Source organism: Podarcis melisellensis (genome assembly GCF_964234715.1).
Source record: "Podarcis melisellensis genome assembly, chromosome: 14".
Taxonomy (NCBI): domain Eukaryota; kingdom Metazoa; phylum Chordata; class Lepidosauria; order Squamata; family Lacertidae; genus Podarcis; species Podarcis melisellensis.
Window position 1 is genome coordinate 1,504,488 of NC_138546.1, and position 60,948 is coordinate 1,565,435.

The 60,948-nt window shown below is 45.7% G+C and overlaps 2 protein-coding genes across 4 annotated transcripts in view; one reads left to right on the forward strand and one right to left on the reverse strand.

Moving 5' to 3' along the window:
• WIPI2 (WD repeat domain, phosphoinositide interacting 2) overlaps positions 1 to 3,516 on the reverse strand; it is a 23,982-nt gene extending 20,466 nt beyond the window's left edge. The window contains exon 1 of one of the 2 annotated variants that reach the window (XM_081889266.1): positions 3,199 to 3,516. In XM_081889266.1, coding sequence (XP_081745392.1) covers positions 3,199 to 3,272 — 74 coding nt within the window. In that variant the 5' untranslated portion in view covers positions 3,273 to 3,516. The remainder of the gene's footprint in view (positions 1 to 3,198) is intronic. The other variant, XM_081889265.1, reaches the window with a different exon arrangement.
• Positions 3,517 to 25,483: 21,967 nt separating this feature from the next.
• Positions 25,484 to 60,633, forward strand: MMD2 (monocyte to macrophage differentiation associated 2). Of its 2 annotated transcripts, none has more exons than XM_081889376.1 (7): positions 25,484 to 26,365; positions 51,412 to 51,493; positions 52,334 to 52,494; positions 54,195 to 54,269; positions 55,325 to 55,426; positions 57,463 to 57,532; positions 59,735 to 60,633. In XM_081889376.1, exons 1-7 carry the CDS (start codon positions 26,319 to 26,321, stop codon positions 59,936 to 59,938), a joined length of 741 nt encoding a protein of 246 aa, XP_081745502.1. In that variant the 5' UTR covers positions 25,484 to 26,318; the 3' UTR covers positions 59,939 to 60,633. The 2 variants fall into 2 exon arrangements, with proteins under 2 accessions (XP_081745502.1, XP_081745503.1); XM_081889377.1 differs by lacking the exon at positions 25,484 to 26,365 and adding an exon at positions 28,140 to 28,283.
• Positions 60,634 to 60,948: the final 315 nt, after the last annotated feature.

Consider the following 60,948-nt stretch of genomic DNA (forward strand, 5'->3'; position numbering starts at 1 on the left):
CCTCAAGAAAGGTTGCTTTGGGGATTGCAGCTGAATCCAAACTGGGATTACTCAGAACTGTGCCTGAAGTGCTTGCCAAGGACTTCAAACCCCTCCTCAAAGCCTTCCCAGTGAAGTTTTCATACTGCAATTAAACTGAACCTAGGTATGCGTAAGTGCAACATGGTATATTCTGCCTACCCTTCCTCTGGGAATTATTAGTTTACGAACCAACATTTCTCCAAGGAGCACAAGGCAGCATACACAGTTTGCCCCCCTCCCCCTGCGCACACTTTTATCCTTACAACAATCCTGTGAGATAAGACTGAGAGGTAGTGACTGACTTGATGCCACCTGGTAAGCTCTATAGCCAAGTGGGGCTTTAAACCTGGCTCTCCCCAGTCCTTCCCAGCCCAAAACTTTAACCACTACACCACAGTGGCCCTTGTGTTATCCACTATATTGTAAGCTCAAGGCACAGACCCGTCCTTTCATTCTTTTTGAAGTGCTAGAACCCACTGGGTTCTATGGGATCTGCTCTCATTGCAGGCATCAAGAAAGAGTTCCACTTCACCACCACCAATCCCTCATTCTCCACCTGCCCAGGCCATCAGTCGTGATCTTTTCTCCACCAACGCCTTCCCGAAGCCTTCTTCAGTGAGACACACTGGAGATTTAGCAGTCTCCCTCTTATGATCCCCAGCAACTTGCTTCTAAGCAAGTGTGCCTAGAACTGCAGATATGGTGCATGCTTACTCAGCAGTAAGTCCCACTTTTCCCAACCCTCAAGGTGCTCTAAGCTCAGGAAGAAGTGTGTGTGTGATGATTCGAGGTTCTAACCCTCATCAAAGCACCTCCACAATGGAGAAGGAATTGCAAGTTAAGTATGTCCCTGCCAAGAATCTGTTTAAAAACACAAGCGTCTTGCAGCACATACACCTTCCAGACAGGTAGCGTGTTAAGTCTGTTGTAGCAAAAAACAAAAATGAGATTTGTGGTATCTTACAATGCTAACCAATATATACCTTAAACTGTCAGGGGTCCCTTTACCTTTTTTTACTTTTGTTCATCTTGTCAGATGTATGAATTGCAATCCTGAACTGGCAAGTACACACAACTGTGTGTGTGTGCGCGTGCAAACACACACACACACCCCAACACATGGTTGGGAAAGGTAGTTAAGTGAGTTCAGAGGGAAATGAAATGAAAAAAAGGACATACAGGGACAATTACAACATAGCTACAGTGACCAATTAACAAGGCTGGTTTGGCAACAGCATGAACAGCTTGACAGTGGTTATCTCTCACCCACCTGAGATCCCTAAATAAAACAGTGGCCATCTGAATAACTTGGCAAACTCCCAGTCGCTCACAGAATTGGCCAGATTCAGATTTATTTGTGTCCAGCCATCAGAATGTTACTAAGCAAAAGCTAACAAAGGGAGCAATATACTTGTATGAAAGTAACACAGCAACATGTATAAAAAAATAAAAATGAGAGAGAAAGACACAAACCTAACAACATACCATATGAACATTGAAATTATTAACCTCCATGGCAAACCACAATATTTATCTGTAAAGCTAGGATTTTAACACACATTTAAAAAGATAATCTGAATCTCCCAGGCAAGACACAGCAATCTCCTTTAAAAGAAAAGAAAGGAGTTATCCAGAACTCTTCATTATGCTAGATCAGCCTTCCCGTCTACCTGGTGCCCTCCAGATGTTGGCCGATGGGACTTGCAGTCCAAAACATCTGGAGAGAATCAAGTAGGATAAGCTAGCTGGTAAATATGGCACCAGCAGCAGCCAACTTTGAAGGCGATGATTACAAAATCCAATATACCATGTGAATTCTTACTTCACTCAAAATATGAACACTGCACAGCAACACTGGTGCAATGGCTGAGCACTGGTCCAGGACATGGGAGAAACTGGGGCTCAACTCCCCAGGCAAGAATCTGGCTGGGTGTGACCATGGAAGCCAGTCAACTGTCTCTCAGCCTGAACTACCTCACAGGGCTGTTGTGGGGATTAAATGGGGAGAGGGAGAACTACGAATGTTGCCACCTTGAGCTCCATGGAGAAAAAGGTGGGATATAGATTAAATGAATAAATAATAATAACAATACAGGATCAGACCAGAACCTGGGAAAGAGTGGGTCCGAATCCTCATTCAGCCATGAAGCTCACTGGGAGTGACCTTGGAAGCCAGCCAACTGTCCCCCCCCCCTTTGTCTAACCTACTCACAACTAGATAGCTCAGTTGATTAGAGCCTGGTGCTGATAACAACAAGGTCGCAGGTTCAATCCCCACCAAGCCCCTGCGAATACCTGCATTGCAGCGGGTTAAATTAGATGATCCTCAGCGTCCCTACAATTCTACTTCCCAGGGGTGTTGTGAGGATAAAAAGGAGAGGCAGTGGGAACCATAATACACCTGGCTCAATCTCCTTGGATTTGTTTAAAGAGAAAGAAAACAATAAAAATAAACTAAGAAACAAATAAATCCTGGGTGTGCGTGCCTTCTCTTCCTCCCGCCCCCCGCCTCATTTACGGACATTTCTTCTCCAAACTCTCCCTTTCAAAGGAATATACACTGCACATTTAAAACAGCATAATTAACAAGATATAGCATATTACCATAAGCATAGGACATATCTGCTGCCACTGCCAACCCACGTCTGTGGAATGCTCTCCCCAGGGAAGTCCGCCTGGCGCCTTCATCATGCACCTTTAGGCGCCGGGCAAAAACGTTTCTTTTTAACCAGGCCTTTGGTTGACCTGACTGACATCCTATCCTTTTGTAAAATGTGGCTCTTTTGGGGGGGGGGGCTTTGGTTGACCTGACTGACATCCTATACTCCCCCTCTTTCTGGGGGGAGGGGGTGTTATTGGGTTATTGTTTTTCTTTTGATTTTATATACTGTATTGCAATCTTTTTTTGTGAACCTTTTTTTGTGAATCTTTTTTTGTGAACAGGTATAGGGCGGTATATAAATTCAAACAACAACAAGAATAATAGCAATAAAAATAATAATAATGCGTGCAGGATCTCAGGTATAGCCACTCAGGAACGCGCAGGCGCAGTACCGGGGCTCCCGGTGGGGGATCCTCCCCCGCCCCCCCCCCGTTTTCGAACCTTCGCCTCCCCCCTCCTTCCGCTCCCCCCCCCGCGTTCTCTCTCGGCCACGCCCCCTCCCCCTCTGGCCTTACGTGTTGTCCTGGTTGAAGTTGGCGAAGAGCAGTTGGCCGGCGCCGGCCTCGCCGCTCTGACTGGCCAAGTTCATGGCTCTCCCTGGCGGCGGCGGCGCCCCCCCGTCCCCGGCCGGCGGGAGGGCAGCGGAAAGAGGCCTGTCAGCCTCGACGGCTCGCGGCCCCGCTCGGCTCCGGCCGCCTCCTCATCCCTCTCAGCGGCGCCTTGTTTACGCTCCGGTAGTGGCCGGAGCCTTCAGCGCGCCTGCGCCAACCCGCCTACATCCCTCCTCGCCGCGGCGAAAGCGGGCCGCCATTGGTGGCGCTTCCCGACCGGCCACCGTAGCGCCCGTGCGCCTGCGCGATTTCCGGAGAGAGGCGGGGGGCGGGAGACGGGACGAGGGCTCGCGCGTGCGCCGTATGGTGCGGGAGGTCTTTCTGCGCGCGCGCAGTGCAGCTTCCCGAGACTGTTGGGTTTTGGCGCGAAAGGGTCTCTCTCTCTCTCGAGGCGCCTGAGGGGAATTTTTAGAAACACACAAAACGAGGCAAAAAAGACAGAAGTTTGGGAAAGAAGTCAGCTTAGGGAGCCCCACATAATGAAATAAGGACATTTCAAATCAGCAACTATTTATTACTCAGTATTTCTTTAAAAAGCACTGCTTTTTTTAAAAAAATAGAGACACAAAAGTAATCATAATAATAAATTTTTATTTATACCCCTGGTTCAGAAAACCGGGCTCAGGGCAGCTAACAACAAATTTAAAACACTTAATTGATGCAACAGACAACAGCATAAAATACAATATGAAATGTGAATAACAATAAATTCAGAATTCAAAAATCAATTCAGGGGGAAATCCATCCAATAAACATTAGATTATCACCAGGGCTAGCTGGCTAAATTAGTCCTATTTGGGCCAGCGAGGAATATATACGTAACCACAAACATTTCATTGAACCAACAGGGTATTCCTTTTATTTATTTCATAAATAAATAGTGAATAGATAACCACAGGCAATTTCATAAAATACCATATTCTGACATCGTTCAAGATGAGATTTCTTTCAACGCCTATTTCTTCTGTAACATTTTTCGCCTGACGTTTGAATATAGTAAGCAAACTGCTTAATGGATCCCCCCCCCCAAAAGTAGAAGTGCAATGGATAACAACAACAACAACAACAAGCACAGTATTCCTTTTTTATGAATCAGTAATCAGTATATAACATTTACTAAAACCAACACTGTTGATTTTGCTGTTTTCATATTGATACATCAGGACTGAATAGACCCCCCCATTAACATTTAACAAAACACTGATTTTAGAGACCCAAGGGACTCTGGGGGGGTGTCTCCATGTACTTTTCTTTTTTATGCTTTTACAGTAAATTGGTACATCCATTTCACAATATTCTTCTACATTATTGACTTCCCCTCACCTCCCTCTTTTTTACTCTTAGTTGTGCTGCATATCTTTCTACACCTAATTAATTTAGCTGCTGTTCATATATCTAGTCCTGCTTGGAGATTTATGCAACTGTTATAATCCTTTAAATATTCTCCAAAGTTTTCCCATTCTTCTCTTACAGTTATGTTCGTCCTGGTTTCTTACCTTTGCAGTCAGCACTGCTAACTCCACATATTCTATTTACTTATTCTGCCAATCCTCTTTTGTTGGAACTGTTTTTTGTCCTTCTGAATTTGTTCATAGGCTATTCTGGCTGCAGCAGTTGCATAAAGAAAAAGATTTAATGCATTCTTAGGTATCTCACCCTCTATTATACCCAAAAAGAACATCTCTGTTTTGGGGGGAATTGTCAACCTTAGCACTCCATGTGCTTTCCAAGGGTTTGGTTTCCTTGGAGTGAATTATTATTATTATTATTATTATTATTATTATTATTATTATTATTATTAATACCCCACCCATCTGACTGGGTTTCCCAGTCTAGGTGGCTCCCAACAGAATTAAAAGCACAATAAAACATCAGACTTTTTTTTTTAATGCAGACCCTGCACGTTTGGCCCGAAATTACCGTACTTTTCCGTGTATAGGGTTTTTTTTACTTTAAAATAAAGTCCTATACACGGATAGTGCATATGCCCATTTTCTAAATTTGGGGTCCCCAAAAGTAGGGAGCGTCTTATACACGGGGGCATCCTACACACGGAAAAATACATTATATGCAATTTGCAAACAAACATGGTCAACTCTCTGCTCACATGGGGGCTAACTTCTGTGGAATAGTGCAAGGCGCCTTAAGATTTGGATAGGATATTGACTAATCCATTTCTTGTCTGATGCTGTACTGTTTTTAATATTCAGTTGGAAGCCACTCAGAGTGGCTGGAGAAACCCAGCCAGATGGGCGGGGTATAAATAAATTTTTTTTTTATTATTATTATTATTATTATTATTATTATTATTATTATTATATTCTTTCTCACCCTTTTCCCTCAGCTTACTCTGATGCAGAAAATATACTTCCCAACAATTCTCCGTTGAAAATAGGGGCGTCCTAAGGAAAAGCGGGACGTTCCGGGATCAAATCAGAAACTGGGATGGCTTCCGTAAATTCGGGAGTGTCCCTGGAAAATTGGGACGCTTGGAGGGTCTGAAAAATGTTCAGAGCGGCTTATTCAAGAAAAGGAAAGGCAGACACATTGGGTTGGTTCACAAGAAAACTCCCCAAATTTTTATTAGGGCAATGCAGAAGACTACAGCAGTGCATCTGGCGCTTGGTGTTTACAACCCTCTTTTCTTAAGATGTAATTCCTCTATGGCAAAGGGGTTCCTGGACAAGAAGTGCTGTCTTTAGCATATGAACTGCCGGGTTTAGTTTAGCCCTCCAATTAACTTTTATTATGCTTATGTCAGACACCACACTTATGCCTTATCTCTTGTTTACGAAAGGCTGGAGGAAAAAGAAACAAACTTTTTTATTTGCTCATTTATTTACAATACTCTTATACTTAAGTATACAGCACCATCACACTTAAACTTATAATTATTGTTTAGGCATCTGCTTAGGAGAAACATCAGTCATGTCAAAGGTGCTGCTGACCCCGCTGCCTCATAGCAGCTCAATACAATACGTAACATAATATTTTGATGTAAGAGTTAAATTCACGTGCATGGCGCTGTTGTGAATGACAAGCACTGTCGCTGAGTCTGCCACCGTTGTGAATGACAAGCGCCACTGCTGGTCCGGTGTGTCTTTGGTAAATGAATGCACAAAGTCAAAAGTCCTTTAGTGAAACAGTAGGTATACATTTTGGTAATACCTAGGTATATGTGTTTGACCAAACTGCGGGAGGCAGTGGAAGACAGGAGTGCCTGGCGTGCTTTGGTCCATGGGGTCACGAAGAGTTGGACACAACTAAATGACTAAACAAGAACAACAAGGTATATGTGTACAGTGGTACCTTGGGATGCGTCCAGAATCTGTTCCGAAGCCCCGTTCACATACAGAATGGAACGTAAGATGCGACTGCAGATGCGCGGGTCACGTTTTGCCACTTCCGCGCATGCGTGTGATGTCATTTTGAGCATCTGCGCAAGCAGCGAAACCCGGAAGTAATGTGCTCCGTTACTTCCGGGTAGCCTTGGAGCGCAACCCGAAAGCGCTCAACCTGAAGCACATTCAACCCGAGGTATGACTGTATTTTGTTTTCCTGGCTTGATCAAAATTATTTATAATTTCACAACAGGTAGATAGTTAAGAGCTTAGGCAGCTTCAGCGGCAGGTGCCTGGCGCACCCCAGAATTCGGCGCCTGGGTGCCTCGCACCCCTTGCACTCCTGGGTAAAGACGGCCCTTTGGACAAAATTAAATGTTCATGTAACTCTCCCAAAAAAACCCCACAAAGGGTAGGAGGAAGCTGTTTTGTTCCTTGGGGCCATTTCTGACTTCATCAATTGTTGAGGCAAATTGGATTATCCAGGAGACAGAGGAGGAGAAGATGAGGCATGGGGAAGGCGGAGTGATGGAAAACAGCCTCTCATCTTGGCCTTGGGAAAGGTGGCCTCGATGGACTTCTTCATTAGCTGCTAAGGAGAGCGGTCTGCTGGCCCGAGAGCCTCTTCCGAGGATGCCAGGATTGGTTTGCATGAAGAACAACAGACGGCAGTGGTGGGGAAGAGTGGCTATTAAAGAGCCGCAAAATTTAATTGAGAGCCTCGCTGGAGGAATTGCGTCGCTCAGGGCCTTTTAATTTCCCAAGCTCCTGGTTGGACTTCAGCGGCTGGGCTTGATTTCGCTGTTCACCAAAGTTGTGTCTGAAAGCTCTGGCTCTAAACACACTCCTCCTGAGTAAGCCTCATTGAGCACCATGGGACTTGCTTCCCAGTAAATATGCACATTAAGTATGAGCTGCACTTCTGTGCTTAAAAAAAAAAAGGAAATCAAGGTAAATCGTAATATCACAAGTCAAACAGCACTGATGCTCAACTCTTGCAACAAGACCACCCTGATTAAAGAGTAAGGGAGACACACGGCAGCTCAGAGGTAGAACACATGGAGAAGGTCCTGGGTTCTAATTTTGGCATCTCCAGTTAAATAGGATCAAGTAGCATTGGAAAATTCAGCTGTGTGAGACCATGGAGAGCTACTGCCAATTAAAGCAGACGGTACTGGACATCACCTTGCCAACAAAGGTCCGTATAATAAAAGCTATGGTTTCCCCAGTAGTGATGTATTGAATGAAAGCTGGACCATAAAGAAGGCTGATCACCGAAGAATTGATGCTTTTGAATTGTGGTGCTGGAGGAGACTCTTGAGAGTCCCATGGACTGCAAGAAGATCAAACCTCTCCATTCTGAAGGAAATCAGCCCTGAGTGGTCACTGGAAGGACAGATCCTGAAGCTGAGGCTCCAATACTTTGGCCACCTCGTGAGAAGAGAAGACTCCCTGGAAAAGACCCTAATGTTGGGAAAGATGGAGGGCACAAGGAGAAGGGGACGACAGATGGTGGGACAGTGTTCTCGAAGCTACCAGCATGAGTTTGACCAAACTGCGGGAGGCAGTGGAAGACAGAAGTGCCTGGCGTGCTCTGGTCCAGGGGCTCACAAAGAGTCGGACACGACTAAACGACTAAACAACAACAACAATGGAGTACTTGGTCAAATAGGCTGAACTGGTTATAAGGCAATTTCTTACTTCAAAGGTCCTCAGGTACTGAAACAGAAACCATTTAGGGGTGAGATATTTGGGGAGTAACCACACTAATGGCATGTTTGAAGGGGAGTGATAGACCTGCGACAGATGATGAGGTAACTATGTCCTTTTCTGATCAGATGAGTACAAGAGCCAGGACTACTTTTTGAGAAGCCATTGGAGGACATTGGTAAAAAAAGAAAAACCTTTTAACCAGCTTCATGTTGTACAGACTCCATTCCTTTCTTTGTCTTATTTTTTTAAAATTAAATTTTCCAACAGAAGAAGCAAAAAAACAGAAAAATAAATAAAAAATGCACAATAACAAATACAACATAGAAAAAAATACACAAAAACAATATCAAATCCATAAAATGGGATTCTTTGAATCCCGTGACTTCCCTCCCCACCCCATTCCTTAAGTTTTCTTTTCAACTGCATATTATTTCTACTCCAAAATATTTTTAACCTCAAATTTCCTGTACTATCTCTTAAGATTACAAGTGTTCTTAAAATTCTGCCAGTGTAATAACCTGTTCGCAGTACTTTTGTAAATACATAGAATAAACATTTCCCATTCTTTTTAAAATTTCTTGTCATCTTGATTTCTGAGCTTTCCAGTTAGTTTCACCATTTCAGCATAGTCCATTAACTTGGTTTGCCAGTCTTCTTTAGTCGGGACTAATAGTATTTAGTCTTTGGGCTAATAGTACATGAGCCATTCCCTTCTTGGGCAGGTGCTCTTATTTATCAAGAAACATTCTCCACGCCTTTATAATTAAAAAGATATATTCTAATTTCTAGGCTTGCCTACCATAATGTGCTTCATGTAGTACTACCCTTGAACATAACTCAGAGCAAAACGCAGCTGCCCACATTTTCGGCAGATGTATACAGGATGCCCTGCTATCCCTTTTGCACTGGCTGCCTCTATGCTTCCAAGCCTAATTCTAGGTCTTGTTTTGACATCTAAAGACATGACACCCCACTAGGGCTGCCATACGTCCGGATTTTCCCGGACATTAATGGGATTTCAAAGGCGGAATAAATGCCCAGGGGGAATTTCCGAAAGGCAGCGTTTTGTCCTGGCTCTTTGGAGTTTGTCTAAAAAAAAAAGCTCAACAATTAAAAAGCTCAACAACTTTTGGGGTGTCCTGGTTTTTACTTTTTGAAATATGGCAACCCTAGACCCCACAAACCTAAGAAACTGCCTCTCTCCCTATCAGGTATATGCCATGGGTGTCATGCATCTTATATAACACACAATTCTTGGGTACAATTCCAGACATCTTTGCTCTTAGGCAGGTAAAAGTAAAGGGACCCCTGACCATTAGGTCCAGTCGCGGATGACTCTGGGGTTGTAGTGCTCATTTCGCTTTATTAGCCGAGGGAGCCGGCGTACAGCTTCTGGGTCATGTGGCCAGCATGACTAAGCCGCTTCTGGCGAACCAGAGCAGCGCACGGAAACGCCGTTTACCTTCCCGTCGGAGCAGTACCTATTTATCTACTTGCCAGAGCAGTATCTATTTATCTACTTGCACTTTGACGTGCTTTCGAACTGCTAGGTTGGCAGGAGCAGGGACCGAGCAACAGGATTCGAATTGCCGGCCTTCTGATCGGCAAGTGGTTTAACCCACAGCTCCACCCACGTCCCTCTTAGGCAGGTACCCTCCCCATATTTGTTCATTCTCGCCCTGTGTTAGGATTTTGTACTACTCCAATTGGCACCACTGGAGGGCACTAAAATGTAACAAAAAAATTAACAAATAAAAAGTTGCAACCAGCAGCCCCAAAGCCCATCCTTTATGGACGGACTCTTTACCTGCCTTAGGGCAGATATTCTCAGACCGTAGTCCAGGGGTCAGCAACCTTTTTCAGCCGTGGGCCGGTCCACCACCCCTCAGGCTATGTCGTGGGCTGGACTATATTTTGAAAAAAAATAAAAAATGAACGAATTCCTATGCCCCACAAATAACCCAGAGATGCATTTTTAATAAAAGCACACATTCGACTCATGTAAAAACACCAGGAAGACCCCACAAATAACTCAGAGATGCATTTTAAATAAAAGGACACATTCTACTCATGTAAAAACATCCTTTGCAGGACACCTTTGGGAGAAGAAAAGGCTCACAAATCTGGAGTGGAGTCCCTAAGACGTTTGGATGGGTTCTGGTACACCTCCGTCCAGCAACTCCTGCAGCCATGAAGATGTGAAAACCAAGAGTGGGGTCTTGTCATCTGGGCAGCTCGGGACCTCCAGAAGCACTGCCTAGGCTTGCACCCTGGAAAGGCCACGTCAGTGTGCTGCTAACACAGCAAAAACAAAGCGGGAGTTACAAATTGTCATTCTCTGCAGCCGCAGCAGGCGCTGTGATTCTCCAGCAGTTTGGGGTCATCCCCAGAGATGCATTCCATTGTCTCTTGAGACAGAAGGATGCCAGCAGACTGGAGAATGCTTCAAATAGACTACTGTCATTGGTAAAGTACAAGGGTACCCTAAAATATGGAAGTGGGTGGGAGGTTAGGAAACAGTCCCTGGTGCAGGAATCAGAATTGTTGCATGTTCCCCAATCTCTGAGCAGCAAGAGACTCCAGGGATTCCTGTGCTTTCCAAGGGCCAGGTTTCCTTCGAATGAAGGCTGACGGAGACTGTGATGCCTTTAGGATTTCTTCTTCTTCTTCTTTCTTCTTTGGCGATCCCTCGTAGCCGAGTAAGATTGTCTTCCATCAACACGGTCTTAACAATGAGTCCGTAAGTGACTGTGGAGGCCAATTCTGGACCCACACGTCCTTCCACAGTGGGAACATAGGTTTCTGGGTGGGAGTTGATAATGGTATGGATGTGCCAAGTGTGCCTTCCTCTTAGCACGTTTCTTCCTTGCGTCCTGAGTTCAAGTGTCTTCAAACCCCAGGACACCTTTGGTAAAGGCTGTTCTCCAACTGGGGCACTTGCAGGCAATTGTTTCCCAATTGTTGGTGTTTATACTACATTTTTTTAGATTTGCCTTGAGACAGTCTTTAAACCTCTTTTGTTGACCACCAGCATTACACTTTCCATTTTAAAGTTCAGAATAGAGTAGTTGCTTTGGAAGACGATCATCAGGCATCCGTACAACATGACGAGTCCAACAAAGTTGATGTTGAACAATCATTGCTTCAACACTGGTGATCTTTGCATCTTTCAGTACACTGGTATTAGTTTGCCTGTCTTCCCAAGCGATGTGTAAAAATTTTTGGAGACACTGTTGCTGGAATCTTTCAAGGAGTTAGCGATGGTGTTTATAAGTGGTCCATGTTTCACAAGCATACAGTAAGGTTGGTAGTACAATAGCTTTGTAAACAAGCATTTTGGTTTCCTTGCGAATGTCCCAGTCCTCAAACACTCTGCACTTCAATCGGGAAAAAGCCGCACTCAAAGACCTCAGGCAATGCTGGATTTCGGCATCAGTGTCGGCCCTTGTGGAAAGATAACTGCGTAGGTAGGAGAAGTGATCGACATTTTCCAATGTTACACCATCACTCATGATGCACAGAGTTCCTTTAAAGCCACAAAGACCATCTATGGGCCAATAAACCATGGCATATGCCCCCTACACTCAGCAGGAGGTACCACACTTCTAAAAGATAAAGAAGCTATTGCACTGCGCTGGAAAGAACATTACCAACATTTCCTTAACCGCAACTCCCCCGTAGCCTTTAGGATATATGGTTTTATTTACACATATGTTCAATCTGAGCATAGGGTGGAGGGGCTCACAGCATTAATACTCCCATAGAGCTTCTGTCCCCTTTAGGTTTCCATGGAAGCCCCAAAACACAGCACAGAGCAAAGATGTCTCTCAGGTTCCAGCTTCCAGCAACAGTCCAACTTGCACATGCAACTCTCACATGCTCAGCCCCACGTAGTAATAATAATAATAATAATTTTTTATTTATATCCCGCCCTCTCCAACCGAAGCCGGGCTCAGAGTGGCTAACAACAGTAAAATAATACAGCATTCTAAAATCAATTCATTCTAAAATCAGTTCAAATCAAATTGATGGCAACCATTGGGCTAGAGTTCTGTGAAGAAATTACCAAAGGAGGGGGGGGGGTCAGGCTGTGCCTTGGCCAAAGGCCTGGTGGAACAACTCTGTCTTGCAGGCCCTGCGGAAAGATGTCAAGTCCCGCAGGGCCCTAGTCTCTTGTGACAGAGCATTCTACCAGATTGGGGCCACAGCTGAAAAAGCCCTGGCTCTGGATGAGGCCAGCCTGACCTCTCTGTGACCCGGGACCTCCAAGATGTTTTTGTTTGCAGACTGTAAGGTCCTCCATGGGACATACCAGGAGAGGCGGTCTCGTAGGTACGTGGGTCCTAGACTGCATAGGACTTTAAAACCAGCACCTTAAACCTGATCCTGTACTCCACCAGGAGCCAGTGCAGCTGGTATAGCACTGGGGGAATGTGATCCCGCAGCGAGCACCCCGTAAGGAGTCTCGCTGTGGCATTTTGCACCCGGATTCTGCACGTAGCCTATTGTTTCCAGTCAGTCCAGTTGGGAAAGGTCCCATCAACCTGCCTCTATGGCAGCCTTATTTGTGCTTGTAAATAGCAGTACTCAGCTGCCCAGCTAAGGCCAAAGAAACTCGTTTGACTAGTTCACTAGGTTCCCTTTTACACGTTCTACCTTGACAGATATAGGATTGCAGGTTTGGAAGGGGCCCGGGATTATCATCCAGACTGACCTTACCCCCCCCCCCAAAAAAAACCTATAGCAGAATATTAAAAGCACAGGAATTCCACATTTCACCCATAAAATTGCCTTTGTGAATGGCTGGAAGAAGCTGGGCTCAAAATATAGCGAAAGTCTGTGTGGGTCGGCGACTTAAGATTCTCCATCAATTGCCTGAGAATATTTCTCCCAAGAGACAGTCCATGACTCAGTAGGATTGCTCTGTTGGAAGCCTGCGAGATCCTCGCCGTTCTGTGGTTGTTCTGCTGCCTGCTTCAACAGACACTCGTTTCCATAACAACCACATCCAGGCTTTAAAAATAGTAACTTATTTTTCTTTCAGCTCGTCTCCTGCCCTTAGGACCAGGTCTATTTTTGTCCCGGTGGTTTATTTCAGGTGTCCCTCTCTCTTCTCTCTCATCCCAAGTGAACTCTGTCGGCCCCCCACCTCATGCTGGGTTCACAAAGGGACAGTGTGTGTGTATTTCCTTCGTCTAGGGTTTCCACCCAGCCAGAATGATTGCACATCTCAGTGTATATTAGCACCAAAGAAAGTCCTATGGGATCCAACGGGACTCAGAATAAATCTGCTTATGATGTAGCCCTTTATGACCCTTTGTGCTGCTCTGAACTCTGCACATGCTCAGAGTTGCTCAGCAGAATCTCCCCCCCCCAAAATTATTGATTTTAACAGATAAAACATACAAAAGAAAGAACATTACAATACTAAAAGAAAAGAAAAAACAAAAATAAAAACACATGTTCATTTTAAATTCCATTATTAACTGACTTCCTCAAATCCCTCCTAACTGAATTTCATTGTATCACCTTGTAACAGTTTTCCAAAATCATCTTTCTACTACAATTTACTCCTTCAATTTACTATCCTCATCACTTTTCTTATTGACTTAAATCCATATTACTATACAACATTCTTATTCTAATCCTAGGCCTATTTGATACTTTCAAGTACCTTCTAATTATCTTATATTGCAATATTTAGCTAGATAATCTTGAAATTTCTTCCAATCTTCTTGTTGCTCCTCTTCTTTCTGATTGCAGATTCTTCCAGTCAGGTCTGCCAGCTCCAAAATCTCCAACATCTTCATCTGCCATTCTTCTACCGTTGGTATTTCTTGAGATTTCCAATTTTTAGCTAATAGCAGTCTTGCCGCTGTAGTGGCGTACAAAAATATCTATATTTTGGGGGGCTATTCCAATCCTATTATTCAGCAGAATCTTTCAACATGAAGATGGCAGACGCACTCTTCTTCCCAGTTTTCTCTCCAATGTCTTTTCCGCCTGTTTCTTCAGTGTCATCTGCCAAGGTTTGCGTGGGAGTTCCCACAATGGGAATAGCTGGAACCCCAATGTTTTATTCCTCTGACCAGTTTTCAGACTTTGAGTTATTGTAAGTTACCATGTATATGTAGGTCATTGTTTCAACAATTCAATTGCAGTTGTTGAAGCATTTCTGTATCCTTCTGCTGCGTGGAAGAAGAATTCCATGAAACAGTGGGCATATCCGGAATCACTGTTTACTAGGTCTGTTTGCGGACCACTTCGGCAGTGTTGGACATCATAAAACAAAGCTTTACAGCTTGTTTTCTCCAGATAAGAATCTGACCCATTGCTTCTTTCAGAGACTTGCATAGCCCACAAAGACTTTCAGAGACCTATAAGACTTACGGTATGTTTATTTGGTTCTATGTTTTTAAGAGAATCCATCAAGAGCGCATATTCTGTGACTTTCAGAGATTTAGAAGATTTCTGTTTATTTGGTTTTGCACAGAGTGCATATTTCATATATTTCATATTGTTCAATGTTCTGTATAGATTATATAAAGATTATATTGACATCGCATTGTTGTACTTGGTCATCGTGTTGCCTTTTGATATTACTGATATTGGTTTGCAACACAGGGGTTAATTGTTTGGTTACTTATTGCTGACCAGTTTTTACTTTCTGCTGCTTGATAACCAGTACTTAGAACTGAAAAACCAGTAAACTCCAGATGGCTCCAGGTTTCACTCCTTCCTGAGTGGACAGATCCTGCTCTGATTCCACCCCAACTTGCTGGCTTCCTGTATGCCTCCTTTCCTTCCTTCACAGGTTCTGTCCTCCTCCTTCTATGATTTGCAAGCTTCTCCCCTAGCTCCGTCCAGGAACTGCAGGTATTCAATACAATCTTGTCTCTTGACTTCACAGCCCGTGATATGACTCCTAGTTCCTGACCCAGCTCCACCTGCACCTTGCTGGTTTCTGACCAGATTCTGTTCCCGACTTCCCCGCTTCTGATCTGACCAAGATGATCAAGGGTCTGGAAACCAAGCCATATGAGGAATGGCTGAGGGAGTTGGGTGTGTTTAGCCCAGAAAAGAGGAGACCGAGAGACAATACGCTGGTCATTTCAAATATCTAAGAAGTGGTCACATGGAATACGGAGCAAGATTGTTCTCTACTGCTCCGGAGGGGAGGACCAGAACCAATGAATTCAAGTTACAAGAAAGGAGATTCCAATGAAGCATTAGGAAGAACTTTCTGGTGGCAAGAGCTTTTTGGCAGTGGAATAGAGTCCCTTGGAAGGTTGTGGACTCTCCTTCCTTGGGGGTTTTAAAGCAGAGGTTGGAAATGTAAAGAAAAGGAGGGGACTTTTTATCATATGTGGTGGGAATGTAGAGAAATTTAAAAAAAGGGAAATGATATATAATGAATTGAAGAAAATGTTTAAAATGACATTTGTAAACAAAACCAGAAGCATTTTTGTTAGGGATTGTAGGACAAGACCTGCCAAGGAAAAGGAAGAATTTATTTATGCATGCAACAACAGCGGCAAGAGTCTTGATAGCACAAGGATGGAAGAATGAGGAAATCCCGACAAAAGAACAAAAGAGAAATGGATGAACTATGCAGAACTGGCTAAACTGACATGCAAATTGCAAGACAAGGACAACTGTGACTTTAAAGAAGAACGGGAATTTTTTACATATTACTTAAAAAGACAACAAAATGAACTGGACTCCTTTGCAGGTTTTGAATAAACATACACAAATTTATTGATTGTTAATATAGTAGATAGATAATATAAGGATTTATACAATTTTACAGTAATGCAAAGAACAATATGGGTTGAGAAATCAGAGAGAGGAGCCGAGGGAAGTCTGGGGAGGAGGGAGGGAGGGTTTGATGGGGAGGTGGGGGGAATGGGGGGGATAATGAATATGAGATGTTTTGATATGCTATGTTGAAATTGTTAATTACATTTTTATTTAAAAAATAAATAAATAAAGCAGAGGTTGGATGGCCACCTGCCAGGGGTGGCCAGTTGTGATTCCTGCACAGCAGATGGTTGGACTAGAAGATCCACAATTCTGTGATGCTCCTGATCTAGTTGATCCAGCTCTACCTTGGACTACTCAGCTTCTGATCTGACTCAGTCCCTGACTTCGCAGCTTCTGAGGCAGGTCCACTTTTGCCTTGCTATGGCTTTCCCCCTGCTTGCTCCCATTCCAGCCAGATCCTGTTCCTATTCTCCTTGCTATGGCTTTTCCCGAAGCCCAACCTTAGCCCTATAAATGTGTGCACATACACTCACACACAACCATGCACAAGCAACTGTTCTGTCCTGCAGCCCAACTGTGGAGGTCTATAGATATATATATAGAGAGAGAACTATTATATGTACAGACATACATACGCTATCATATACAAACAATCATTTGGATAATCTTTTTTTTTTTTTAATCTGCAAGCTATGCAAGGACCAAAGGTGTTGTTCAGCTACCCAAATGGGGTGTTGCTCAGCTACCCAGGAGCGGTTTTAGCAGGATGCAAGAGGTATTTCTGGGTTTAGCACTACAGGCTCACAGCCTTATTTCTGGTTCCTAGGCAGATTAGTGCCACATACCTCAGCAAAAGTGATTAAGAACACAATAATCAGAACAGCCTAATCAGCACCGCCTCTAAATGGGCTGGTTGCAGAGCTGTTGTTCTCCATTCTTATTAATTAGCAAAACACTTGTCATTAGGAAAATTGGGGAGGGGCAGGTGTGGAAGAGAGGGCTTCTTCTAGTATGGTGGTCTCTTTGGGGTGCTGTTAGCTTGTCCATAAAAAAAAATGTTTCATATCTGTGACATCCATGCTTCAAAAAGATCCATATTGAGAATTCTCCAGTACTGGGCTATAAAAAGTTTTGTTAGACAATACTGGAGCTCCTGGCAAAATGTAGGAAAGTAAAGCCATTCCAGGATCTGGTGAGACAGATTGTTTGGTGATCTGACTTATCAGCTGGAAGATTTGATCGAGAAGGGGAGACTCAGCAGGCACAGTTCAGGGTTAGGAGGAAACTGATTTCAACTCATAGTCTGCTATGATTTCCTTAGCTGAGAAACGGATTGTCATGGCTCTTGGTCTGCATGGTGAGGGACTCTGAAAGAGGAGAAGGTCCAGGCTGCTTCCTTGGGTGGAGAATAATCAGCATCTTTCTAAGGATCCTCTCAGCTGGAGGACACAGCCCTGCCACCATCCACTGACTAAGGTGGCAGTACCAATGGCAGCACCTCTGTCCCCTCAGTACTGTGAATGTCTGCAAAATAAGGTGAGGGTCCTTTAACCAGCCAACCAGCTTCTCCAGGGAGGTGGTAACTACCAGGCTCCAAGTCTTGTCTGCTATATTATGCTGCGGCTGCCTCTATGTCACAGTCCGGTTCATGGGCGATCAAAGTCCTGGCTGGGAGCAGGAACAGGGACTGGGGTGGGAGCAGGAACAGGAGTCCAGAAGCAAGGAGTCAGAAAGCCAAGAGTCCGAGAGTCAGAGAGCCGGGAGTCAAGAAGCCAAGGGTCCGAGGATCAAGAAGCAAGGAGTCACGAAGCCAAGGGTCTGAGGATCAAGACGCAAGAAGTCAAGATGTCAGGGGTCCGAGGATCAAGAAGCAAGGAGTCACAAAGTCAGGGGTCCGAGGATCAAGAAGCAAGGAGTCACAAAGTCAGGAGTCCGAGGATCAAGAAGCAAGGAGTCACGAAATCAAGGCTCCGAGGGTCAGGAAGCAAGGAGTCATGAAGCCAAGGGTCCGAGGATCAAGAAGCAAGGAGTCAAGAAGTCAGGGGTCCGAGGATCAAGGAGCAAGGAGCCAAGGAGCCAAACGCAGCAAGGCAGGGAATGTGTTGCTGTGGCCAAGAGCCAAAGGGAAAATGCTGACCTTATATCCCTTCCTGGCTCTTACCACCAGGTGCTGTGAGTTACCAATCAGCCTCACCTGTGAGGCCGCACCTTGCCTCTTCAGAACTTAGGAAGGCCCCAGTCCTGTAAAGTCCTATTGGTCACAGGGCCTGGCTCCTGCAGGCACTCCTGACACTCTAGCTCCTTGCTGAGACAACATCTCTCTACAGCTTTCTTTGAAGGAGAATCCCTCAGCTTTCTGCAGACACTTGTCGCTGTCCAAGGTGCTGTTCTTCTCCCTGACTTACAAAGTACCAAAGAACTGTAGAGTTGCAAGGGACCCAAAGGGTCATTTGGTCATTTAGTCCAACCCCCTGCAATGGAGGAATTACAACTAATCACAGCTTTCACTAGACTTTCCCTGTGAACCTCAAGTGCCCACAGAACTGGGCACAGTGTCCCACCGCACGTGTTTGTCCAGTCCAGAAGCACTTTTATTTATTCCATTGTAAATACATAAGAAGGGACGCGGGTGGCACTGTGGGTTAAACCACAGAGCCTAGGACTTGCCGATCAGAAGGTCGGTGGTTCAAATCCCCGCGACGGGGTGAGCTCCCGTTGCTCAGTCCCTGCTCCTGACAGCCTAGCAATTCAAAAGCACGTCAAAGTGCAAGTAGATCACTTTGTAGATCCTCTGGCGGGAAGGTAACCAGCATTTCCGTGTGCTGCTCTGGTTCGCCAGAAGCGGCTTAGTCCTGCTGGCCACATGACCCGGAAGCTGTACGCCGGCTCCCTCGGCCAATAAAGCGAGATGAGCACCGCAACCCCAGAGTCGGTCACGACTGGACCTGATGGTCAGGGGTCCCTTTCCCTTGTTAAATACATAAGAAGAACCTGCGGGATCAAGCCAGTGGCCCATTCTGTTCTCACAGTGGCCACTAATGTGCCCCAGTGGGAAAAGCATGAGAGCCCTCTCCTCTCCTGCAATTCCCAGCAACTGGCAGAAGAAGAGGAGTTTGGATTTGATATCCCGCTTTATCACTACCTGGAGGAGTCTCAAAGCGGCTAACATTCTCCTTTCCCTTCCTCCCCCACAACAAACACTCTGTGAGGTGAGTGGGGCTGAGAGACTTCAGAGAAGTGTGACTGGCCCAAGGTCACCCAGCAGCTGCAGGTGGAGGAGCGGGGAATCGAACCTGGTTCACCAGATTACGAGTCTATTGCTCTTAACCACTACACCACACTGGCATTCAGAAGCATTGCTGACTCTGACCATGGAGACAGAGCATAGCCACTGTGGCTAGGAGCCATCGATAGCCAGATGGGCGGGGTGAAAATAAATTATTATTATTAGTAGTATTAGTATTAGTATTAGTATTATTACACTCTGTGAATTTGTCCAATCCTCTTTTAGAGCCATCCAAGTCGGTGGCCACCGCCGCCTCCTGTGGCAGCGAGTTCCATGGTTTAATTCTAAGGACTGGGGTTGCCATAGCAGGAGCACCCGGGAGAGATTATTTTCTGCTTGCTCTGAAGCTCATAAAGGAGTTCCCCACCTGCCCTGCCGCCCCGGGTTGCTGCAGCAGCTGAATAATACTGATTCCTAAAGACACGTCCGGAAACCAAGGAGACTGTATTTAAGGTATCTCAGGGAACAGGAACCTGAAGAGTCCTCACCCCACCTGCCCCAGCTACACTGAGCTGCAGCCAAGATTTCTGCTGTGGTGTTGATCAAAACGGAGAGGCATTTGGCACTGGAAATTCCTGCTCGAAGGAGCAAGTCAAGTCATGCTAGCAGGCCAGGGGAATCCGGGGCTTAAATCCTGCCGACACCAAGAGTGAAATTAATTTGGAAGTCTTAACAGTGTGCTTAACACTCAGCGCAGAACTGCACCGCAAAAACCAACATAAGATTTAGTGTCATTAAGGAACTCGGCAGGGAAGAAGGAGGTCATGTTGGTAGAAGAGTAGCCAAAGGAGCAGGGTTTTGTGTATATTTTTAATAATAACCAGCACAACATTAAGAAAGCTGCTGTTTCTGCTCAGGGCGTCTTATCAGAAAACTGCTGGCTGCCTTGCACTGAGACTTGGGCTGTTGCTGCTTTGAACTCTATATTGATACCTCGGGTTAAGTACTTAATTCTTTCCAGAGGTCCGTACTTAACCTGAAACTGTTCTTAACATGAAGCACCACTTTACCTAATGGGGCCTCCTGCTGCCGCCGCACCGCTGGAGCACTATTTCTGTTCTCATCCTGAAGCAAAGTTCTTAACCTGAAGCACTATTTCTGGGTTAGCGGAGTCTGTAACCTGAAGCGTATGTAACCCGAGGTACCACTGTACTGACAAGAAGCACCTCTCCAAGGTTGACCATGTGCATACGCAATAGACAATCTTTATAAAATCCCTTCAAACCATAACAAGTACAAAATGAAATCTTTAGTCTCAAAGTCTCTGAAAATCTTTAAATGAAGCGAGGTACCAGACTTACATGAGCACTGTTCCACAGCATTTAATATTTTCATTTACATACATTCATTCGATATATGAAGCAATTCTATATCCTCCCACCATGCTGATGAAGAATTCTACGAAATGGTAGAATCTCTGTTCAGTGGAACAGTGGAATCTCTGTTCAGTGTTGGACATCGTATTTGCTGAATACACAAAGCTTCACAGCTTTTCTTTCATTGTACAAAGTTTGGTACCTCGCTTCACTTAAAGATTTTCAGAGACTGGGAGACTCCGAGACTAGAGAGAAGAGACGGTGGAAGAAGATTGGAAGAAGTTTAAGGAATATTTGAAAAAAAATATGTTAATATTTAATCTTAGAATAGCTTTGGAAGTGGATATAGGCTGTAGGGTTAGAAGTAGAAGATAAGGTATTTTAAAATAGTATTATTTGTAAGTGATAAAATGTGAAGATTTTTATGGTAAAAGTAAGCGCGATTTAAAAAAAATGGTTAGAAATTATGATATATGTAAACTGCCAAAGATGAGGTAAAATGAAAATCGGATAAGTGGGGAAGCCCGCTTAACAATGTTTAGAAAAATAAGGATATGACAAGAATTTGTTCGTATTGTTTGTCTTTTCTGTTTGTGTTTTTTATTTGTGTTATAAAATGAATACAAAATTTGGGGGGGGGGAGAAAAATGTAGGGACACAGCCCACAGGATGATTTGCAAGGGATCAAAAATGAGGGACTGTCTGCGCTCAAGAGCAACTATTGGAGCCTCTGTGATCCGCAGCCCTGTTTTCCTGTGAGAGCAGAAGCCCTTGCCTGGGAAAGTGGTTGCTGCCGAATGTGCCAAGAGAAAGCTGACCTGTTTTTGTTGTTGTTGTTTTTGTTTTGCTGAATGAATGGAAGCGGCTTTCTCCTCCTCTCCGCTCACCACTATGTTCTCAGCCATTCTGTATTGTGCTGTTTTTCCCCGGGAAGGCTCACGCACTGCTGAGCAGCCTGGAAGGAGGCTGAGAGAGCCAGGCCGTATTGCTCCCAGAAGTGATGGGTCCAAAAAAAAAAAAAAAAGAGGGGGGAGAGGGGAGGGAGGAAGCTTTCTGAGCTTCGTACCCTGAATGCTTTGCTTCACAGCCCCCCCCCCCCGCTTGAAGGGTACTGGAGCAAAAGGAGAGAGCAAGCTGGAGTGCAAAACCTCCAGTGGATTCAATTGGAGTGCATCCACCGCTGTGTACGGGCAGAATATATGCTGGTGGGGAAAGGCAGGACAGAGGAAATGTGGCTTCAGTACAGAACTATGAGCATTCTGCACTCTGGTGCTCAGGCCAGAGGGGTGGTTTTTTGAAAGTAGGCAGGGAAACTGGGTCCAAATGCCCTCATTAGGCTTAGGTTACCAGATTTTTTTCAAAGACTCCGGGGTCACTTTTTTTTTAAAAAAAGAGTGTGTTTTGTTTTTAAAAAAGTTATTTAAATTTTTTTAAAGAAGCAATATCTTCTCTTCTGTGATCTCCTCTGTCACACAGCCTTCCTCTGGGCCCCGGCCTTCTCTCTTGGAGCGCTAGTCACCGTGGAGTAAGTTCGGGTCGGGCCTGGGCTCGGCCACGTGTCCTTGCCCTCCGGGTGCTCTCCTACCTCTTCTCAGTGCCAGCGGAGCAGCAAGGTCGGGGCTCCCCTCTTTTTTCTCCTTCCTCTTTCTCTCTCTTCCTTCTCCTTCTCCTCTCCTCCTTCTCCCTGCATTGGCTCTGGGGTTTTCATGGCTCTGGAGCACTGCTGGGCAGTCAGCCAGGTGGCTGGGTGCTCTCGCTCCCAGCTCAATTTGGGTTGCGGGGGGGGGGTCATCGATTCCCCCAGTTGATGCGCCGGGCATCCCCGGTCGTCCCCCCCGGCAGTGGCGCCCCCCATTCTGCCTCACCAGAAGTTCCCATATGATGTGTCTTGTGCTGTTGAACCAATCACACAACTTTCATTCCCTACTAATAAATCTACTACACTTAAAATATAAATCCGGGGACATTAAATGAAATCCGGGGACATTCCGGGGACGGATTTTGTCTGGGGACAGATTTGTGAATCTGGGGGCTGTCCCCGGGAAACGGGGACGCGTGGTGACCATACACTAGGCCCCATGTTCCCTTGGAGAAAAGGCAGGATATACCGTATTTTTTGCTCCATAAGACGCACTTTTTCCCTCCTAAAAAGTAAGGGGAAATGTGTGTGCGTCTTATGGAGCAAATGCAGGCTGTGCAGCTATCCCAGAAGCCAGAACAGTGAGAGGGAGCGCTGCACAACGATCCCTCTTGCTATTCTGGCTTCTGGGATTCAGAATTTTTTCTTCTTGTTTTCCTCCTCCAAAAACTAGGTGCGTCTTATGGCCTGGTGCGTCTTATAGAGCAAAAAATACGGTAACTGTACTACGACTAGTAGTAGTAATAGCAGTAATAATTTTATTATTATACCCCACCAACCTGGCTGGGTTGCCCAGCCGCTCTAATACTAATAACATTTAAAAGATGCACGTTTGTCGAAGGTAAATAAACAATCAATGCATACTGCACAAGCCTTTTAAGGCTTTCTGATGCATTGTCCACATCGCTGTAAGCCGTGCCAAATCCAGAACAGCCAGAATTTCAGAGAGTTGCAAAGAGACCTTGCAACTCCTCCACCCCGAGAGACAGCTATCCAGCTTCTGCTTCCATATTTCCATTGCCGCCTCCCAAAGCAGTCTGTGCAGTGGCGTAGCGTGGGGGGTGCAGGGGGGGCCGGCCACACCGGGCGCAACACCTGGGGGTTAGGGTTGGGGGCGCAAATCCACGGGTTAGAGGGTGCAAATTACTTGCCTTGCCCCGGGTGCTGACAACCCATGCTACGCCACTGAGTCTGTGGTCCACCGTTGGATAGCCCAGATCATTAGGCCAAAATGATGCACTCCGTAAGAACACGAGAAGGTCCTGCTGGATCAGGCCCATGGCCCATCTAGTCCAGCATCCTGCTCTCACAGTGGCTGAACAGTTGCTTGTGGGCAGCGGCAAGTGTCTTGATTGCACAAGGATGGAAGAATGAGGAAACCCCGACAAAAGAACAGTGGCAAGAGAAATTGATGAACTATGCAGAACTGGCTAAACTGACATGCAAATTGCAAGACAAGGACAACTGTGACTTGAAGGAAGACCGGGAGCCTTTTACAAATTATTTTAAAAGACCACAAAATGAACTGGACTCCTTGGCAGGTTTTGAATAAACATACACAAATTTGTCGAGGGTTAACATAGTAGAAAGATAACATAAGGATGTGTACAATTTTACAATATGCAGAAATTAATATAGGTTGAGAAATCAGAGAGAGGAGCTGAAGGAAGTCTTAGAGGGGGGAGGGAGAGAGGGTTTGTGGAGGAGGTGGAAGGGGGGGAATAATGGGGGGAAATAATGAAGATGATTTGCTTTGATAATTTGTTACATTTAAATTGTTAATATATATATATATTTAATATATATATATGAACAGTTGCTTGTGGGAAACCAGCATGCAAAATTTGAGCATGAGAGCAACTCTCGCCTGCTGTGGCTTCCAGCCACTGGTGTTCAGAAAGAGGGGTGTCACCTCTGGTGGGGGACACATCATGCTCCTCCTGGGGTAGTCTGTCCACCTTTGGACCCCAACCTGCGCTCAGCTCTCACCTGTGGCTCCTAGAAGCTGTTAGCATGTGACAGCTGCCCAGTGGCGTAGCATGGGGGGTGCAGGGGGGGCCGGCCGCACCGGGCGCAACATCTGGGGGTTTGGGAAATCCATGGGTTAGGGGGCGCAAATCCATGGGTTAGGGGGCGCAAATTACTTGCCTTGCCCCGGGTGCTGATAACCCACGCTACGCCACTGCAGCTGCCACACCCAGATAAACAATTTGGGTTGGTTTTGAGAGGTGAGAGTAGCTGATGCTTCTCAAACCCCCAGTGAGTTAGGGACTGTAGGTTGCTTCCACAGAACTACAACTCCCAACATCCCGAACAAGCCACAGTTTCCAATATTTTTTTGGGGGGGGGGACCGTGTGCTTTAAAAGCAGACACTCACTCTACATTTAAGGCACACCAAAGCAGAGACATCACCTTGCCAAAGGCCCGTATAGTTCAAGCTATGGTTTTCCCAGTAGTGATGTATGGAAGTGAGCGCTGGACCATAAAGAAAGCTGATCGCCAAAGAATTGATGCTTTTGAATTCTGGTGCTGGAGGAGACTCTTGAGAGTCCCATGGACTGCAAGAAGATCAAACCTCTCCATTCTGAAGGAAATCAGCCCTGAGTGCTCACTGGAAGGACAGATCCTGAAGCTGAGGCTCCAATACTTTGGTCAACTCATGAGAAGAGAAGACTCCCTGGAAAAGATCCTCATGTTGGGAAAGATGGAGGGCACAAGAAGAAGGGGATGACAGAGGAGGAGATGGTTGGACAGTGTCCTCGAAGCTACCAGCATGAGTTTGACCAAACTGCGGGAGGCAGTGGAAGACAGGAGGGCCTGGCGTGCTCTGGTCCAGGGGGTCACGAAGAGGCGGACACAACTAAACGACTAAACAACAACAACAACAGCACAGCTTCTCTCGAGAGAATCCTGGGTAGTGCAGTTTGTTGGAGATGCTGGGAGTTGTAGTTCTGGGGGGAGGAATCCCCCAGAGAATCCTGGGACCTGTGGCTTGTTAAGGATATTGGGAGTAAGGACCCCCTCCCCCCAAACTAGAACTCCCAGCACCCTTAAGAAACCATGGTTCCCAGGATTCTGGGCGAGGCGGGGCAAAGCCCTGCGCTTTCAGCTGTACAGTCGGACGAGCTGCCAGCGCGCGCAGTTCGGCTCTGCCTTTATTAATCCAAATCCGCTGCTATTTGATCCGCGGGCGCGCACTATATCACCGGGGCTGCCTTTATTTATAGCTCCCTTGCTCATGCCGATTGGGGTCCAACAGGCGGCTTGGGGACCGGTTGCTCCGGCCACTTGGAGCCCCGGCGGGGGTCCCTCCTTCCTTCCCTCCTTCCCTCCCTGCCCTCCATCCATTCATCTATCCTTCCTCCCTCTCTCCTCCTCCTCCTCCCTCTCTTCCCTCCTCCAGAGCGCTAATCATCTTGTTATTTCGCGATCACGACTCAGCGCGCGGCTCCTTCGCTCGCCTCCTCCTCGCTCCAACCCTGCCTCTTGGATGCGCTCTTTAGCTCCTGAGCCTCTCCAGACGGGGTGCCTGCCGGCTGCTTCTCCCCCCTGCGCAACAGGGCTGCCGGAGAGAGGGACCCAGAATGGCTAGGATTTCTGCCCCTCTTCCTCCTCTTTTTTTAATTATAAAAAATTAAACCCCCTCTGAAAATCAAGATCGCCTGCCTGCCTTTGGGAGACGCGAAGAAGTGAGATTTCATTTGTGGGGGGCATTCATTTTTGGCTCCCGACCAGCTCAGGCAGAGGAGCGGATGAAGTTCCTTGGGCTGTCTGCTCCGGAGGGAGGCTGTCTCTTCGTGGCTGGGACCACCCGGGACCCCCTCGCGGGACACCGAGGATCCGAGGACGGGGGTCTCTCCCTATCGCCTCCTCCACCACTCCTGCCCTGGGCCGCCGTCCTCCTCCTCCTCCTCCTCCTCTTCTTCCAACATCGCCCAAGCTGGATTCTGATGGAATTAAAAAGATGTTTGTGTCCAGCCTCCTGGATTTCCAGAAGACCAGATACGCCAGGTAAACGTCTCCTCGGGAGTAAGCCCTGCTAGGTGCAAGGCGCTGGCTCCCCTGTAAAGGGAGAAATGCGGTCTTAGCTTTGACTTCTCGGTGAGGTCTCTCTTTCTTGCAATCCCAAGAATCTTTGCTCAGAAGTAAGTCACCCTCTCCTCAATTTCTTACCTATTATTATTATTAATAATAAAAAATTGTATACCGCTGTTTATTTATTTTTAAACCCCAAAACAACCACAGCGGTTTACAATGATAGTACATCAAACAATACATAAACCCAGCAGGACTTCCTGGTAGATGCTCTTAGGATGGCTGCCTTAGAGAGCATTAGAGGAACGTCGGGTTATATGGAGTTGTTTTCTTCAGAACAGCCTTGCAAGGTAGGCTAGTTTATGTCCTTGATGACACAGGTGAGCTGAGAGAAGGGCTTGGATAAAGCTACCTGGTAGGCAGACTAGATGATGCTAAGTCAGGGGCGAAACTAGGCTTTATTTCAACCGGGTCAAAGACCCAGTTTGACATACCCTCCACCTGTATTCGCATACATACACACACAGGCTGGGAGCCTCAGCAGTGCCCCTCTAGAGGCTTCACTGGGGCAAAAAACCCAGCTAGCCTCCCCCACCCCCACAGCTCTGGCTCTGGCTAAGTGTGTGTGTTTGGGGGTTGCAGCGCTTCTGCAACTTTTAATAGTTCTGTAACGGGGAGTGTTGCTGGGCACGGCATCCAACATCTCCTTAAAAGCTGCCAGCAAAGGAGAGCTGATTGCCTCCCAAGGCAAGGCCCTTCCACCATCAAACAGTAATAATAATAATAATAATAATAATAATAATAATAATAATAATAATAAATTTATTCCCCGCCCATCTGGCTGGGTTTCCCCAGCCATTCTGGGTGGCTCCGAACAGAATATTAATATTAATACAGTGGTACCTCAGGTTAAAAACTTATTCATTGTGGAGGTCCGTTGTTAACCTGAAACTGTTCTTAACCTGAGGTACCACTTTAGCTAATGTGGCCTCCCACTGCCGCTGTACGATTTTTGTTCTCATCCTGAAGCAAAGTTCTTAACCCGAGGTACTATTTCTGGGTTAGCGGAGTCTGTAACCTGAAGCGTCTGTAACCCAAGGTACCACTGTAATAATAATAATAATAATAATAATAATAATAATAATAATAATAATAAATAAGTGATAAAACATGAAACATTAAAAACTTCCCTAAACAGGGCTTCCCTAAACAGTACTTGCCATTCGCAAGTGCCCCCCCCCGGTGTTTAGCTAAAATCTGCTTCCCATCGATTTCTGCCTCTCGGCTCTGGAGCGACAGAGAAAAAGCCTGCTTCATCCTCCATGTACATCTGTAGAGGTGAGTCAGATGTGGCATAATGAAAGTTTATTTAAAAATTTTTTGCCTAACATGGAGAAAATGGATAGAGAAAGCCCCCCCCCCCATATAACACTGGAACTCGTAGGCATTCAATGAAGCCGAAAGTTGGAAGGACAGATAAAAAGAAAGCCCCTTTTCATGCAGCACAGTGTTAAACTTTGGAACTCCTTGCTGCATGAAGCAGTGATAAACTAGGATGGATTTAAAAGAGAGTTAGACATGGAGGAGGGTGAATCTGTCAATGACTGTTAGCTATGACTATGCCCTGGAAGCAGCAATGTTTTCAAATACCAGCTGGTGGAAACCACAGGTGGGGAGAGGGCTGTTGCTCTCAGGTCCTGCTTGTGGGTTTCTCACTGGGCCATCTGATTGGCCACAGGTTCATAAAATTGTAGAGCTGGAAGGGATCCCGTGAGTCATCTAGTCCACCCCCCGCCGTGCAGGAATCTCAACTAAAGCACCCAAGACCATCCAACCTCTCCATAGAAACCTCCAGTGATGCTGCAGTAGATGGGCCGTTGGCCGGATCCTGCAGGTGCTGTTTGCATGTTCGTTGGGGGAAACACTTGGGCTCATAGTAGCCATCATTCGCGTGACTGGTGAGGCTGAATGCTATAATAATAATAATAATAATAATAATAATAATAATAATAATAATAATTTATTTATACCCTGCCCATCTGGCTGGGTTTCCCCAGCCACTCTGGGCGGCTTCCAACTGAATATTAAAAACAAAACAGCATCAGACATTAAAAACTTCCCTAAACAGGGTCGCCTTCAGTTGTCTTTTAAAAGTAAAATAGTTGTTTATTGCCTTTACATCTGCTGGGGGCGCATTCCACAGGGCAGGCACCACTACCAAGAAGGCCCTCTGCCTGGTTCCCTGTAACCTCACTTCTCGCAGGGAGGGAACCGCCAGAAGGCCCTTGGAGCTGGACCTCAGTGTCCGGACTGGATGATGGGGGTGGAGATGCTCCTTCAGGTATACTGGGCTGAGGCCATTTAGGGCTTTCAAGGTCAGCACCAACACTTTGAATTGTTCTCGGAAACATACTGGGAGCCAATGAAGATCTTTCAGGACCGGTGTTATATAGTCTTGGCGGCCGCTCCCAGTCACCAGTCTAGCTGCCACATTCTGGATTAATTGCAGTTTCCGAGTTACCTTCAAAGGTAGCCCCACATAGAGCGCATTGCAGTAGTCCAAGCGGGAGATAACTAGAGCATGCATCACTCTGGGAAGACAGCCCGCAGGGAGGGTCTCATCCTGCATACCAGATGGAGCTGGTAGACAGCTGCCCTGGACACAGAATTGACCTGCACCTTCATGGACAGCTCCGTGTCCAAAATGTCTCCCAGGCTGCGCACCTGGTCCTTCAGGGGCACAGTGGGGCATGTCTGCCAGATTGTTCTGCCGGGGATTTGGGTGTGCAGATCTGACACAATCTCTGTGGCTAGCAGAGATGTCTTGTGTGGCTTAGAAACTGTGGACAGAAGCTGGGAGGGTGGCCACAAGCCCCACTCGGCAAACTGCCCTCTCCACCCCTGAAGAGAAGAGATGCCCTGCTGATCCCACCCTGCCTTGGGAAACAGAAGGGTCCTTTGGGCTGATCCAGCAGGTTTTGGTCTCACGAAGGAGAAAAGAGAATTTCGGTTAAGTAAGTGTAGCTTTGATGGAGCTGGAAGTTGTTGCACTTCCTGGACTCCTGCACCGCAGTTGAACAGAAAGTGATTTGAGGCACCCGAGATAGACCCATGCAGATTTCTGACTCAGTTTTCAAACAATGACATACCCACCCTCTCTTGCACGTATATGGCTGAAAGGAAGAAACCTGCAGGGCAGGGCTTCACCAGGTGTGAGCTTACCTGTGAAAGGACTCTGAGCTCTGTTTGGTCCTGGTATTCATTGCAACAAATTCCTGGGCTAAGAATTACATAATTTCAAGTTTGGTTCTCCGGTTGCTGGATGTCAAGGCTTCTGGTGAAAAACAAACTAGATCCCAGAAATCTTGCACCCGCCCCACAAAAGATCCAGGATTCTTCGTTTCCACTTGTTCAGCTCAATCCCCAAATCTCCCTCTTCTGAGCACAGGCTGCTTCCAGGGAGAACCTCATGGCACTAAATTGCATTTTCTCTACGGTGCTTTGCAGCTGGCGAACTGTGATTCAATAGCCAGAAATGTGATTGATTATCCAGGCAGCCCCCTGATGGTTCCCTGTGGGGTGGGGTGTCTTCCACACACCCCTTCGAAGTTGTTTCATCATACGACTTGCGGCAAGTAACTTTGCATGAACTTACAGAATTGTTAAGAGTTCATGCGATATTTGAAAGATTATTGTAAGCAATTAACATCGCTAGCAGGGTTGTCTGAAGACTTGTAATGAGAAATTTTCTATCTTTCTATATTTATTTAAATTTCGAGCCATTCTGTAATGAGCGTAATTAGAATTGGAAAACGTATAACTTGCAATGATATAAAGGTTAATTTCAAAAGCTATGAGGCGGGAGGGAAGGAAGTCGATAGGCTCTAAAGAGTCAGGGCGGTAAAGTGAAGAATGATGATGTGAATGCATAATATTAAATGGAAAACAAATAAAAATTGTGTGTGTGTGTGTGAGAGAGAGAGAGAGAGAGAGAGAGAGAGAGAGAGAGAGAATGTGTGTGTGTGTGTGTGTGTGAATGTGTGTGAATGTGTGTGTATGAATGTGTGAGTGTGTGTGTGTGTGTGTGTGTGTGTGTGTGTGAGAGAGAGAGAGAGAGAGAGAGAGAGAGTATGAGTTGGAAGGGACCCCAAGGGCTATCTAGTCCAACCCTCTGCAATGCAGGAATATATTTTTTTAAAAAATATCATTATGAGGCAACTGCCAGCTAACCACCCTGCCCTAGTCCTCAGTTGCTGGTCATCCTAGTGCCTGCTCCAGAGCTGAGGCAAGGTGGCCCCCATCCTCCATCTTTGCCATGGTCAGCAGTGCCCATTTGCTTGCTCTTTCCTGGTCAGTTGCCCAGTTTTGTTGGAGTCCCGTTGTTGAGCAGCGGTGTTCAGAGCTCGGTGGAGTGTGAGGCCAAACAAGCAGAAGATGAGAGTCTCTGAGACAGGCTTGGCAGAGTCCGTATCCGAAGTCACGTCCATTCTGAGGGTCAGGCAAACGGCAATCTACGTAGTCAGGCGGTCAGGGAATCCGATGACCACGAAGCCAAAGGTCCAAATGGAGAACAGGAAACAGCAAGGTGGGACCGGGAACCACAGACGTTGTTTCCAGCATCTGACTGATGCTGAGAGCTCTGTTTCAGAAGACTGAAGCCAGTTGGTTCTCATTTCCGCCCTGTCATTGAAGGCTGGTGAGCTGCAGGTGGAGTCACTCTCTCTTCCTCTTCAGGCCAGGTTGACTCTTGGCCCATGACAAGTTTGCTCCCAGCAGGAGTGGGAAAACGTCACGGCTCCTTTTCCAGCCTCTTGCAGCCAGGGCTGCCAGTTCGGGAGCATCCCAGACTCTGAGACTTCAGGGCCCAAACCTGAGACCTAGGGGCAGACTCTGGTGATCTGGAAGTTAATTGGGAGCAGGGCAGGTACCCCCACCCTGAGCGCCTATGCTATAATTTGCAGCCAGATCCTGCTGGACTGGAGTTTGCAAGCTGCATGCACAGTCTTCTTAATTATTTGATGATGATGGAAGGCATTCTTGCCCACCCGGAGATTCGAGCCCTCCCTGTAAGGGGTCAGGCAAACTTGGAGACTTTGGGTCAGGCCCAAAGGTCTGGCAACCATCCTTGCCGCTCCTCTTTTGCTTGAAGAGGGCAGCTGAACAGGTGCTGAAATATGAACCTTGGCAGCTGCCCTGGTTTCTGGGTAATCCCCTTTCAGGAGTGGAAGAAATATTTAGCTGGTTCCTCCCAGCCTTGAAGTGCAGTTTCCGAGTTGCAAGTAGTCACATTCCCATTTTACGCTGCACTTTTCCCGGCGTGGAAAAGACTCCGTATTCAAGTGATTGCTGGGGGAGGAAATACATGTATGTATTATGGGGGAGCCAGTGAAGTAGTTTGCAATCAGAAATTTGCCTGCCCCTCTCTCTCTCTCTCTCTCTCTCTCTCTCTCTCTCTCTCACACACACACACACACACACACACACACACACACACACAAAGCCAGTGTGGTGTAATGGTTAAGAGCGGTGGACTTGTAATCTGGTGAACCGGGTTCGCGTCTCCGCTCCTCCACATGCAGCTGCTGGGTGACTTTGGGCCAGTCACACTTCTCTGAAGTCTCCCAGCCTCACTCACAGCGTGTTTGTTGTGGGGGAAGAAGGGAAAGGAGATTGTTAGCCGCTTTGAGACTCCTTAGGGTAGTGATACGGGTGGCACTGTGGTCTAAACCACTGAGCCTCTTGGGCTTGTCAATCAAAAGGTCGGCGGTTCGAATCCCCGGAACAGGTGAGCTCACATTGTTTGGTTCCTTTTCCTGCCAACCTAGCAGTTCGAAAGCACTTCAACGTACAAATAGATAAATAGGTACCGCTCCGGCGGGAATGTAAACGGTGTTTCCGTGCACTGCTCTGGTTTACCAGAAGCGGCTTAGTCATGCTGGCCACATGACCCGGAAGCTGTCTGGAGACAAACTGCAGACAAATGTGAGATGAGCATGCAACCCCAAAGTCGTCCGCGACTGGACCTAACGGTCAGGGGTCCCTTTACCTTACTTTATGACCTTTTTAACTGGGGTGTGTGTGTGTCCTGTTTTGTTTATCTCTTTAACATATGATGGGAGGGTGTTCCACAGGGCAGGCACCACCACCGAGAAGGCCCTCTGCCTGGTTCCTTGTAACCTCTGGTTTCCTGGTTACCTCTGAAGGAGTGGGTACATAGCTTAGAAGTACCTCTCTGCAGCTGCCTGAGGCACAGGTGGCCTCGGAGGTGCACACTGCCTTCCATCAGCTTGGGCTGGTGGCCCATCTGCACCCCTCTCTGGATAGAGATAAATAGTTTTACTTCTGTTGTCTATGTCCTACTAACCTCTAGGTTAGATTACTGCAACACCTGTGGGGCTGCTTCTGAAGATGATTCAGCTGGTGCAGAATTCGGCAGCCAGGTTGCTCACTGAGGCAAGATGGTTTGAGCATATTACATCCATCCTGGCCCAACCGCACTGGCTGCCAATCAGTTTCTGGGCCCAGGTCAAAGCCTTAAATGGCTCAGGACCACAACACCTCAAGGGCTGTCTCTCCCCATATGCTGACTCTGTGATACCATCTGAGGCCCTTCTTTGTGTGTGTCCTCCGCAGGAGGTCTGGAGAGTGTCAACACGAGAACAGGGCCTTCTCTGCAGTGGCTCCCCATTTGTGGAACACTCTCTCCAGGGAGGTTCTTCAACCGGGCCTTGGGCTGGTTAACATTCTATTCAATATTAATCTATATATAGATACAATATATTAGCAGCAGTTCAGGATATACCTCAGCAACCAGTTGCTGGAGACTGAGGGAGATGAGACAGTGCTCTTGAACTCGAGTCCTGCTTGTGTGTTTCCCACTAGGGCATCTGTTTGGCCATAAGAGGGTGCTGGATTAGATGGACTGTTGGCTTGATCCAGCAGGCTCTTTTTATGATTTGTTTTCACTTCTTGAGTCTGTTCCCCTTCATCTACCTCCTTCTCAAAATCCGCTGTCCGGAACTGGACCCACAAGAGCTGACTAGGGCAGCATAAAATGGAATTGTGACTACTTGCAACTTGGAAAGTGCAGCTCTGCTTTGCAGGGAGAGGGAGCCGGAAATGCGTCTGTCTGTCCCTGGGAAATGGGGGCAGTTGGGGAACAAGTAAAAGCGTCTGTTTGTCCAGATCATGTAACTTGGTGGCCTCTGACGAAGCTTATCTCCCGATTAAGGCAGAGGGAGCTTTGGGGTTAAACGGGGTCAGGTTAGTCTTGGCTGGCATTGGTATGAGTGGCCTGAAAACTTGACCCGACCAGGTTTCCTGTGAGCCTCTGGACTCAATTCTCTAGACTCGTTCTATGCCTACCGTGAAAGTGCAGCCAAGTGGATTATAACGAGGTCACCAGGCGAATGCCGCTAGAGTGAGAAAGCTGAAGTGGTGCCAGGCTGTGTACGGGCCTCCCAGGACTGAAATGATGGTGCCACGGTGTGTGATTGGAGCACAACACCTCCGGGTAGCAGCAGTCAAGCTTAGGGGGGTGTAGGGCTTCCTCACCGATCTTCCGTACACACCTCGCGCTTTTGCAGCAAAAGGCATGAAGACCTGCCAAAATTTGCAATATTCTCATAGGTGATAATAAAGAACGAGTGTCAAATGTAACTGTCTCTATTTTGACATTCAGTTTGGCTGTGTGCGACTTTCAAACAAACTGCAGAACAAAATACTGTAGAGAACTTACTATACAATAATAATGTAAGGATGTCATCACACTGCAATTCACATTGCCGCCAACAGGTGCTGCTGCAAACCACAGCAAGAACAGCAGCAGTGCAGGGCGATGAGGAGGGAGATGGAGATGGGGCAGAAGGCAGGCAGGGCAGGGGGCCCAGAAGAGCAGGCAAGCAGGTGGGTGACCCAAGCAGGCAGGCAAGTGAACAAGCAAGTGGGCAGCCTAGGTGAGCAGTCTAGGGGGAGGGCAGCCCAGGTGAGCTGCGGAGAAACAGCCAGGACAGGACAGGCCAGCTCACCAGCAACTATCCTGCCCTACTGCTACTCCATCCCTTTTCCTCACCCTCTGCAACTGAGGCCGAAACAGTTGCATTGATGAGACACAGGTGATATGCAGAGGGGAGCAGGGGGCGTGATTTGGGTGAGCTGTAAGGTGAGGTCCGATGGGAGGCAGGGATGGGCCAGGAAATTTTGCTGCTTGAGGGAAAACGGTTAATGGTGCCCCCCCGCCATTTCTGCTACACTTCCCTCACCACTGATGGAGGCGACTGGAGGCAGCCCAGAGGAGCACTGAAAGCAGTGAGGGGGAAAGAGGCCAGGGAGGAGGAGGAGGAAGACGAGGAGGAGGACAACAAGCAAAGGAGGCCACCCCTTTCAGCTGACCCCAGACTGCCACCTGAGGCAACTGCCTCACTACGTCTCATGGGCAGGGCCGGATTTAGGTTTGATGAGGCCTTAAGCTACTGAAGGTAATGGGGCCCTTTCTATGTCCAGCTGTCCTTTGCCAACAACAAATTGTCGCTGTTTTTTGTGTTGAATATATGCTATTTGGTAATTTATGGACCTCATAGGTATCTCAAGCCATTTGCACATGTGGCCATGCAACAAGTCCATGCAGAGTGTAGGTGTCCTATATATAGAAAGGAGCAAACCAGTGATGTTAATAATACTAATAAAATTTTATTTATATCCCGCCCTCTCCAGCCGAAGCTGGGCTCAGAGCGGCTAACAACAGTAGAAGTAACACAGTTTACATAAAATCACAATCAGTTAATTGAAATACATTCTAAAATCAATTAATTCTAAAATCAATTCAGAGTCAATGGCAACCATTGGGCTAGAGTTCTATGAGTATTACAGAAGGAGAGAGGGGGGTCACACTGTGCCCTGGTTTTATTTTATTTGTATTTTTATCTTATATTTTGGAAATGTACATCCAGCTTTTTTCCCCTTTTAATTTTTTTGGGGCCCCCAAGAGAGTGGGGCCCGAAGCTAGAGCTTGTTTAGCTTATACGTAAACCCGGCACTGCTCATGGGTGGACTGGCCCCAATAGCAGGGGGTTGACTAGGGGGTGGAAGTGGTAAGGGGGGGGGTTGGTGACAAAGCCAGCAAGAATGCAGCCCCCCCAACATGCACTTAAGAGGCCAACAGCCTCAGCTCAGCTGCCTTGAAGCCCCCATGTTTGTAACCGTGACGTTTGCCACATTCCTCTCTGACGGGGGATTATGGATTTACCTCTTGGACCGTGGTCCCAAATTCAGCTGTGACGTAAATGGCAGGCAGTGTCAGTTATGCGACCGGCATGAAGTGATCAGGTTCCCGTCCGGGGATTATCTTACTGCCTCTCACCAGCCATTTTTCCGCTTCTTTCCTCCTCCTGGTCTTTGCCACCTTGGAGGTATGGGTTACATTTGTTTTGCGTGACCCAAGGATGCCCAGCCGAGTATGGATTACACTTCTTTGCCACTTTAACACTTGTTGAGTGTAAGTGAGTCACGGGAGGGTGGACCCGTCAGCGCAGCTCTGCTCAGATCTCCCTTGCAGCAGAATTGGGGTTTACAGTGGTACCTCGGGTTAAGTACTTAATTCATTCCGGAGGTCTGTTCTTAACCTGAAACTGTTCTTAACCTGAAGCACCACTTTAGCTAATGGGGCCTCCTGCTGCTGCTGCGCTGCCAGCGCACGATTTCTGTTCTCATCCTGGAGCAAAGTTCTCAACCTGAAGTACTATTTCTGGGTTAGCGGAGTCTGTAACCTGAAGCGTATGTAACCCGAGGTACCACTGTATTGTTATTATTATTTGATCCACTTTCTCCTTGCTTTCAGGATTTTGGAACTAGAACTTTAAGCTGACTCCTATTAACCAAAACAAAAAAAATTCCTTCCAGTAGCACCTTAAAGACCAACTAAGTCAGTTCCTATTAACCAATTAAGCAGGATTGCTTCCTCTACCTCTTCTTTTTTAAAAGAAAGGGACCTGCACAAAACAAAATTTGTGGGGTTTGTGTTGTAGTCTGTTACTTTGGCCTTGAGGCAGCTTCTAAACGGGTGTTTCACTGGAGAGCAAAGGTGTGTTCTTTGAGGGGTGCGCAAACTGTGCCATGACAGGAGCTTATAAAATTAGAGAACTTCACTTGCATCTCTCGGTATTGTGAACAACACCAAACTTACCTTTTGTTGGTATTTTCATGACGATAAAGAAAACAAAAGACTGAATTAAGCATTTGAAACATCTATTGAAATCAGACATTGTAAGTTCATCTTAGACTGGGTAGTTCACAAGTTTATGTGGCTTTGCACAAGCTTTTGTATTTTTCTCAGAAGACTGATAAAGAATGGATAATTATTTTGGTAATTATCGTGTGCATATTAGTCGTCAACGTGTTGCATGTCGTACTACTATAAAATTAGACATGGCATGGAGAAAGCTTATCGTGGATATCCAATGAAGTTGAATGTTGTAAGATTCAGGATATGGAAAAGAAAGCCCATCTTCCACATAGCTGAACTTTGGAACTCCCTGTTGCAGGAGACCAGAGATGGCCACCAACTTGGATGGCTTGAAAAGAGGATTGGAGGAGGAGAGAGCTATTGAGGGCTGCTAGCCAGAATGGCTCTGCTCGGCTTCCACAGTCAGAGGCAGCGATTTTTCTGAATCCCAGTTGCTGGAAACCTCAGGACGGGAGAATTGCTCTTGTGCTCAAATCCTGCTTGCTGGTTTCGCACTGGGGCATTTGGTTGGCCACAGTGAGAACAGGATGCTGGACAAGATGGGCGAACGCCCTGATCCAGGAGGCTCCTCTTGCATTCTTATCCTTCCTGGTTAAAGAGGACATGCAGCGATGGTGCCAGGTGAGCCTCTCCGGGGAGAGCATTCCACAAACGGGGAGCCACCACTAAAAAGGCCCTGTTCTCTTTGACCGAAAGAAGCAGAGAGATTCAATTATATATGTGGGAATGTTCAGGGAGGCAGGAGAGGAGATACTGTTTATTAATATCCTTCCTAACTTGCACTAGCAAGCTCTATAATTTAGCAGAGTTTTAACATCCCCCTTTGAACGCAGAGCGGGTAGCTGGTTGCAGGCTTGTTTAAGCTTCTCAATATAGATTCCTGGTAAGATCCTTTCTTTCCCTCTTAAAAGAATAAACACGCCACAATCTTGTGTAAAGTATATAAAAGTAGTTTACTCACATCATCAGTTCACAGTTGGATCCTTGAAGGCAGACTTAGTTACAAAGTATATACATGTGGATCTACCCCATATGGGAGGTTAATTGGAGTGACTGCAGACTGGCAGTCACTGCAGTTCACACGATGAAAGGAAGATGGAGAAGGAGGGAGGAGGGCTGTGTGCCTTGCGCTTTTGTTACCTGGGCAGGTAAGGTCAATCCCACCTCTAGTCACATGCCAGAGGAAGGATACCCCAGTCCAGGAAGAAACAGGAAGTTTTCGACTAGCTGGACCAAACATCCCCTTGCATATCCACTCCAGGAAAACAAGGAATGTTGTATTTGTCTGCGACATATGTATCACATCCCACAAGCCCAGCCCCTCCTGGGGAGTAGGGGTAAAACCTAGCCATACCACGTGCCTCTTCTACCTGAGCTCCCCTTTTCAGGAATCGTAAAGGCCTTGTGGGCCATATGAAGTGGCAACCACAGTCCGGGGAAGATGGAACGAACCTTCCTGCAGTTGTCTGTCCTGCGAGTGAACCTCCCTTTAGCAGAGGCGACTGTGTTGTTGTTCTTTATTTTAAAGATTGTGTTTCTTCCGGAGGGGCGAGGGAGGCGGGGAGTCCCATGCAAGCCAGAATCTGTGCGGAGCTGCCCTTTCAACACCTGGTGCTCCATATGGGTGCGTAGGAGATGCATTCGGTTGCTCAAAAACAGGGGACAGGACATGCGCGCTTGAGCACATGCGTAGGTGTTTTGGCAGAGACGGGATTATTTCCACCCATCCCTCTTCCTCCTCGGTGCTGCAAATCCTTTCCGTTTTGTCGATTGTTGGGGTGCGTTCAACCTGGAAAAGAGGAGGCAGAGAGGTGATATGAGAGCCCTCTTCGGATATCTGAAGGGCTCCTACAGGGAAGATGCAGCAGATTTGTTTTCTCCTGCTCTGGAGGGTAGGACTCGAACCCAGGGCTTCACATGGCAAGAAAGGAGATTCCTACTAAATGTTAGGAAGAACGTTTCAATGGAAGAGCTGCCTGACATTGCAACAGACCTCCTCGGGAGGCGGCGAACTCTCCTTCCTTGCAGGTTTTTAAGCGGAGGTTGGATGGCCACTTGTCGTGGACGCTTTAGCTGTGATTCCTGCATTGTAGGGGGTTGGACTAGATGACCCTTGGTGTCCCTTCCAACTCTACGATTCTGTGGTTCTATTATTTCTCTACTGCATTGATTTATGTTGGTTAATAATAATAATGATAGTAAATTTTAATTTATACCCCGCACTTCCCGGTTCAAAAACCAGGCTCAGGGCGGCTAACAACAAATTTAAAACACTTAATTGTAAAAGCAGCATAAAATACAGTATAAAAACATGAACTACAATAAAATTCAAAATTCAGAAATCAGTTTAGGGGAAATAAGCATTAGATAATCCACAGGGCTAGCTGGCTGAACTGGTCCTACTTGGGCCAGCGAGGAGGTCTGGGGAGAATTAGCTGTGGGGTCTCAGAGCGGGTGATCTTCATAAAAGGGGAGGGGGAGGGAAGAGAAGGGAAATAAAAGATCAGGCTGAATTCAAATTAAAGGCCAAGCGGAATACCTCTGTCTTACAGGCCCAAGGGAAGGAGGTTAAATCCTGCAGGGCCCTGGTCTCATGGGACAGAGCATTCCATGAGGTCGGAGCCATCACTGAGAAGGCCCTGGCCGTGGTGGAGGATAGTCTGACTTCCTTAGGGCCCAGGACCTCTAAACTATGGTTATTCATGGACCTTAAGGTCCTCTTAATATGAAAGCACCCGTATTTGGGGATTCTCCCCTCCCTTTTTGGATCTGCAGTTTCCTTTTTTACTGTTTTACAAAACAAAAAGGTTAAAATATAAAATAGAGGCTGTGCCACATTCTCCTGGCAAAGCCCTCCATGCTGCCACGAATGGGGCAGATCTTTTCTCTGCTCATTTACAGCCCTCTGAGGTGGGTGTGGCATGCAGTTTCTGCTGGTTTAGAATGTAATTCACTACCCAGAAGTGGCCTGTTTATAAGCGCAAGAGGGAAGGGAGACAGAAAATCCTATTTTCAAAGCTTGTAGCGAGAGCATTATCAGATTACAGATCGAAAGGATAAAGAGACCCAGAGTCCAGCCGAGGGGAATTAGCAAAAGCGGACTGCTGGCTGCAAGCAGATGAACAAAAGTACGAGGAGGTCTTTGCTGAAATCAAGGTTTCATTACCTGGAGCACAACACTTAGTGTAGTTTCTTAGCCAGTTGTGCAAATCTAACTGGCAGCTTCAGATTTTAAGCAAGCAAGTGCTATTGTGACTATTATTATTAACAGCTGTGGTATCTAGCACTTACAAAGCATGCCAGATTTTCTGAGCACCGTTAAAAGTCTCTGCCTGCATGCTTGATATCTAAAAGACATGATACAAAAGGAAAAAGGATTGCGGAGGGATGAGGAAAGCAAACACTGGGGCAGCTGCTCCTTCACTGGCTGAGGGATGGGGACAGGATGCTCTCTGTCTCACCACGACGATCTTCCTTCCTGTCTTGATGCCCTGATAATTAAAAATATTTTAAAAGAGGGCGTAAAAGTTCCTCTAAGCTCCCTAAACACCACAGGAGTTTGTTAAAATGCATGCAGGAGGGGAAAGGGTTCCTGTGTTCGAATCCTGCTTGCATGATTCCTTTCCTTTCCTTTTTTTAAAAAAACAAATTTTATTGGATTTTTACAATTTAATATTCAACCAAATAACACAATTTGCCATATAAACAAAAAAGAAAAGAGAAAAAAAACCTCCCCACCACTTCCCTCAACTTCCCCTTCTGGTTCTTCAAACATTTATTACTTCTGCTTAATTTTTGTCTTGTTTTATGATCTTATACCTCAATACACTTAAATTCTTGCCATTTTTATACCAAATTTTCTTTCGTAATTACATCTTGCACTCAATTACATTCCATATTATTATTTCTTGACCGGTCAACTTATTTTCTTACTTGCAAGTGTTTAATCAAACCCCTGCTTGTAGGTTTCCCATGGGGGCATCTGGTCAAGATGGCAGACGAGACTTGGTCTTATCCAGCAGGCTCTTTTCATATTTTAAAAAACACATTAGAGAAAATTTATATATAAAATGTTGTTTCCCCTATTGGTTTCTACAGCCACAGCTGGCGCTGTGACTCTCCAACCGTTTGACTCCATCCTCCTCCATCGTCTCCCGAGACAGACGGAAGCCAATGGAGATTACAAAGAGAACAGGACAGCGTGAAAGCTATCCCTGGTCTCGGGTCCCCAGTGACTCAGCAGTGAAGAGAAGGTTCTCTGCACACCCTCAGAGGCACCCTTGCCTTTGCTCACCACGACGAACACACGTCGCAGCAGGGATGAGCCTCGGCATTTGGAAAGGAGCTCAGGGAACGGATTTATACTGAGTCCCCTGGTCCGTCTAGCTGTCAGTTGTCTGCACTGACAACTCTCAGAGAGAGGACATTGCCAGTCAGAGATGGAAGGAGGGACCTTCCGCATGGATAACTACCACTGAGCATCAACGCTGGAAAGTAGGCTCCAAAGCAGGGGTCAGCAAACTTACCGCGCCTCAGGCCAGTGTCTTCAGCACTGAACACGCGGCGGGCCAGAGAGTGCGTGCCCATATGCGTGCGCACATGCTATTTCCGGCACACTTCCGGGTCGGAGGAGCACGTGTGCATGGGCCTCCTCCCACCCGGATGTGCACCGGAAATAACGCTTGCGCATGTGCACAGCACTTGTGCATGCACACAAGCTGTTTCCAGTGTGAAATAGAGTCAGTGTGGTGTAGTGGTTAAGAGCGGTAGACTCGTAATCTGGTGAACCGGGTTCGCTTCCCTGCTCCTCCACATGCAGCTGCTGGGTGACCTTGGGCTAGTCACACTTCTCTGAAGTCTTTCAGCCCCACTCACCTCACAGAGTGTTTGTTGTGGGGGAGGAAGGGAAAGGAGATTGTGAGCCACTTTGAGACTCCTTCGGGTAGTGGTAAAGCGGGATATCAAATCCAAACCCTTCTCTTTCCGGTGCTCCTCTGATCCGGAAGTGGACAGCCGTGCCGCACAGTGCCGTGCAGCGCAATGCCGGTAAGAGCAGGCAGCAGGTGGCAGAGTGCGCCGTGGGCCGGATAAACGAGTCCCTCGGGCCTTATCCAGCCCTAGGACCTTAGTTTGGGGACCCCTGCTCCAAAGGTTGCTCTCTTAGTGGTAGTGCAGGCCTGGGACTGAACATCTATCAATTTGTTGTGCCTCCCAGTTTCCTTCTGCGGCACAGCCTTCCTCGTTTTAGCATCCTCGGCCCTCGGTTTCCCTGACAACTCCTTCCACTGACAGATGCTCAGAGCCTCTCCATGCTGTTGTTTCCCTTCCTTCTGGCATTACCCCCACCCTGATTTTCCTAGCTGTTTTTTTCTTCTTGCTGGCATTCCTTTCATCCCAAAGGCATGAAAATCACACCCCAAATTGGCATACTGCTTCTTAAAATCTTAAAATCAGGATTCTGCACTGTTCTGAGTCACTACCGCTGCTGCCCTTGCCCCAAATCCTGCCATACATTCATTCTTTTTATTTATTTTCCATTTAATTATATACATTCTCATCATCATTATCATCCACTTTACCACCCTGGCTCTAACTTCTTTCCCTCCCGCCTCAGGGCTATCGAAATTCACCTTTCAATGCATTTTGTATGTTGTCCAATTCTAATTACACTCATTACAAAACGGCTTAAAATTTAAATAAGCATAGAAAGGTAGGAAATTTCTCATTGCAAGTCTTCAGACAACCCTGCTAGTGATGCAATAATCTTTCAAATATTGTATACATTTACTCCAGTCCTTTTGGAATCCTTGATCGTGCTGGTTTCGGATTTTTTCCATCAGCTTTGCCAGTTCTGCAAAGTCCATCATCTTCATCTGCCCCTCATCTTTCGTTGGTACTTCTTCTTGTTTCCATTTTGGGGCTAAAAGAATTCTTGCCGCAGTTGTTGCAGACACAAACAGTCTTTTATCTTCCCTTGGTGTCTCTTCACCCACTATACCCAATAGAAAGGCTTCTGTTTTTTTAACAGAAGTATGTTTAAACATTTTCTTTAGCTCATTATATATCATTTCCCAGAAAGCCTTTACCTCTTTACCAGTCCACCACATGTGGTAGTAGAAGATACCCTCCCTTTCCTTACATTCCCAATACACATTGGTTCTTGTCTTGAACATTTTATTTTAGCCAGTTTTGCTGGTGTTAAATACCATCTCCATATCATTTTCATAATATTTTCTTTAAATGCACTGCATGCAGTAAAATTAATGCCTTCCTGCCATGCATTCATACACACACACACACACACACACACACAAATAATTTCCAAAAATCATACACCATACATTCTTATCTTATATACTGTTTTGGACTTCCATCAACCGCATCTGAAGATTTTTCAATCTTTATCACTTAATTTACATTTCTTAATTTCTCTATTACTTTTAATTGTCCTTAACTAAAAATTCTCTTTGTAGTCTTCCTTGCAATATTTCGCATAATCCTCCTTACAAAACTTCTTGCAGTCCTACTAGCGTAATCTGTTTGGTACAATTGCTTTCCAAATAGTTCAAATATTTACTCCAGTCCTCTAAGAATCTCTGGTCCCGGAGGCTTTGAACCCTTCCTGTCATCTTATCTCATTCTGCATAGTCCATTAATTTCATTTGCTACTCTTCTTTCATGGGTAATTCTTCTTGTTTCCATTTCTGTGCCAATGATATTCTTGCTGCCGTTATTGCATATGAAAACAATTTACAGTGGTGCCCCGCAAGACGAATGCCTTGCAAGACGAAAAACCCGCTAGACGAAAGGGTTTTCTGTTTTTCGATGCGCTTCGCAAGACGAATTTCCCTATGGGCTTGCTTCGCAAGACGAAAACGATTTTTTTGCTCCCCCCCTTTTTCTAAGCCACTAAGCCGCTAATAGCCTTTTAGCCGCTAAGCCGCTAAGCCTTTAATAGCCGCTAAACCGCTAATAGCGCTAATCTGCTAAGCCGCTAATAGGGTTGCTTCGCAAGACGAAAAAACCGCTAGACGAAGAGACTCGCAGAACGGATTATTTTCGTCTTGTGAGGCACCACTGTACTATCCTGTCTATTAATATCCTCCCCTACAATGTCAAGTGAAAAATGCTTCTTTTTTTATATATAAATGTATATTTCAAGATCTTTTCCATCTCATTATATATCATTTCCCAGAAGCTTTTCACTTTCTTACATTCCCACCACACGTGATAAAAAGATCCTTCTTTTTCTTTACATTTCCAACATTTATTACTTATTTTATACATTTTGGCATTCATTCTTACCATTGTTGAAAGAAGAGCCTGCAGGATCAGGCCAGCATCCTGCCCATCATAGGAGACCAGTGAGCAGGATCCAAGCACAAGGACAACTCTCTCCTCCTGTGGTTTCCAGCAATTGGCACCCAGACCCATTTTCCTGCTTGGCAGGGGGTTGGACTCGATGGCCCTTGTGGTCTCTTCCAACTCTATGATTCTATGAATGCCACCAACCTGGACTGTCCTTGTAATGATTTAAATGGGTCTACTCTTGAGTATGGTTTAGTTGGACGCAAGCCCTATTTAACAGAGGAGCCTGATGAATAGTGGCTGGGGAGAATATTCCAAAATCTGGAGGCTGGGACAGAAAACCTCACCCCCATGAGGCCCCCGCTTGCCTCAAAGGTGGGTATCCAGCAAATCCACACGCGCTTAGCTGGGCTGGCACATATGGGTCCCAGATTTTTGGGTCGCAGGCCATTTAGAGAACTCTGAATTGATCCTGGAAGTTCAGCAGCCAGTGTAGCTTTTATGCTATGAACCGCCCTGAGATCTATGGATCGAGGGCGGTATACGAATTTAATAAATAACAGCAGCCGTAGAGCTCTGCTGGCAAAACAGGGTAAAATCTATAGGTAAAACTGGCTGCCATAACCCAGCTTCTTTCTGCAGAAAGGAACAGTGGAATTCTGCCACCTGCGTGAATTAAACTGAGACAGGAAACATAAGAACATACTGTATTTTTCGTGTCATAAGACGCACCTGACTATAAGACGCACCATTTTTTAGAGGAGGAAAACAAGGGGCGGAATTCTGAACGAAACAGTGGATGTGTGATTTTTGTGGTGCAGGCTGTAGCCACGGACATGCTATGTGATCTGATGGTGAATTTGGGGTGACCCAATGTAAAAATCCTGAGGATCCATAGGCTTTTACCTCCCCCCCTCCCAGGCAGCCTCCTTTATCTCTAGTGTACCTTATCTCCCTCCCCGGTTGCTTGCCGATCAGCTGCTTCCTTTCGACACCCACTTCCCTCTTTCAAAAAAAAAAAAAAAGGAAAAAGCATGATTTGCTTTTCTCTCTTGGGCAATTCGGCTCCAGGGACCACGCATTCGCTCCATAAGACACGCAGACATTTCCCCTTACATTTTAGGAAGAAAAAAGTGTGTCTTTTGGAGCGGTAAGTAGAGACTGCTGGATCAGGCCAATGTCCCGTCTAGTCCAGCATCCAGTTCTCACAGAGGCCAGCTAGACGCCTGCAGGAAAAGTGCAAGCAGGATTCGAACACAAGAGCAACTCGCCACTCCTGTGGTTTCCAGAAATTGGCACCCAGACCCATTTACTGGTGGGGATGGAGGGTCTGTGGTCCTGCAAACCAGTTCCCATCAGCTCCAGGCAGGACAGGGATGCTGGGAGCATGTGTTGGTGTTGTTTAGTCGTTTAGTCGTGTCCGCCTCTTTGTGACCCCCTGGACCAGAGCACGCCAGGCCCTCCTGTCTTCCACTGCCTCCCGCAGTTTGGCCAAACTCATGCTGGTTGCTTCAAGAACACTGTCCCACCATCTCGTCCTCCATCGTCCCCTTCTCCTTGTGCCCTCCATCTTTCCCAACATCAGGGTCTTTTCCAGGGAGTCTTCTCTTCTCATGAGGTAGCCAAAGTCTTGGAGCCTCAGCTTCAGGATCTGTCCTTCCAGTGAGCACTCAGGGCTGATTTCCTTCAGAATGGAGAGGTTTGATCTTCTTGCAGTCCATGGGACTCTCCAGAGTCTCCTCCAGCACCAGAATTCAAAAGCATCAATTCTCCGGCCTTCTTTACGGTCCAGCTCTCACTTCCATACCTCACTACTGGGAAAACCATGGCTTTAACTATACGGACCTTTGTTGGCAAGGTGATGTCTCTGCTTTTTAAGATGCTGGGAGCATGTGGTCCAAGCAGTTTTGGGTACCAGAGGTTCCCCATCTCTGCTCTCCGGGGTCTCAGGAGACAGGTCCCGAGGCCAGATCCTTTCTCTAAGTGGAGACGGCATTGGGGATGGAAGCTGGGGCCTTCTGCATGCAGAGCAGGTGTCCCACTCCTAAGCAATGGAGTCTTGCCAGGGGACCATTCATCCCCCCTTGAATGCAACAGCTAGAAAAGGGGAGGAAATGCCCCCACCCACTGGCTGCCTGGCATTCGGCACAAGATATTTCCTCCCGAATCCTTGCGAGCAAACACACACACACAAAGGGAGGGAATGCGGGAGGCTGGTGTTGGACTTCTCTTTGATTTTGAGGGACAAACAGCCCTTTGTTTCTGAGCCCGGAAAGCTGGGAACTCGAGGTAATTCTTTTTAAATCTCTCTCTCTCCCTCTCTTTCGGGGGAGCAGGAGAAGAGAAGGGGGCGAACAGGGTTGTGAGAAGCCTTCAGCTGCCTCAACAAGCCTCCCATGTGAATCTCAGATGTTTGCCCGTCTCTCAGCAATCTTTGACGTTGGGGAGGGGTGCCAACTGTCTAGCTGCTTGCTGCTAGTGCAGCTTTGAAATCAGCTCAATTAGCAGAGGGCCTTGTTTCTCTCTACACTCTGAACGGGTTTCATTTTTCTTCTTCTTGTAATAATAATAATCAGATAATGCTTGAAAGCACAAGAGCTGGTGAACCAGTGTGCTGTCTACAGGGCTGAATCAATGAGAAGATTTTAGTGGCACTCGTATGTACAGGGGTAAGGGATGCGGTTTGTAATTCAAAGCCAAATTATATACATAGTACTAATTTGGTTTTGAATTACCGTGGTACCTTGGTTCTCAAACTTAATCCGTTCCAGAACTAAGACACGCTTTCTCATAGAAAGTAATGCATAATGGACCGATCCATTCTGGGCTTTTAAAAACAAACCCTAAAACAACAATTTAGCATGGAATTTGCTATTTAACGAGACCATTGATCCATAAAATGAAAGCAATAAACAATGTGCTGCAGTCATGCAATCAAACAAAAACAAAAACGGAAAATAAATAGCAAAAACAGACAAACCTCAGCGTAACACTCAAATTGGAAGTGTGGCACTCAAAACAGAGCACATTCAGCTTCCGGAAAAAGTTTGCAAACCAGAACACTTACTTCTGGGTTTGCAGTGTTCGGGTTCCAGGTTGTTCGGGTACCAAGGCACTTGAAAACCAAGGTACCCTTGTACATATAAAAGTAAAGGGACCCTTGACCATTAGGTCCAGTCGCGGACGACTCTGGGGTTGCAGTGCTCATCTCGCTTTATTGGCCAAGGGAGCTGGCGTACAGTTTCCGTGTCATGTGGCCAGCATGACTAAGCCGCTGCTGGTGATCCAGAGCAGTGCACGGAAACGCTGTTTACCTTCCCACCGGAGTGGTACCTATTTATCTACTTGCACTTTAACATGCTTCCGAACTGCTAGGTGGGTAGGAGCAAGGACCGAGCAATGGGAGCTCAGCCCGTCACGGGGATTCGAACCACCGACCTTCTGATCGGCAAGTCCTAGGCTCTGTGGTTTAATCCACAGCACCACCCACATCCCTATACAAGTTCTACAAGTGACAATAAAGTATTTCAATTTCAATTTAATTCATTCAGGTGGCAGGATCCCCCTCTCCGTGTGTTCTTCTGAAATGCAACAGGTTTGTCCCCTCCGAGGCACCAGAGTTGCCTAATTCTTCGCCTCACTACATTCAGCTGGCCTCTCACTATGTCCCTTTCGTTACCAGGTAGAAACATTTCCACCAGATTGCTTATACCGAAAGAAATGAAGGGAACGAAAACAGGCCCCTTTGACCTCCACAACCGAGAGTTGCTGTGTGTGTGCCCCCGGTCTCGTGTGCTTTTCTCGCTCTCCCTGCCAAACCACGTTGAATTTTGCTGATGGGGTTTTTATGCGCCACCCCCAAAGACCACATTACCGTAATTTCTTTTTCTAAGCGTGGGTTTGAAACGATTGATCGGTAAACCGCCTTGAGGGTCCGTCTGCATCAAGGAATCCATTAATGAACTTGGGGGCTGGCTTCCCCAGGCTTGGGGAAACAGATTGACACTGATGGAACTCAAAGCCTCTTTATGTATCCCATTCTACGCCCCGCATCTCCCTCAGATCCAGGTTCCCGGTTCACAAAGAGACCTCCAGGCTGCCTCCCCTCAAAGCATTTCTCCTCCATGCAGTGCAGCAAATAGCTCTGAGACAACAGCGCATTATTCTCCTGTTGCGGTTGCCCGGCAACCTTGGGCGCCTCACTGGAACCCCCCATTTGGGTGATGTGGGGGAAATGAAATCCTTTCTGTGTCTCCTGGGCACCCAGGGCTTCAGAGTGATGTCACAGTTTCCACAGAACATACAGGAGGTTATTTTTTTTATTAAAAAAAAAAGCCCTAAACACTGTTCTTTTATTTATATGCATTTAAGCTCCCCTTCTTGGGAGAAAAGCAATGACAAACCTAGACAGCATCTTAAAAAGCAGAGACATCACCTTGCCAACAAAGGTCCGTATAGTTAAAACTATGGTTTTCCCAGTAGTGACGTATGGAAGTGAGAGCTGGACCATAAAGAAGGCTGATTGCCGAAGAATTGATGCTTTTGAATTCTGGTGCTGGAGGAGACTCTTGAGAGTCCCATGGACTGCAAGAAGATCCCACCTCTCCATTCTGAAGGAAATCAGCTCTGAGTGCTCACTGGAAGGACAGATCGTGAAGCTGAGGCTCCAAGACTTTGGCCACCTCATGAGAAGAGAAGACTCCCTGGAAAAGACCCTAATGTTGGAGAAGATGGAGGGCACAAGGAGAAGGGGACGACAGAGGACAAGATGGTTGGACAGTGTTCTCGAAGCTATCAGCATGAGGGAGGCAGTGAGTGACAGGAGTGCCTGGCATGCTCTGGTCCTGGGGGTCACAAAGAGGCGGACACGACTAAACGACTCAACAACAACAACTAGCTCCCCTTTTTCCAAGGAGTCCTAGGGTGGGATAAGCACAGCTTATCGATGCAATGAATGAAGCCACGGGGGAAGGTCTTGCCCAGGTAAACAGGTAAACAGCCTAACAACCTCCAAGGAAGGAGAGTCCACAACTTCCCAAGGGAGACGGTTCCATTGTTGAGTGGCCCTTGCTGGCAAAACGTTCCCCCCCCCCCCGTATGTTTTGTTGGAATCCCCTTTCTCGTAACTTGAAGCCATGGGTTTGGGTCCTATCCTCCAGAGCAGGAGAAAAGAAGCTGGCTCCATCTTCCATGTAGGAGCCCTTGAGATATTTGAAGAAGGCTATCCTATCTCCTCTCAGTCTCCTCCAGGCTAAACATCCAGGCTACTCCTTCAACCGCTCCTCATCAGGCTTGGCTTCCAGAACCTTGATAATCTTGGTCTCCCTCCTCTGCACACCTTCTAGCTTGTCAACTTAAATTGTGGTGCCCAGCTGTGAAGCTTTGTGTATTCAGCAAATATGATGTCCAACACTGAACAGTGATTCCAGATATTGACTAATGTTTCGTAGAATTCTTCGTCAGTGTGGTGGGAGGATATAGAATTGCTTCATAAACCTATCTTATTTCGAATGAATGTATGTAAATGAAAATATCAAATGCTGTGGAACAGCGCTCATGTAATAGTGTAGCCACCACGCTGACGAAGAATTCTACAAAACAGTACTCAATTTCCGGAATACACAGCTTGTCTTTCATCGTACTAAGTCTGGTACCTCGCTTCATTTAAAGATTTTCAGAGACTTTGAGACTAAATATTTTACTTGTTATGTACTTGTTATGGTTTGAAGGAATTCTATAAAGATCTTTTAGATTGTCTACTCCATATGTACATGGTCATCGTGTTGCATAGACATTGCCACTACTGAGAAGGCCCTCTGCCTGGTTCCCTGTAAGTTGGCTTCTCGCAGTGAGAGACATTGCTGACGTACTCTTTGCAACACAGGGGTTTGTTTATTTAATTTTGCCATTTCGGTATTGTCCATCATCTTGATTTTCCATTCTTCTCTGGTTGGGACTTTGTCTTCCTTCCATCTCTGGGCAAAAAGCATCCTTGCAGTTGTCATCACATACATAAATAGTCTTTTAAAGTCCTTTGGTATTTCATCACCTATAATTCCTAATAGAAAAGCTTCTGGTTTTTCCACAAAGGTTATCTTGAACATTTTTTTCAACTCATTATATATCATTTCCCAGAAAGCTTTCGTTATTTTGCATGTCCACCACATGTGGTAGAAAGTGCCTTCTCTTTCTTTACATTTCCAACATATACTGATAGCAGTTCGATACATTTTTGCTAACCTTGTAGGTGTTAAGTGCCAACGGTACATCGACTCATTGTTAAAACCATGTTTATGGAAGACAATCTTACTCGGCTATGAGTAATCGGCAAATAATTTTCGTATAGTTTTCTTTCAACGTACAGCACGCTGTAAACTTTAAGTCTTTCCTCCATAACCTTTCCCAAGATGAAAATTGTCTATTACGGTATACCCATTGTCCTTTGTCCATATTTATTAAATCTATCAGTTGCTCTCTCCTCACCACAGCAATGCAAAGCAACTTACAATATTTTAAGCAAAGAAACCAAACACATACATAAATAAACATGATAAATTTTTATGTATGTGTTTGGTTTCTTTGCTTAAAATATTGCAAGTTAATTAATGCAAAATGATTACAGACAACTAAAGATATGATATCATATAAACTGTATAATGGTCAAAGGAAGTCAACAACTTCTATTTTCCTTTTGACTTTTTTTAAAAAAATCTCTTCTTTCTTTATTTCTTTTTCTTTTCAATATGTATCATTTTCTTATTTTTTGTATTTTTTTCCTTATTAGTAGCTTTTTGGTATTCGGTAACCTGTATTATTTGTATAACTGTACTCTTTTTTTTGCATGTATGTAATATTTATATAGAAAATAAGCTTTCAAAAAACAACCACACATTACAACCAGCAAATTTAGCAATAAATAAATATTAATTATAAGAACTAACTTAAATATAATTGGTATTTTATTACTATTACTATTATTAGTGATTGTTTCTCATGAGGGTGGGCAAAGAATCCATTCTAGTGGGGGTTTTTTGTAAAAAAAATCATTTATACTTTTCAGATATATTCATTTCACTGACTTTACACTCATTTTGACATTTCAAAACTTGACTTCCTTTCCCCTCTTTCTGTGGTTCCTTAAATTTATTTTTAATATCTTCTGCATATCCAAATTCAGTTAACTTACTCGTTTATTTACCTCCTTTAAATATATACTCTTATGTAAATGCAAGTTATTACAATAATCCTGCCAGCGTTTTTTATCTGTTTACAATTTGTCTGTACATATTCAATAAACCATTTACACTCTTTTATAAAAAAAAAGTTTGTTATCTTGATTTCTTATTCTTCTTGTAGGTTTTGCCATTTCTGCATAGTTTTTGTATCCATCATTCTAGAGAGATTCAGGCTGTGACTTGCAGACCAACCTGTTCACTGAACTTCTGCCTCTCTTCTCCATCTCTCCTCCTTCAAGGTTTATGAACCACAGAGTGCCACCCAACCGGAGGTACCAGCCCACAGAATATGAACATGCAGCCAATTGCGCCACACATGCTGTGAGTTGTTTTTATTTATTTATTTATTTATTAATTATTATTATTATTATTATTATTATTATTATTATTATTATTAAATTTGTTTACCGCTCTTCATCCATAGATCTCAGGGCGGTTCAAAGCATAAAATTACAATATAAGTGTTATGTACTGAAGTTCTCACCCTGGGCCAGCAGGGGGATACTGTAGATAATTATACAAATGAAGGATCGAAAGTGACGTTCAGTGATTGGATAGTTTTTATGCAAATGAAGGATCGAAAGTGACGTTCAGTGATTGGATAGTTTTAGAAAGTTGCTACAGTAACGTTGTACTGGAGCTCTATATAAGCAGGCTGACTGAGCCCCTCAGTTCAGTTCTGTTCTGGCCTTTGAATAAACAAGAGCTGTTTGAAGAATCGCTGTGTCGTCTGATATGTTCACCCACAACTTAACAATAAGTGTAAAGAAAAAGAAGGCAGAATTTTTCACATGTGATGGAATTGTAAAATAATCAAAAGGTTTTAGGAAATGATTCACAATGAAATGAAAAAAAATGTTGAATATAACATTTGTTAAAAGGCCAGAAGCTTTCTAGCTATGCATTACAGACCAAGACTTGCCAAAAGAGCAAAAGAAGTTATTCATGTGTGCGGCAACAGTGGCTAGAATATTACTAGCCCAAAAATGGAAAGACAACAAAATACCAACAAAAAAATACTGTAACTGAATATTTGGATTGATAAATTGTTATGTTGAAATTGTTTAATAAAAATATTTTAAAAGAGAGAGAAAAATCTGCTAGTTGTGGTCAGATCAAGAGGGAAATAAAGACCTTTCCTTCCCTTCCCTTCCCTCTCAGTTCTGGATCATTCCCAGCATTCTGGGCAGCTCCATCCTTCACGTCCTTTCGGACAACCCCTGGGAGACCATCTCCGCCTGGATCTACGGCTTTGGGCTGTCTGGCTTGTTCATCGTCTCCACCATCTTCCACACCATCTCCTGGAAGAAGAGCCACTTGCGGTAACTCTGATGTCAGGGCGGGCAATGGCAGCGATGGAGATCACTTGCTCTTTGAGCAAGGCTGGCCTCTTGTCTCTCCAGCTTCCAGCAGCAAGCAGAGAGCCCACCTTGGCCACTTGATCTCCATCCTAGGATGGCGTAGCAGCCAGCCAGGTTGTGGGAATGTTCAGAGAGGCAGGAGAGGATATATTGCTTATTAACATCCTTCCTAACTTGCGCTAGCAAATTCCTTTACTTAGCAGAGTTTCACATTCCCCTTTTAAACACACAGCAGATAGCTGGTTGCAGGCTTGTTTAAGCCTCTCAATATTAGGTTCCTGGTAAGTCCCCTTATGGGACGCGGGTGGCGCTGTGGGTTAAACCACAGAGCCTAGGACTTGCCGATCAGAAGGTCGGCGGTTCAAATCCCCGCGACAGGGTGAGCTCCCATTGCTCGGTCCCTGCTCCTGCCAACCTAGCAGTTCGAAAGCACATCAAAGTGCAAGTAGATAAATAGGTACCGCTCCGGCGGGAAGGTAAATGGCATTTCCGTGCGCTGCTCTGGTTTGCCAGAAGCGGCTTAGTCATGCTGGCCACATGACCCAGAAGCTGTACGCCGGCTCCCTCAGCGCCGCAACCCCAGAGTCGTCCACAACTGGACCTAATAGTCAGGGGTCCCTTTGCCTTTAAGTCCCCTTATATCCCTCTTAAAAGAATGAACACGCCACAATCTTGTGTAAAGTATATAAAAGAAGTTTACTCACATCATCAGTTCACAGTTGGATCCCAGAAGGCAGACTTAGTTACAAAGTATATACATGTGGATCTATCCTATATGGGGACAATCCCAGTGTCCTCTGGAAGCCAACAGAGCACCTATAGCTAAAAAGCTGCTCCAACGATGGAGGAAGTCAAAAGAGAGAGTGTGCTGCGTGCCTTGTCCTTTTGTTACCTGGACAGGTAAGGTCACGCCCACCTCTAGTCACATGCAAGAGGAAGGATGCTCCAGGCTGTTGGAAAATTCCATTGCACCCTTCGTTGCAGACATGGAACTGTTGCATGTCACATGTCTGTTTACATACCAGCACAGCATGTTTGTATAGCTTTTGTTTTTCTCTGTCTCTCTGAGAAGACAAAGAGAGACGACATGTTTCTTTGTCCTGATTTATGATTAATAAATCCGTAGTTGTAGTATGCTTCCACAAGCCTCACGCTTATTCTGTGTGCACAGTTTGCTCTGCTGATATAGTGTGCCCTGGCTTTGAAGCCTGGGTCATTGATTTACGTCAGAGCAGAGGCTGATGGGTCTTCGCAGCGGGACGGCTGGAAGGAGACGACCCAGCTGGGGCTAGCCAGCTGGCCTTGCGACCCTCTGCATGCCAACACAGGCCAGGAGGAAACAGGAAGTTTTTGACTGGCTGGACCAAACATTCCCCCGCATGTCCACTCTAGGAAAACAAGGAATGCTGTACTTGACTGTTACTTATGTATCACATCCCACACAGGTGAGGTGGGGAAAGGCCAGCCCATTTGTCTCCATGGCAAACCATTTGGACATGGAAATGGTGGCGCTTGTCTGGCTGGTTTTCGTGTTAATGTAGCCTCACCTGCACAGGATCAGAAGTTTGGAAGGGACCCCTAGGTCTCATCCAGACTGACCCCACCACACCTGTATGAAACAGTGTTCTTTCTTTCTCTCTCTTTCTCTTTCTCTTCTGCAGGACTGTGGAGCATTGCTTGCACATGTTTGACAGAATGGTCATCTACTTCTTCATAGCTGCCTCCTACGCCCCTTGGTGAGTTCTCGCAAGCTGTCTACCCAGCCTTTCAGAAACTTGAAGAGGGGCAGTGTGGTGTAGTGGTTAGAGTACTGGACTAGGAGACCAAGGTTCAAGCCTAGGGCACGTCAATGCCTTCACAGCCTAACCTACCTCGCAGGATTGTTGTGGGGGTTAAATGGAGAGGGAGGCGAACCATGTAGCGCCACCTTGAGCTCCTTGGGGGATAAATGGCTTATACGTGTGTAATAATAATAGATATAATATTTGTTATTATTTCATGAAGCCACCCACATGATCCCATCTTAAGCCTCTGAAGAAGCTTTGGAAACTTCAGCTAGTGCAGAATTCAGCAGCCAGGTTGCTCACCAGAGCAAGACGGTTTGAGCATCTTACACCGATCCTGGTCTAACTGCACCGGCTACTACAGTAATCAGTTTCCGGGCTCAATTCAAAGTGCTGGGTTTGACCTATAAAGCCTTAAGTGCCTCAGGACCACAATACCTCAATGATCGCCTCTTCCCATATGAACCTACCCGGACCCTGAGATCATCTTTTGAGGCCTCCTCCACAAGAGGTCCAGAGGGTGGCAACACGAGAACGGGGCCTTCTCTGCAGTGGCTCCCCGTCTGTGGAATGCTCTCCCCAGGGAAGGTGTATAACAAAGGCGCCGGGCAAAAATGTCCCTTTTCAACTAGGCCCTTGGCCTCACCTGTATGACATCCTATGCCCTTTTAAAATGGTGTGTGTGTGTGTGTGTGTGTGTGTGTGTGTGTTATTGAGTTGTTGTTTTTATTTTGATTATCTATTTTTTGGTTTTATATATTGATTTTATTCTGTGAACTGCCCTGAGACCTCTGGGAATAGGGCAGTATAATAATAATAATAATAATAATAATAATAATAATAATAATAATAATAATAATGTCCATAGGTAAGCATTGCAGTCCCACCTCCCTCCTCCTTCGCTATTCTGGAATTGTGTGTTTCCTTGTCTGTGTTTGTCTTTTTCTCTTCCCCTTTCCAGGCTCCTGTTTCTCTCAAGCACTCAATGGTCTCTGTTCTTCTCCCAGGCTGAATCTGCGGGAGTTGGGACCCTGGGCTTCCCACATGCGCTGGATCATTTGGATCATGGCCTCCGTCGGGACCATCTACGTTTTCTTTTTCCATGAACGGTGAGTCGAAACCTCAATATGCCCCCCAGGGCGCTGAGTGCCGACAAGAAGGGTGGAGGCACAGTGACAGGGCAGAAATCCTTTGCATGCAGAAGGTCCCAGGTTTCTTTGCGCAGCATGGAGTTAGTCTGCGGAACTCCTTCCCACATGAGGCAATGAGGGCCACCATTTTAGATGGCTTTAAAAGAAGATTCATGGATTAGGCTATTGATGGCTACCAACAAGGCACCAGTGTTTCATAATAATAATAATAATAATAATAATAATAATTATTATTATTATTATTATTATTATTATTATTATTATTTATATCCCACCCTCCCCGGCCAGAACCGGGCTCAGGGTGGCTAACATCAAAATATATAATATATTAAGACATAAAATTCAACGATCGACTAAAATACAGCTTAAAATCGGATTGAAAGCAAAATAAGACCAGATACCTTTTTATTATACATTTTATACATTTTTTATTATACATTTTATTATACTTATTATACATTATACATTTAACGTTGTGACAATGGAGATGAATGAAATACAAATCGGGAAAAAGTATAAATGCTATGACGCAGAATGGAATTATGGTAACCATGAAGCAGGAGGGAGGGAAGTCGATTAGCTCATCGGAGCAAAGACCCATGAGTTAAAATAAGGTTGTGCTTTAACTGTGTAAAATGGAAACCTAATAAAAAATATTACAAAAAAAGGAAAAGGAAAACCTCCAGATGTTGTTAGACTACAGTTCTCATTGCTCTATGCCCCTGGCCCCTTGGCTACTTGAAGGAGTAGGGCTAACTCGGCCTCAGGCGCTCCTACTTGGGAGTGTTAACGGAGAAATCTGAGGGCTCCCTTGGACAAAAAAACAAGGACGCCAGCCAGGAGTACCAGAGCAAAACAGCAGCCAGGAGGCTTGGTCTTGATTGAAGACTGTGGCGACAGGACTCCCACCTGCCACCAGGTGGAACAAGGTGGAAGCCCCCAACAAAAGAGAACCCAAACTTTTATTAGCTGCTAATCCCCATGTTACACCCCCCCCAACTACATCACTCATACATCACGGTTACATCATGCAAGGGGAGGTCTGGTGGCAGTAATCTGAGCATCCTGGACCCTGCCCCATGGTTCCCCTTGCCCTCCACCAAACACCCATCAAGTGGAACAAAAAAAGATATTTCCATTTCCCTGTTTCCCAGCCAAGTTCATCCCACCCTTTTGTCTTCATCTGGGTTTGTGATTTCTGGAATGGCTACCTGTCTGGCCCTCAGGTATCAGGATGCCAGGAATTATCACTCAGGCAGAGGGGCTGCTGAGTAGCTGAGCTCACATGTCTATATGAATTTCTGAAGTTTTCCCAGTGAGCCAGTACAGAGATACATTGATCAGTGAATTCTTACATTTGGTATTGTGCAGCAGAGGCCCTTTGATTAGATAGGAAGAAACTGTGATGAAATGTTTTGTGGGGACAAATCACAAAAGTCACAAAAGTGACTGTGCTGATGTTGGTAGTGGGCTGCATGTGCATGATATCTGCTGGAGGGGCAACCTGCCCCCCCAACCTGTACATAAATTCTTGCAACTGTTGCATACCCTCCAACATTTCTCTGGTGAAAATAGGGACGTCCTAAACAAAAGCGGGACATTCCAGAATCAAATCAGAAACCAGGACGGCTTCTGTAAATCTGGGACCGTCCCTGGAAAATAGGGACACTTGGTGGGCCTGTTATTATAGAAGTAAATAATAATAATAAATTGTGAAACAGCAAACGTGTGTTTTGGAATACCTTTTCACATTACTAGCTGAAAAGCAGAGTTTAGCTCTGGGTAAATCGATGTGCTGATCTACAGCTGGCGCAAAGTTGGCTTACAGCACCCCCTCGTGGAACGAAATACTTTTCGCAAGCCCAGATTTTTGTCCCTTATATATTCCTCCTGGGGAAAATGATGGAAAATTGAACCCGGATTTCTCGTAAAAGAATCCAGCCTGCCCAGTACCTTATTTGCATCTTAAAAGAAGATGCTTTCCTTTTTTCCAGATACAAGTTGGTGGAGCTGGTGTGCTACGTTATCATGGGGTTCCTTCCTGCGGTGGTCATTCTCTCCATGGTACGTTACCTGGGATAGAGTGCAGTGCACTGATTTTGCACTTTTTTTAAAAAAAAAATTATTTATAAAATTTTCAAATTTAACAATAAATGAAAAACATTCCATTTGAATTATACATCCAATTCTAATCTTTCCACTTTCAGCCTTTCTGGAAATTTTCATGTTTTCACAATTGTTCACATTTCTTGCATCTGTATTGTTTTGTTTTGTTTCTAACCAAATTAATCTTAACAATTATAATAAAACATTATTTCTTTCCATTATTATCACAGAGCTTCTTGAAAATCTACAAATGTTAATTGAGCTTCACATATATTCTTAATATACTCTGTATATTTATTCCAGTCCTCGGTAAATCTCTGGTCTCGCCGGTTCTGGATTTTCCCCGTAAGCTTGTCCAGTTCTGTCTAGTCTAGTCTGATTTTGCACTTATGGTCCTGTCCTTGCATTTCAAGCTGGGGCGGAGGGATAACAATATAATAATAATAAAATTATATTTATACCACGCCCACCTGGCTGGGTTTCCCCAGCCACTCTGGGCGGCTTCTAACAAAAGATTAAAAAATACATTAAAACATCAGTCATTAAAAACTTCCCTAAACAGGGCTGCTTTCAGGTGTCTTCTAAACATCAGATAGTTGTTTATTTCTTTCTCCACTACTGGCCAAAATTCAATTCAGCCCTCTTACATAGACAGGAAATAGATAAAGCAATTGATTCAGCATTGTGCAGAAAAAAATGGACGCCTGAGATAGCAATTGCAGTTGAGAATAGATTTAAAAAAACCTCCCAAAGCAGGGCTGACTTCAGGTGTCTTCTAAACATCAGATAGTTGTTTATCTCCTCGATATCTGATGGGAGGGTGTTCCACAGGGAGGGTGCCACCACTGAGAAGGCCCTCTGCCTAGTTCCCAGTAACCTCACTTCTCACAGGGAGGGAACCACCAGAAGGCCCTCGGCGTTGGACCTCAGTGTCTGGGCAGAATGATGAGGGTGGAGACGCTCCTTCAGGTCTTCTGGACCGAAGCCGTTTAGGGCTTTCAAGGTCAGCACCAACACTTTGAATTGTGCTCGGAAACATAGGGAGAATGGCAGGATATAAATGCATTAAATGAATAAGATTCACGTTATGTGAGACTGAGAGTCCTGTGTTTTTCCTCGTAACGTCTAGCACCCAGCGAAGGTGCTCAGAGGAGCTCGTGCCCAGGGATGGCCTGTTCTGTTTTGCCACCTGAGGCAAAATGGGAAAGTGCCAGCCCATGACAAGATCTCATAAGAGTTCCCCAAAATTTCATGGGGTTCTCGCGGGATCTTGCCTGAACCTGGAAGCAGCCGCCACTTCTCATTTCTTCATACCCTCCAACATTTATCTGATGAAAATAGGGACGTCCTATTCAATAATAATAATAATAATAATAATAATAATAATAATAATAATTATACCTCACTCATCTGACTGGGTTGTCCCAGCCAATCTGGGAGTTTGCCAACATACAGTTGTACCTTGGAAGTCGAACGGAATCCATTCCAGGAGTCCGTTCAACTTCCAAAACATTCGGAAAGCAGAGCATGGCTTCTGATTGGAAGCTGCGGAAGTCCCGTCAGACATTTGGCTTCCAAAAATAGTTCACAAACCGGAACAGTCACTTCCGGGTTTGCTGCGTCCGGGAGCCAAAACCTTTGAGAACTAAGCAGTTCGAAAACCAAGGTATGACTGTATATAAAAACATAATAAAACATGAAGCATTTAAAAAACCTTCCCTATGCAGGGCTGCCTTCAGATGTCTTCTAAAGGCAGTGACTTATTTCATTGGCTCGGGGGCGGGGGTCACATAACTCCATGCCCTCCAATGAAAATAGGGACATCCTAAGGGAAAGTGGGACATTCTGGGATCAAGTCAGAAACCGGGATGGCTTCTGTAAATCTGGGATAGTCCCTGGAAAATAGGGACACAATAATAATAATAATAATAATAATAATAATAATAATAATAATAATAATATTTATACCCCGCCCATCTGGCTGGGTTTCCCCAGCCACTCTGGGCGGCTTCCAACTGAATATTAAAAGCAATACAGCATCAGACATTAAAAACTTCCCTAAATAATAATAATTATTTAGGAGGGGCTTGCGGATGTGCTCCCTGGATTCTGCCACCTGATCACTGACCGCTGGCCTTTCTTTACACTTGCCTGTTGCAGCCCAACACGGACGGCCTTTCAGAGCTGGTGACTGGCGGCTTTTTCTACTGCTTGGGCACTGTCTTCTTCAAGAGCGACGGGCGCATCCCCTTCGCCCATGCCATCTGGCACCTCTTCGTGGCGCTGGGAGCTGGCACCCACTATTACGCCATCTGGAGGTACCTCTATCAGCCGGGCGATGTCGAGGCAGAAACCTCCAGGTAGACAGGTGCCTTAAGGAGGAGGATTTGGAGGCGCCAGGGATTTTGGGGAGCCTTCCAACAGACTCTCGTCCTTCGGTTCGCCCTTGGGAGACGTGGACCCTGTGCTGATTCCTCCTTCTCCTGATGGGAAATGGTGGTCTTGAGTATTATTTCCTTGGCCAAACTTGCCCAGGCCCCAAGGGTTGTTTTTTTCTATTCTTATTTTTATAAATCAGTGTTTTTAGGCAAGGGTTTTGTAATGAAGCGAACAATTAATGGATATTATTGAAAAGGCAAGGGGGGAGGGAGATAAACAGTTCTCTGGAGGCACTTGGAAGTGTCTGCCCTTGTGGTCCTAAGTGTTCGTTGACACAAACTGGTAGCAAGGAAACCGAATAGGAAGCTGACAGGAGATTTACATGAATACCAGTCTGCAAAGGGTCCATCATAATTAACTAGTTGCATTCTCATTTCCTACAAACACACAAAAATCTGCCCCTCCCTTTCTGGCTGCAATTGGCTTAGCTGCTGTGATGTCACAGCAGGGACAATCAAGGGCCAGACAGTCAAATGCTTAGGCTAGTTTTTTGGAGGCCACAGAAATCTGAATTGCCAACTTTTGTCTGGATGTTGCAGACTTTGAAATGACATCTTCAGCTCAGCGTTTCCACATCTTTCAATGGAAACAGGAATGTTTGCCTTGGCGACTCCTGAATGTGACGATGCGGGATGCAGTCATAAATACATTGCCTATAGGTTCCCGCAGTGTCCTAAAATGCTAAACTTGCTTCTAATAGGCAGGAGATTAAATGATATGCCCTTTTGGATTGCATGAACTCTCGTGACAGGACCATTTGAAAAAGCCGTCTGTACATAGAAAACGAGTTTGTCAGGAGAAAAAGTGCTGTGCCTGTCTTTCTCCTTGACACATTTTGTTTCTATGTGCAGGGATATGGAAGAACATTCCATCACTGGAAGCAGCAGAGCCCTGACCCGCTTCCCACGACTATGAAAACTAAGTCTTAGAGTTAA

What these genes read in the sequence shown, in the direction of transcription:
- MMD2 (XM_081889376.1), top strand. Translation starts at nt 26,319, where the DNA reads ATGTTTGTGTCCAGCCTCCTGGATTTCCAGAAGACCAGATACGCCAG. An exon ending in CCAATTGCGCCACACATGCT is followed by an intron (nt 51,494 to 52,333) that starts GTGAGTTGTTTT and finishes CTTCCCTCTCAG; the next exon opens with TTCTGGATCATTCCCAGCAT. An exon ending in GCTGCCTCCTACGCCCCTTG is followed by an intron (nt 54,270 to 55,324) that starts GTGAGTTCTCGC and finishes TTCTTCTCCCAG; the next exon opens with GCTGAATCTGCGGGAGTTGG.